Source organism: Gossypium hirsutum, chromosome A11 (genome assembly GCF_007990345.1).
Source record: "Gossypium hirsutum isolate 1008001.06 chromosome A11, Gossypium_hirsutum_v2.1, whole genome shotgun sequence".
NCBI classification, from domain to species: Eukaryota; Viridiplantae; Streptophyta; class Magnoliopsida; order Malvales; family Malvaceae; genus Gossypium; species Gossypium hirsutum.
The window spans coordinates 103,974,033-104,046,121 of record NC_053434.1 but is presented as its reverse complement, the minus strand read 5'-3'; the positions used below and the strand labels follow the sequence as shown (position 1 = coordinate 104,046,121).

General features: G+C 35.5%; 1 pseudogene; it reads right to left on the bottom strand.

Annotated features, from left to right (window-relative positions):
* Window positions 1-18,875: 18,875 nt before the first annotated feature.
* LOC107957773 (aldo-keto reductase family 4 member C10-like) lies at window positions 18,876-51,320 on the bottom strand (annotated as a pseudogene).
* Between the last annotated feature and the right edge of the window lie 20,769 nt (window positions 51,321-72,089).

The window sequence follows — 72,089 nt, the reverse complement described above, 5'->3', positions numbered from 1 at the left end:
CAAAGATTCATAGCCGAAACCTATACATAACATCATTCAAGGTTTAATCCCCTAAATTCATGCACAAAGCCGAACCTATTGAGAGATGTATATAAAACAATATCTAGTTAGTACATTCAAGCACCTACGGCATTCCCTTCAATTTAATACTAAGACAAACCAAAAGATTTATTCATGTAAATTCAAAATTTCAAGTTCATCTCTTTCACATATAAATACCAAAAAATTAAGTATTTACTAGCTTAAACTCTATTAAACCTTAAAACATCAATCTATCCCCTACCAATTTCCCCCATGGCCAAATGCTCAAGACACCATGAAACTAAAATTTTGTCATGGGCTATGTAATGAACTTAATACCTAACTCAAAATATGCTAAAAAAAATCCATAAGCTAAATGAATTCTCACCTTATTCATGACTTAGAATTGCCGAATGGGTGCTCCCTCTCTCCCTCTTAGAATCGGCCAAGAAGAAACAAGAATAAAGACTTGTTTCTTTCACCCCTTTCCTTCTTTTTCTTTACTTTATTTCTAACCTTTTATTTTATTCCATCCTCCATACTAATATGGCACCTAGTTAATTAAAGTTAATATAAAATTCACACTTGATTATACAATTTGTAGCATGGCCGGCCACTACCTATAGTTTGGCTAATTTGACATGCAAGGACAAGAACTTTCCCACATATACTAATAGGCCACTTTAGCACTTGCCTAGCATATTTCTAAATTGTCTCACATAAGTCCCTACTAATAATTTCACATACACTGACCAAATTGAAGTATGAAACTATCACACAAGCATTTACTCAAATCATAAACACAGAATATAACATTTAATTATTTATAAGACTCGGTTTCGTGGTCCCGAAACCACTTTTCGACTAGAGTCACTTTAGGGAGTCACAACTCTCCCCCCTTTAGGGATTTTCGTCCCCGAAAATTTCTACCGATGCATAGTTTAGGATAACGTCCTCTTATTGAATTATATCCATAACACATTAGCTCATCGATAGCAATTGTAATTCATTACTGATTTCGCATCGATCTATAGAATCATTTTCTTATCTTAAAACAAATACATAAACATTTCTACAAGTATGCACATATATCTCATTTTCTTGATTTCATAAGCAATAATCACTTAATTTAATTCACAAATGCATTTCAAACACATATTAGGCACATATTAACATGTATAATTCACATCGTCAACCCACATATTCATTCATGAATGAGCTGTAACCTAGCCGAAAGTACACATATACTCAAACATCCCAATAAATATCCTTTATAACTTTAGCACATCTCAATATTCAACTAAACTCATTTCTAAAAGAAAAGTCAACTTCCACGTACCTGAACATTTAGTTCATTTAGCACATTCAATCATAGTTAACGTTACCCGTATACAGTCGAATAGGCATAAAGCCTAATATAATACACTGGCATGAGATTTATTCTAGGGCATAACTCGTATATCCAAAATTATCAACATTCATCAAAAATTCTTTCAAACTTTCGAATGTCGAAACTTAACCAAAATAATTTCTTGAACAAGATTAACAAAATAGTGTCCATTCAGCAATAGCACATATAGCTTTTACAATGCCATATCCTAGATATGGTCTTACATATTCTCACATATCGAGCCGATGCCATGTCCCAGACATGGTCTTACACACTATCTCAAATCAATGCCTTCGTCCCAAACGAGGTCTTACATGAATTCCACTTCACACACTTAGTGCCCACTGACCGATCTCGCACTCATAGTGCTCGGTTAAAGAAATTCGCACACACACAGTGCCTCTAATTATTCACATACATAGCGCTCTTATTCATTCGTTAATACACATTGATATGACTTAACCGAGTCTATAAACATCATGTATGTACACTTTTAAACATATCATCTCGTTTAAATTTGAATTTGTATAGTAGTGAGCACTTAAACTTTGCTCAAATTACCGGCACGAAGCCTACTAGGCACGAAGGCCCGAATACACGTCACCAGCATGATTGCTCTTCGGGATTTAGCACGGATATATCACTAGCACGAATGCTCTTCGGAACTTAGCCCGGATACATCGCTAGCATGAATGCTCTTCGGGACTTAGCCCGGATACATCACTAGCACGAATGCTCTTCGGGACTTAGCCCGGATACATCACTAGCACGAATGCTCTTCGGGACTTAGCCCGGATACATCACTAGCATGAATGCTCTTCGGGACTTAGCCCGGATACATCACTAGCATGAATGCTCTTCGGGACTTAGCCCGGATACATCACTAGCATGAATGCTCTTCGGACTTAGCCCGGATTTAGTAATTCGCACCAATGCCTTCGGATCTTAGTCCGGATATGGTCACTTAGCACAAAGCCTTCGGGACTTAGCCCAGACATCATTCGAATAACCATGCACATTTAACAATAAATCATGACACATTCGTATTTCATTTTCATTAGCAAAACTCAAACACAAGACACTTATCATTTTTGCAATTTCGGCTCAATAGCCACACACAAAGAGCATGATTTTGATTTGCTTAAAACATGATCTAATCAAATCATAATTTAAGCTCTATTACTCAAGAACTTACCCCTTTCCGCTGTCTGAAATCAACTTGGTAAGGTCGCACCCTTAATATAAATAATTGATAGAAAATATATATATAGTGGGTTCGCACACATAGTGCTTAATAATCAACCACGCACACTTAGTGCCATGTACTTTAAACTCGCACACTTAGTGCCATGCATTTCAAGCCCGCACACTTAGTGCCAATCTCACAACCGTGAACACTTATTGCCCGCACACTTAGTGCTGAAAACCAACCACTCTATACGCTTCACTGCCTTTTTTACATTCGACAATTTCGTCTCTACATACATATACACATATAGCAATACACATTAGTAAATCATTTACATTACTTGAATACAAACACAACATGCTTATCGACCATTTAACTTCCAGTTCCATAGCCACATACAAAAATCACATTTATAGTCATAACACTCCTTCAAAATTGCATCACTTATACCCTTATAATCCAATCCAAATCGAAATTCAAATACGAGTACATGATACGTACCTGATCAACTTAATAATTTAGGCATATCTAAATGAAGTTATATCGCAAATTCTCATAGTCAGAAGCTTGCTACAACTCGATCGGGATCAACATTCATTACAATACAGCAAACACATTTTAATAGCCAAAAAGCATCACACTATCATTTTATCACTTTATGGCATGTATAAATAGACTCACGCGTGCTACGTTAGTCCTAGAATCGACTAAACCGTAGCTCTGATACCAATCACATGTAACACCCCGAACCCGAGGCCGTCGCCGGAGTCGAACACGAGGTGTTAACAGACTTCAAACCACTAAAAAAAAATTTCCCGGACAAGCTGCCAATCTGCGTACTAGTCGCTTTAAAAATCATATCTTGAGTTCTGAAAGTCGAAATCCAGTTCCGTAAATTTTCCCTGAAACTAGACTCATATTTCCATCTACATATTTTTTTCTAGAATTTTTCATTGGGCCAATTAGTACAGTTTATTAGTCAAAGTCTCCCATGTTACAGGGATCGACTACACTGACCTTTGCGCATTACGACTTGGATATCTCCCTGCACAGAGCTTCAATACTGATGCCGTTTGTTTCTATAGAAACTAGACTCAGAGAGGAATCTATACATATATGGCATGACTCCTAATTATCTCTGGTTAATTTATAATGAATTTCCAAAGTCGGAACAGGGAATCCAGAAACTTTTCTGGCCCTGTCTCACTAGAACCTGAATATCTCTTAACATACTGTCCATATGATCGTTTCGTTACTTTTCTATGAAAATAGATTCATCAAGGTTCGTTTAAATAATTTATTCACTATTTAATTCCTATCCTACTATTTTTAGTGATTTTTCCAAATCTACATCACTGCTGCTGCCAGCATCTGCCTTTAAGGTAGACTTTACCTATTTCATAGTTTCCATGATTCAACTAGCCCTTTTAGCATAAATAGCACAAATTATGATAGCGATTAACCATTCCATACCAAATGATTGTAACATTATGCTCAAACATATATAAGCCATTTTCGCATGGCTATACACATTAACCAAAATATTCTTCCGCCACTAGTCTATTTTGTACTTGCCATAAGACAATCCGAAACATAGCAGTACCAAACAGTGGATAGTGATAGTGTGACTAGTTGCTGACGATCCCCGAGCCTGTAGCTTCGCAATGGGATCTATAAAACAGAGGAAACAGAGTAAACGGAGTAAGCATTACAATGCTTAGTAAGTTTTAAGCAGTGTCAACAGATAACAATCAAATTATAACATAGTTGTTCGTATTTTTATTTCACTCTTCCTTCGGGCATACCATCCCTTTACCGAATCTGCACATCTCATCATATACAATAGGCAGATAAACTTTCACATAAAAGTGAGCTCATGTGACATAGATACATCGTATGATTTCACATCACCTCTCACACTGATCCGATGTCACATAATCATAGGAATAGTCCCATTGATTGCTCTCGTATGCATCACATAACTACCTTATGATTTAGTGCAAATCAAGCTCGCACATAAACTTGGAGTACATACCTGTTTAACCTTTCGCATTGAATATATTTATAAGCAATTCTTATTACGAAGTCTTACCCGGACATAATCTTCACACGAAGTTATCGGGTCTTACCCGGACAAAATCCCCACACGTAGTCATCGGGTCTTTAGAGCTCGGATATAGTACGAGCACGAAGCTTAAGGCCATTAATCAGTGATGATATTCTCGCATAAAGCCTGCGGGGTTTTAACCCGGATATAGTACTGACACAATTGCCCTTCGGGACTTATCACATTTATACACTTTCACATCCATCACGTTGGCCACTCGGCCCTGTCACATATATATACACTTCCACATTCATCACATCGGCCATTAGGCCTTATCACATATATACACTTTCAAATTCATCACATCGGCCATTACGCCTTATCACATATATACACTTTCACATTCATCACATCGGCCATTAGGCCTTATCACATATATATACACTTTCACATTCATCACATCGGCCATTAGGCCCTATCACATATATATACACTTTCACATTCATCACATCGGCCATTAGGCCCTATCACGTATATACACTTTCACATTCATCACATCGGCCACTCGGCCCTATCACGTATATACACTTTCACATTCATCACATCGGCCATTCGGCCTTATCACATATATACACTTTCACATTCATCACATCGGCAATTAGGCCCTATCACGTATATACACTTTCACATTCATCACATCGGCCATTCGGCCCTATCACGTATATACACTTTCACATTCATCACATCGGCCATTAGGCCTTATCTCATATATACACTTTCACATTCATCACATCGGCCATTAGGCCTTACTATCATTTCATATTCGAATACTCATAAACTTACAATATCACGATTTAGAATTCAAGTATGGGTTTAATCAATAGCTTATGAGCAACTAAAACAAGTTTATCAATGTTCACAACATAATCTCAAATTCAGCACAAGCTGTTTTTCCTGAGCAATAGTCACTAAATTATTTATAACTGGAGCTACAAAACTCCAAATCACTTTCCGTTAATTTTTCCTGAATATAGACTCGTATATCTTCCATCCATAAAATTTCCAGAATTTTATGTTTGGCCAATCAATACCAGATTTTTCTTAAAGTTCCCCCTGTTTCACTGTTTGACTAATCTGACCACTCTTCGCTACGAATCAAATTTCTCATTTTACTGAATTCAAAATGTGTTGTATTTGATTTCATTTGAAACTAGACTCATTAAGCTTAAATTTCATGTCTCATTCAGCCTCTAATTCAAATCCATAAATTTATGGTGATTTTCTAAAGTCACGTTACTGCTGCTGTCCTGAGCAGGTTTATCACAATTTTACTCTTCTGACATATCCTTTTAGCGCTTCATAATATCATATCCATTTGGCAACATATCATATCAATAACTTACCCATACTTCATAATAGCCATTAGGCTATATGCATAAAAATTTACAATAGAGTTATGATTCTTTTAATATGTGCTTGACATATCATACTCAATCACATTATAGGCTTTAATACTTAAAACTTACCTCGGATATTTTGAATAGTTGCGGATAGACTACTCGATTGCTTTTTCTTTTCTTTCCCTTTATCTGACTTTGACCCTCTTAGCCCTTGAGCTTGATTCAAACAAATAGATCTTATTCAATAACTTATCAAATTAGCTATTCGATTAAATACATGTATATTATACAATTAAGTGCGAATGATTTTATTAACTAGTTATTCAAGCATTATACACATGCTCTACTCATGCCCCATCGAACATAATACTAGCTTAATACCTTGCATATTAGGGTTTCATAGACATCATTTGGTTTCACATAATACACATATTGTCCCAAATCGACACTAGAGTCAAACGCATCACTCAAAATGCCGAACTCCTATTAAGTCTACCATTATAGCATTATCGTATTTATGTACTTGGTAAGTTGGGTTTGAACACGTTTGGCACTAGGTGTCCAACCAAATATTCCTTGAACACTAAACTCAATTTATAATCTTTCCTAAGTAAAACATTTAACACCGACTAGACATGTTTACTAGCCTAGGCTGAATATTATTTTAGATCATTCGAGAAATCATTTCTCAACTCAACTAAATTTTAACTTACTCTAATACCGAATGCTACTCAAGCTTTAAGCTCATGTCCTTTCATTATTAAGCAAATGTTATAACATAACTAACATCCCTTTTTCAATTTGAACATCAACACATAAAGAAATTAAACACAAAGATTCATAGCCGGAACCTATACATAACATCATTCAAGGTTTAATCCCCTAAATTCATGCACAAAGCCGAACCTATTGAGAGATGTATATAAAACAATATCTAGTTAGTACATTCAAGCACCTACGGCATTCCCTTCAATTTAATACTAAGACAAACCAAAAGATTTATTCATGTAAATTCAAAAATTTCAAGTTCATCTCTTTCACATATAAATACCAAAAAATTAAGTATTTACTAGCTTAAACTCTATTAAACCTTAAAACATCAATCTATCCCCTACCAATTTCCCCCATGGCCAAATGCTCAAGACACCATGAAACTAAAAATTTTGTCATGGGCTATGTAATGAACTTAATACCTAACTCAAAATATGCTAAAAAAAAATCCATAAGCTAACATGAATTTCTCACCTTATTCATGACTTAGAATTGCCGAATGGGTGCTCCCTCTCTCCCTCTTAGAATCGGCCAAGAAGAAACAAGAATAAAGACTTGTTTCTTTCACCCCTTTCCTTCTTTTTCTTTACTTTATTTCTAACCTTTTATTTTATTCCATCCTCCATACTAATATGGCACCTAGTTAATTAAAGTTAATATAAAATTCACACTTGATTATACAATTTGTAGCATGGCCGGCCACTACCTATAGTTTGGCTAATTTGACATGCAAGGACAAGAACTTTCCCACATATACTAATAGGCCACTTTAGCACTTGCCTAGCATATTTCTAAATTGTCTCACATAAGTCCCTACTAATAATTTTCACATACACTGACCAAATTGAAGTATGAAACTATCACACAAGCATTTACTCACATCATAAACACAGAATATAACATTTAATTATTTATAAGACTCGATTTCGTGGTCCCGAAACCACTTTCCGACTAGGGTCACTTTAGGGATGTCACAGTCGCCTTATTCAGCTGACGATAGTCGATGCACAACCTCATGGTTCCGTCCTTCTTTTTCACAAACAATACTGGTGCACCCCAAGGTGAGAAACTTGGTCGAGCGAAACCTCTATCCATCAACTCTTGCAACTGAGCTTTCAATTCCTTCAATTCCGTTGGTGCCATACGATACGGAGCTATCGAAATCGGTGTAGTCCCAGGTACAAGCTCAATACCAAACTCTACCTCCCGAACAGGTGGTAAACCCGGTAATTCTTCGGGAAAAACATCCGGATATTCACAAACCACCAGTACCGATTCAAGTTTCTTTTCTGGCTCTTTATTATCAAGTACGTATGCAAGATACGCTTCACACCCCTTTCTCACATATTTTTAAGCTAACATCGAGGATATTACTGTTGGCAATCCATTCAAGATAGTAGACTCAACTCGGATTATCTCATTATTTGCACACCTCAAATCAATAGTCTTGCTTTTGCAATTCACAACCGCATCATGCATGGTCAACCAATCCAAACCGAGAATAACATCAAATTCATCAAACGGTAAAGGCATCAAGTCCGCCGGAAAACAGGAACCTCGAATTACTAGGGGACATTTCTTACACACCTTATCAACAAGCACACAATGACCCAAGGGATTCGACACTCTAATAACGAACTCAGTAGACTCAACAGGTAAAGTCTTACTGGATGCTAAAGTCTCACATACATAAGAATGAGTAGAACCAGGGTCAATCAATGCAATCACATTAGTATCAAAGAGAGTGAAAGTACCGGTAATAACATCTGGCGAGGAAGCATCCTCGTGTGCGCGTATAGCATAAGCTCTAGCAGGAGCACGAGCCTCAGATCTGGTTGTAGCATCTCTAGATCCTCTCTAACCACTACTAGCATTGCCCGTATTTCTAGATGGTCTACCCCGAGCAGTAGTAGCACCCGGTTTCCCACTCTGATTTACATTCTGTTCAGACAATCTCGGGCAATCTTTAATAAAGTGGTCAGCTGATCCGCACTTGTAACAAGAGCGGTCATGGAATCTACAACTCCCCGAATGCCATTTACCACAATACTGGCACTCCGTTCTGTCTCGACGATCATTTCTAACACTGGCGACCGAAGTGACTCGTGCACTCACAGGGGATCGATCACGATCTCGTCTAGAAAAGCCCGAAGTGTCTCTAGATCGGCCTAAATCATCTCTAAATTTCTTCGATGACTGTTGAAAGGGCTTTCCCGAAGATCTCTTATGAAACTCTTTTGCACCCATATTAGCTTTTCTTTTCTCCTTACTGAGCTCCTCGGCTTTGCAAGCTCGCTCGACAAGTACCACAAATTCTCAGATTTCTAAAATGCCAACATACAGCTTTATATCATCGTTCAGTCCATCCTCGAAACGTTTACACATCACAGCTTCTGAAGAAATGCATTCTCGAGCGTACCGGCTAAGCCTTACAAACTTTCGTTCATAATCAGTAACCGACATGGAACCTTGTTTAAGTTCAAGAAATTCCTTCCGTTTTTTATCAATGAATCTCTAACTGATATACTTTTTCCGAAACTCAGTTTGGAAAAACTCCCAAGTTACTTGCTCTCTGGGCACAACAAAAATCAACGTATTCCATCAATAGTAGGCAGAAATCACGTAGCAAGGAGATAGTACACTTTAGGCATTCATCGGGTGTGCAAGATAGTTCATCGAGTACCCGAATAGTGTTGTCCAACCAAAATTCAGCTTGCTCGGCATCATCACTGTCCGTAGCTTTAAATTCAATAGCCCCGTGTTTTCGGATTCTGTCAACTGGGGGCTTATTTGACCTTATTTGGTCAGTTACCGGAGGTATTGTAGGTGCGGGGGTTGTATTAGTCAGGAATGGAGGTTGTGGAACAGCAGTATTAGTTCGAATGTATTGGTTGAACCAATCAGTCATCACGCTATAAAAAGCTTGTCTAGCTTCGTCATTCTGATTACTAGCAATAGGTTGAGAGTCCGCTGGCGCTGTCTCTTGTGCAGGAGCAGGCGCTACACTCTCAAGATCATCAGCTATCGCTCGGTTGGGATCAGGATCCATTTCTATAAGTAAACACATTTTAACTGTCAGAAATCACCACACTATCAAATAAACACATAATGACATGTATAGCTAGACCCAAACGTATTACGGTAGTCCTAGAATCGACTAAACCGTAGCTCAGATACCAATAAAATTGTAACACCTCGTACCTGAGACCATTGCCGGAGTCGAACACGAGGTGTTAACGGACTTAATTCACTTATTTATACACAGTTCATTTTAAAGTTTCCAGACAAGCTGGTTAACTGCATCACAGTCACTTTAAAAATCATATCTCGAGTTCCAAAACTCGAAAACTGATTCCGTCAAGTTTTCCCTAAAACTAGACTCATATATCTGTCTACAAATTTTTTTCTAGAATTTTTGGTCGGTCCAATTAGTACAGTTTATTAGTTAAAGTCTCCCCTGTTACAGGGTTCGACTACTCTGACCTTCATGCATTGCGACTTAGATATCTCCCTGTACAGGGCTTCAATACTTATGCCGTTTGTTTCTAATGAAACTAGACTCGAATAGGAATTTTTAAATATAAGGCATGACTTCTAATTATCTCTGGTTAATTTATAGTGAATTTCCAAAGTCAGAACAGGGGATCCAGAAATCGCTCTGCCCCTGTTTCACGAAAACTTAAACATCCCTTAAAATACGGCTCATATGATCGTTTCATTTCTTCCATATGAAAATAGACTCATCAAGTTTCGATTCCATAATTTTTTCGCTATTTAATTCCATTCCTACTATTTTTAGTGATTTTCAAATTCAAATCACTGCTGCTGTCAGCATCTGTTTTTAAGGTAGACTATACCTATTTCATGATTTTCCATGGATCAACTAGCCATTTCTCATACGTAGCACTAAAATGAAAGTGATTAACCATTCCAATGGCTAATCGTTACCAAGCATTTCCATACCACTCAATGAACAATATACAAAATGATTATAATGCTATGCTCAAGATATATAAGCCATTTTCGCATGGCTATCCAAATTTATACAATACCAAAAGGTACATGACCAACAATAAAAGGGCAGTCCTATACATGCCATTTTCAGAGTTCAACTAAAAGGGTACCAAAAGGGCTTTGATAGTGTGGACAACTTCGACTTCGACAATCCCGAGTCCGATAGCTGATGAACTAAAATCTATAAAATAGAGAATCAAAGAAACGGAATAAGCATTTAATGCTTAGTAAGTTTGAGTAATGAAATTTATTTTTGACTAAAGTATAACATTCATATGGCTAAATGAATAACTTCATATATGCACATTCTCGTAATCCTACTTACTTCACACTTCAATCAACATATTCATACACAAGGTATCAAACCTAACTAAAGGTCGAAAGTTCGTTAATCAATTGAACGAATACTATTTAAAAACGAATCGACTTTTCCGATGCATGTACGAAACATACCTTATCGTTTGGATTTTATGAGCGTATTAATTGAAATTATTACAGCAAGATCGCTCACTTCCAAACCCAAGTATCTTCGGGATTTAGCCGGATATAACAACTCGCACAAATGCCTTCGGGTCTTAGCCCGGATATAGCAACTCGCACAAATGCTTTCGGGTCTTAGCCCGGATATAATCACTAGCATAAATGCCTCCGGGACATAGCCCGGATATAGCAACTAGCACGAATGCCTTCGGATCTTAGTCTGGTTATCATCCGAATAATCATGCACATATGTCCACAAATCACAACACATCTTTAGTTCGTTTTCATTACTAGAACTTAGACACAAGGCACTTATCTACCATCACCATTTCGGCTCAATAACCACATACAAAGAGCATGGTTTTGATTCGCTATACAACATGATCTAATCGAATCATAATCTAAGTTCCATTACTCGAAAACTTACCTCAGATGTTGTCGAACAATTTCAACGGCTATTCGATCACCTTTTCCTTTCCGTTATCGGATTTAGTTCCCCCTTGCTCTTGAGCTTAATTTAACAAATAAATTGATTTAATCATTTGGAACATCAAAGAGAAATTCAAGGTACTTAGCCCATATATATTAGGCATTAGAGTCATATATGTATGAAATCATGAATCAAATTCAACATATTAGCCAATATTCTCCTTTAGCCGATTTTTTAAGTCAAGATAAAGCCATCAATATGCTTACCTTTAGTCGAACGTACAACATCAATCCATGTATTCATTCATGTGGCCGAATATGCATGTCTATGTTGAGGCCGATTATATACTTAATACATTCTACAAATATGGTTACTTGTATTGACTACATACCATTTTGTTTCAAGTTCAAAACTCGGCTAATACACATATATACACTAGTAATCAAATACTAACATTTACATTTCACCTTAATAGCTAGCTTAGCAAACCTCAATTTAACATATAATTGTTCATAACACAATTAAAGCATCCTCTCCATTCCATCAATTCAAAACACATACATTTCTCAATAATATTCAAAATCATATTCGACCTTAGTACACACTTCATCATAATTTTACATCATGGCCGAATGCTCCTTTTAAACCATTTACCCTCACAAAGCATAAATTTCACCATCAAACTTACAAGCTTATAATCCCATGAATTTTAACATCATAATATCTATCCAACTCTCACTCATTAATTTCTATCATAAATCTCAAAATCTATAGTTTTCTTTTTTTTTCTACCCATGACCGAAACCTCCAACAACACCAAATAAAAATATACTTCATGGGTTTAAGGTAGAACCAAGAAAGGAACTCATAAATATCAAGATATAAGCAAACTATCATTGTTCATCTAGATTTAGGATGAAACAACCACCATCACCCTTGTTAATTACCATAGCCGGAAACCTTACTCATTCCAAAATGAAAATTTCAACATGGGTTACAAAAATAACTTGATATCTCACCCAAGATCAACTAAAATTTCAAGAACTAGTATAAACTCCTTACCTTAATATTAGCCTAAGATGACCGAATGCTTCCCTCCCTTCTTCCTCTTTTGATTTCGGCCAAGAAGAATCAAAAAGGATGAAGCTTTTTTTTTCTTCTAGTTACGGCAAAATGGGAGAGCAAGGATGAAACAACTTTGGTTTCTCCTCCCACTCCGCTCATATTTTATTGTTCTTAACACAACATGTTATCACAAAATGTTTATAATATGTTTTACCCATCACATTTTGTCTATCCTTATTGTCATGGCCTGCCACTACTATCAAAGTGGGGAAATTGACATGCAAGTCCACCCTTTTGATTACATGCACTAATAGATCCTTATAGATTAACCTATCACATTTCAAAAGTGTCACACATAAGTCCTATTAACTAAATTCACATGCAATTAACTAAATCGAAGCTTAAAACTTTCACACACTCATATTCACATATTTTAGACAATAAATATTATACTCAAATACTTCGGTGACTCAGTTTAGCGGTCCCGAAACCACTTTCTGACCAGGGTCAATTTAGGGCTGTCACACTAACCACATAGGTGTATATGCCCTGTATCTAAGATTTTTTTTTTGGAAATTTTGTAAAAATTCTCTGAGATCCCGATTCAGTCCCGACTCAATTCCAATGTTATTATTGGGCCTTGAGGGCCCATGTAAGGGATAATAAAACCACTTAGAGTATTTAAATAGTAATTAACCTGAATTATTTGTAATTGTTCTATAAACTTTGGTAATACTCTATAACTCTATTCCGCAATGGATACGGGTTAGGGATGTTACATTTATTGGTATCAGAGCTATGATTTAGTCGATTCTTCGATTGAACATAGCAAGTACGAGTTTAGATATACATACGATTATATAATTGTGATAGTGTGATATCTCCTAACCATTTTAATGTGTTTTTCATATAGTAATGTCATCCAACCAAGCTAGAGCTGAATCTGAGGAAGTTGAGAGCAATGCTTCAGCTTCAGTTCAAAGAGCTGTATCTAGTAGTGGAAGGCCCATATCTGGGGCCGAAGTGAGGAGGCAAAGCAAGCCTTCTTTCAAATGATGAATGAATGGTTTACTCAGTATATAAGAAGAAATCCCGCTGTACAACACCCTCCTCCACCTGCTCTTCAACTGGTTCTTGAGATACCACAAGGTGTTGAACCCGTTAGAGCTGGTAAGCCTCTGGTTGAAAAAATTCGTAAGTATGGAGTAGAGGAATTTAGAGTTACTGCAGATGATGATCCAGAAAAGGTTGAGTTTTGGTTGGAAATTACCATCCAAGTTTTAGACGAATTATCTTCCACACCAGCTGAATGTTTGGAATGTACAGTATCTTTACTGAAAGTCACAGTTTATCATTGGTGGAATACCGTAACTTTTGTGGTACCGAAAGAAAATATTACATGGGAATTTTTCCAAACTGAATTTAGAAAAAAGTATGTTAGTCAGAGATTTCTAGATCAAAAAAAGGAAAAAAATTTAGAGCTCAAATAGGAAAACATAACTGTATCTGAGTATGAGCGAAAATTTGTTCGGTTGAGCAAGTATGCTAGAGATTGGGTTCCAACTGAGGCTAATATGTGCAAACATTTTGAAAGGGGTTTAAATGAAGGCATTAAGTTGTTGATTGGTATTCTTGAATTAAGGGAATTGGTGGTACTGGCTGATCGAGCACACAAAGCTGAAGAATTAAGTAAAGAAAAGAAACAAGTTGAAAGTAAAGCTCAGGTTTCTGGTAAAAGATTTATGAGCAAGTCACATTTATCCGCTTCAAAGAAATCCAATAAGTTCCATGATCATTTTACCACTTTTACGGCATATTCTGGAAAAGAGCGAGGTTCTCAATGCTCTAACTCAAGGTTTTCATCTTTATCTGTAACGAGTGTGGGAAGTGTCGGTAATCCCAAACCGAAATGTAAACATTGTAACAAATTTCACTTTGAAGAATGTCGTTTAAGAACTGGAGCTTGTTACTAATGTAGTTATCTAGATCATTTTCTCAAGTATTGTCTGGAAAGAATTGAAAAAGATATTGAACAAACTCCAAAATTGAGTAATCCCATTTCAAGAGGCAGACCACCCCATTACCCCGACAATGCCAATGGTAGTCGAGGTACTACAAGGGATACAATGGTTAAATCTGAAGCATGAGTACCAACAGGACATATGCTATTCGTGCTAGAGAAGATGCTTCTGCAGTAGATGTCATTACTGGTGCATTTTCTCTACTTGATACTGACATTACTGCTTTGATTGATCTTGGTTCTACACATTCATACATTTGTACAAATTTAGTGTCTGTTAAAAATTTACCTGTTGAATTCACTGAATTTGTGGTTAAAGTTTCAAACCCCATGGGCCAGTATGTTATGGTGGATAAAGTCTGTAAAAACTGTCCGTTGATGGTACAAGGCTATTACTTTTTGGCTGATTTGATGTTATTGTGATTTGATGAATTTGATGTGATTTTTGGAATGGACTAGTAACCCATCATGATGCAATGGTAAATTGTAAAAAGAAATACACTGTGTTAAAATTTCAGAATGGTGAGTTACTCTATGTTGAATCTGATAAACTGGATAGGTTATCTAATGTGATTTCAGCAATGTCATCACAGAAGTATGTCAGAAAGGGTTATGATGCTTATCTTCCATATGTGTTGGAAACTAAAGAATCTGAGTCTAAGATTCAGTCAGTGCTGATTGTATGTGAATTTCCTGATGTGTTTCTAGAAGAATTATCTGGTTTACCACCGGTTAGAGAAGTGGAATTCTCTATAGATCTTGTTCCAAGAAAAATACCAATATCTATAGGACCTTACAGAATTGCTCCTACTGACTTAAAAGAGTTGAAAGTACAGCTGCAAGAACTAATGGATAGAGGTTTTGCTCGACCTAGTTTCTCACCTTAGGGTGCACCGTTCTATTTGTAAAGTAGAAAGATGGATGATTGAGACTGTGCATTGATTACAGATAGCTCAACAAGGTTACAGTAAACAACAAGTAACCATTGCCTCGTATTGATGATCTGTTTGACTAGTTGAAAGGTGCCATTGTATTTTCAAAGATTGATCTCCGTTCAGGCTATTATCAGCTATGAGTAGAAGACTCAAATATGCCAAAGACAACTTTTAGAACTAGGTATGGACATTATGAGTTTATTGTGATGCATTCGGTTTGAAAAATGCACCTGTAGTGTTTATGGATCTGATGAACAGAATTTTTAGACCGTATCCAGATAGGTTTGTGGTGGTATTTATTGATGATATTTTGGTTTACTCTTGAGATGAAAATGAAAATGCAGATCATCTGAGAATTGTGTTGCAAACTCTGTGTGAGAAACAACTATATGCTAAATTTAGTAAATGTGAATTTTGTAAAAGGGTTCTCAATAATAGCCTCTCCAATGACTCGTTTGTTGCAAAAAAAAGATTTGAAATTTGAGTGGTCTGATAAATTTTAGCAAAGTTTTGATAGGTTGAAAGCTTTATTGACAGAAGCAGTTGGGTTAGTTCAGCCTGAATCGAGTAAGGAATTTGTAATTTATAGTAATGCATCATTAAATGGTTTAGGTTGTGTTTTGATGCAAGATGGTAAAGTAATAGCCTATGCTTCTAGACAATTAAAACCACATGAAAGAGATTACCCAGTACATGATCTTGAATTGGTAGTAATTGTGTTTGCATTGAAAATATGGTGACATTATCTATTTGGTGAAAAATGTCACATATTCAATGATCATAAATGTTTGAAGTATTTGATGTCATAAAAATATTTAAATTTGAGACAACACAGGTGGCTTGAGTTATTGAAAGATTATGATCTAGTTATTAATTACCATCCAGGAAATGCCAATGTGGTTGTAGATGCTTTGAGCAGAAAATCCTATTTTCTTTGTGATCATTGAATATCCAATTGTTGTTATCTGATGATGGTTCAGTCATAGCTGAGTTAAAAGCTAGACTGATGTTTTTGCAACACATTTCTGAAGCTCAGAAAGATATACTAGTGGTTGGGTATGAAACGGGATTATTACAGCTAGTTACGACACCGAAATGGAAATAGGAAAGAATTACCTTGGACTTTGTATCGGGGTTATGCTGTCTCCAAAGAAGAAAGATGCCATTTGGGTAATTGTTGATCGATTGACAAAATTTGCAAACTTTATTCCGGTACGTATGGATTTTTCTTTGGATAGATTGGCTGAATTATATGTCTCTGAGATTGTTAGATTGCATGGATTGACTGTCTGTAACAGCCCGGTTTAGACCCTAGTCATGCTTCAAAGATCTCAAAAACATAAAGAATATTAAAAACGGGGCTAGGGTGTACTTACAATCAAGCTTGAAAGGATAAACAAAACCCTAGCTATGGGTCATTTAGAATTTCGGCTAAGGAAGATGGAAGATGGACACAATTTTGACTTATTTTTCCCTTTTTATTCTTTTATTAAGCAAATGACAAAAATGCCCCTGAGGCCTTTCTTTCAAATTTTTCCTATCCATGCCCATTTTTGTCCATAAAAATAGAAATTGGGCAAATTGCTAATTAAGGACCTCTAATTAACAATCCATGGCAATTTCATGCTTAAAGCTTCTAGAACTCACATTTTGCAACTTTTGCAATTTAGTCCTAGATATCAAATTGGACACTTTATCAATAAAATTTCTTCATGAAACTTTCACATAAGCATGCAATCATATCATAGACCTCACAAAAATCATAAAATAATTATTTCTACTTTAGATTTATGGTCTCAAAACCACTATTCTAACTAAACCCTAATTTTGAAACCGAGGAAAGCATGAGAAACCAATACTCAAACCTCTTCAACCCCATGTCTTTGCCAGAATACTTTCACAAGGGCAATACTTTTTTTCTCAATTGTTTGACTTTCCAAGCCAAAATCTTAGCTGGCTCTTTGGCATAAGTCATATTCGGTTGAATCTCAACCTCTATTTGTGAAATCACATGCGAAGGATCAGATCGGTATCAGTGCAACATAGACACATGGAATACATCATGAATCTTTTCCAGCTCAGACGGTAAAGCCAACCGATATGCTACCAGCCCTATTCTTTCAGTAATCTCATATGATCCAATATAGCGTGGACTTAATTTGCCTTTCCAATTGAATCTCAAAACTTTCTTCCACGAAGATACTTTTAAGAATACCTTATCACCGACTTGAAACTCAGGCTCCGTTTGTTTGCCAGTAAAATATTTTCTGGAAAATGATTTACTTTTCTGGAAATAATTTACTTTTCTGGTGTTTGGATGAATCTGTGTAAAATATTTTCTATTGTTAGGAAGATTTCCTAAAAATATTTTTTGAAAAAACTATTTTTACATTATATTAATAAATTTATATATATTAATAAATTTATATTTAAAATTGTTTTTACATATATTGAAATGATTTATTTATAAATAAATAAATTGAATTAAATATATAATCATACTCAATTATTGCATTATTCATTTTTTATCCGGATTTATTACATTGTTACTCTAGATTTAGATAGAGCTTCATAAAGTGCTCAAAAACTCCAACAAATGTAACTTTATAAAGAGGAACAGAAAATCAGAAAGAAAACCATTTGTTTGACTATATAGAGCTAATAACTTATGCATGAACTCGAATGTTGGATCACATAAACAACATTTTGCAAGAGAACAGAAAAGATACACGACAAATGCACTTATATGGGGGCATGCATACCCATGTTATGCTAGTGCCTAAAAACTTACCTAAACAATGCCCAGAACATCAATAAGCTTACACCTTGTAGAGGAAACAACAAATGCAAATAAAGATTATAGCACTACAATGGAATTTTCTCCACCAATGAAGATGGCTATTTCAAGCAAACAAATGGGTTTGAGTTTTAATTGATTTGTGCATTCATGAAGCTAAGAAGAAGAGCACAAATGATGTTTTACAAACAAAACACATTTGCACACATCTATATGAAACACCATTTGTTCATATAAAAAGTAAAACCTACAACTACAGATCAATTACAATGTTCTTCTCTTTGACTTTCTATCCATCGTCAACAAAATCAAAGTTATGCTAATGATGGCGACGCAATAGCAAATATTATAACTGAGCAATGACATGATTGATGTAAAACCGGGACATTATCCTTAAAACAACATGCTCACAACATATTAGGCATTGAATACAGCGTCATCTTCTATTTCTCGAATAGCTTGAAGAGGACCACTACCAAACATGAAGCCTCGATCGGAGAGATTGTTCAAAGGACCATCTCAATATAAAAATACCTGTGGTTCAATCCGATTCAAGCGGTTCCACTCATCATCTGACAGAGACTAGTTAAATATGTCAATGTTTTACTTTATCCTGTCGGGTTTCAGGCTACATGGTATAACACTGATTCCTCTTTGAAACCCCCACCATAGAATTACCTACAAACAATCAAAGCGGATGGACATGTCGAGAACATATTCAGACATGGATACAGAGATACAACCCTCCAAAATTTTTTTGAATACATGGAAAAAATGAGAAAATTTAACATACCCACATCGAACTTAGAGTCCAAGTAACATAGTTCTAATAAAAATGGCTGTTATGATCAACATTTGCTCTACCATAAATGACCGTGATCCTAAATGCTTCGAAAATGACAGACATGCTAAATAACCTACAAATTTGGATTCTTGTAGTTGTAAGTTATTTGATAAGAAAACCATGCACTATATATATGAAGTTTTAAATACATAAGATATCCCATGCCAACCATCATGCTGATGTTAAAAGAAAAAATCCTTGGGCCAATCCTGTTGCACATCTCATCGCATTTCCAAACACATCTATTATAGCCCAATCATGATAATACAAACATATATACTCATAAAAGCATAAGACTGTTCCTTTCACAGATAACTTTAATCAGTTGTAGGCTTCCCTTATTATATGGTGTCATTTTGTTGGGACGGAGTTGAATGCAACTCTTTTTCTCTAATGTTCAAGCTTTGTGTTACTTCTGTGAGTCTTTTGTCCACTTTGCTCAATGCAAGGTTATAGCATCTGAAAGATCTAAATTCGGCTACTAGAAAGTAGTTGGGCATACAAGACTGACCTAGAGATTCAACAAATTTAACCATAAGCATACGGGGAAGAGTTAGGTAAGGAAGCCCCTCCCTCTTTACTTTTGTTGTGAAATGGCAACTAGTCTTAAATTGTTTCATAAAGTCTGACACATTGATGCTTATAAGTGAATCCTACAATATGGATTTTTGTTTTCTCCCACAAAAGATACTGATATTCCCAACTCTTCTCAGTTTTGTTTCTACTAAAAGTATAGACTTAGTTTTGATAGATGATAAACACAAGCTCTAACCGAGCTCTTGTGTCAGGTCAGTGAATAGCTCTATGTTCAAGTAGACCCTAAGCCAGATGCATCTAAATTTTGTATCCATAAGCATTCATTATATACTTATGCACTCCAGACACCGGTAATAATCTAAAATAGTTCAATTGTGTTTATTATTGTACCTTCCACCTTATATCATTTTGACATTCAGAAATGATCTCATAAATCCGAAAACAAAGGGATAAAATAATTTGTCAATTACCAGGATCGATAGGTTGATATTTTACATCAATGAATGAGGTCAACATACTATCAACAAATTTGAAGTTGTTCATTAACCTAATTTAGGTCCGAAGAAACACAGAAAATGAAAGGTAGAATGATAAATAAAGTAAAACTAGAGGTGATATTGTTAATAAAAGGTATACATGCTCAGGTGTCTTTTTGTGCCTATCTGCTATCTCTCCAACAATTGAGAATTTCAGCATCGGTCCATGTACTAATCTAGACCTCCAAAATGAAATCCGAGGAGCTCCGGGTTCATCTTCCCCACCCGATCGACTATCAGACACTCTAAGACTTGAAGTAGGTACTCCCAAAAGTGTATGAGCCGATACATGGATACACTTCATTTGGCAGAACTTCACCAGCTCATCTTGCCTCCAAAAAGGATGCAACTCCACCTATAAAAAAAATATGAATTAGTTGTATAACTCAATGAATTTCGCTAGATATGGGATTCAGAAAACAGAAAGCAATCAACGAGAATAATAAAAGTCAATATCTGGAAAAGTATTACAAAATCGAAGTGACAAACAAAACGATGTGCATCAACTACAACATAAAAAAATATTCTAAGTCCATCAACTAGTAAAGTTTGCCTCAAATGTGCGGACTCGCATTCGAACATTGTAGAAAGGACTGGAGCTCACCAACTCCGTGTTCTTAGCCAGGAAAATAGATTTAGATCAAAAAGAGAACTTAGAAATCATCTCAAATTAAATGAATGCAAGCAAAAGTTCATAGATTTATGCTAGCAAATTTCACATTTGAGTCACCAACAATTATTCCAATGACTACACATTAATCAACATATGGAAAAATATGTAAGCATTCCTTTCATTTCACGGTAAGGTTCTCAGCAAATCTACAAAAAGTTCGAAGACTGTAACAAATGTAAAGTTAAAAAATGCGTGAAAATCTATCATACCTGATTAACAGCAAGTATGATTTTTGTGAATTTAATCAATCCTTTGATCTGATGAACACCGAAATTGCTAACATCGATAGCTTGAACTAAACCAGAATTGACTAGGCTTTCCATGGCCTTCCATACCTTCTTGAGGCGATTCAGAAACTGCCTATGCTCACTCTCACACTTCAAAGGCGGATCAGTTGCATCACCAAAGCCAGAGCTGTCAGGCAAATGCATCAAATGAAATTGATGCCCACATTGAAGCTTAGCCCACGATTGATCCCCATTATCAGTAACCGTTTTGAGGCAAATCGAGCATGAAACAGAGCCGAAAAACTTTCTTACATTTTTGCAATCAACACATCGCCTAAAATACAGAAAATAAAAAGCATAAAAAACTTGCAGAACAGATGAAGAAGGGAATTGGATGAAGAAGGAGAAGGAAAATGAAAACGGAAGAAGGATAAAGAATATGGTAGATGGGAGGAAGATTTTTCAGAAAATGTCTTACCGATTAAAAATCTGTAAGACATTTTCCCTAAAATACTCATCTCATTTACTGTGTTTTGTAAAAGATTTTACATTAGGAAAATATTTTCAGCCAAACAAACACTAGAAAAAGCTAAAAAGCTTTCCTAGAAAATGTTTTACTTCCAAACAAACGCACCCTCAATCTTTTTTCGCTTCAAATTCGTATAGGATTTCCATCTGTTCAAAGCAGCTTTCAGAAAATCACGAATTATCTTCACTTTCTCTTCAGTTTCTTTGACTAAATCAACTCCGTGAATCTGATTTGCTCTAAGTTTGGTCCAATACAAAGGCGTTTGGCACTTATGCCCATACAATGCTTCATACGGTGCCATTTTCAAACTCGATTAAAAACTATTGTTATAGGCAAATTCTACTAACGGTAAGTACTTTTCCCAACTACCTTGGAACTTAAGAACACAGCACCGTAACATATCTTCAAGAATCTGAATTACCCTTTCGGATTGACCATTAGTTTGCAGATGGAAAGTGATACTATAATACAATTTCGTATCCGACGCTTTTTTGTAACACTCCTAACCCGTATCTGTCGCCGGATGAGCGTTGTGAGACATTACTGATCATAATACAGTTCTTACAAGTATGCATAACATATTACAATTCGATTTTTTTTTCTTACGTCAATGTTCATATCTAAATCAGAGATTCAATTTTAAAATCTTATTATTATTGACCTGACATAATTTAAAACCTAATCTACGTCTATTAAACAATTTAGCTATATACTGAACATATAACCAATTAATAACTTGATTAACTGAATGTCAAACCAACTTATATAAGTTATGCATTTGTACAAAATTAAACATCATTTGAAACAAATTTCAATACATTTCTTTTTATTTATCATTGTGGCATTATTTTATTAATTTATATATATAATTCATAAGCCATACATTAAGGTTATCTAATACACCTATTTAATAAATATAAACACATAAGTAGAGGTAACTAAACATAATTGAATAAAGCTTTAAGGCAAGTCATAATTTTGGTTTGATAATTAACCATCACATAAGAGATGCAACATGTCTCATCGAACTCAAACATATTCCATCATTTTATCTTAAATTTGAGCCACAAATAACAAATCAATACCAAACATGGATAATTCGTTATAACCTTAGTCTGTCATTTAATCACGAATATTAATTTCTGCACAAGCTTTTAATATAACTGATTAAAAACATATTACATAATTTAGTAGTCAATCACGTATGCATCTTTATTGTAATACAACATGGCCGAACATTCTTCTTACTCTTATACACATTGTGCGTATTTACCCTAAATGTGAAAACCACACTTAACATTTAATTTCATATAAAACAATTGACTAAAATATGCATGGGACATTTTTATTACCTATTACATTTCATGACCAAATTTCATTACTAAAACCCCTAAACACACTCAAAAGATTTCATCACCGAATTACCGGAACTAAGTTTATTAAACATTACAACTAAAAAAAACATAAAAGAGTAAGACTAAACATGGTGATCAAATGCACATAGACACTAAATATATTAGTATAAAACACATCCAAAGCAACCAAACATACTTACGATCAATTTCTTCATACCTCATCCAAAATCATTAACTAACTTCAATATACAAACACATAACACAAAATATAATCATTCATGGCACATAGCATAACAATCAAAATGGACTCAAACCACAATTATGCCAAATTGAATTCAAGCATGGATTATAAGCCATTTTCGCATGGCTTTTATACAAAACCAAAGTTCGTTGTTTCAAAATACATTCCAGTCTATACATGCCATAATTTGAGTTCTAATATTTTAATACTGAAAATAGTCAATAGTGTGATAGACTTTAGTGACGATCCCCGAGCTTGCAACTTGAATCCAAAATCTATAAAATAGAGTAAACATGACACACAGAGTAAGCTATCACAGCTTAGTAAGTTATAAGCAAATAAACACTCCAATGATATCATCAACTTAATTAAACCAAGCTAAATTATAGTATCATAATACATTAGACCCAAACCTATGAAGTTCATATTATATATACTTATATATACATTCATTCTCAAATAATCACCTTGGTCGAATGCTCTTGTACCCAAATTTTAACATCCCAAAATAGGGCCTAATCAGAATAGTGGTTTTGGTACCACAAATCTGACATTGAAATATTTATTTTATGATTTTTATAAGGTCTAGAATATGAAAATATGCATGTGTTAAAGTTTCATTAGGAAATTCTATGAGTAAGATGTCCAATTAGAAAATAAGGACCAAATTGAATAAATTGCAAAACTTGGATTCTAGAAGAAATTTGTATGAAATTGATTTAGATTATTAATTAGGAGGTCTCAAAGATCAATTTGCTCAATTTTTAGATTTTTGGACACAAATGGGTTTGTATGGATGAAATTGGAAAGAAAGGGCCTAAGGGCATTTTCGTCATTTGGATAATTAATAAAATAAAATGGGAAAACAAGCCAAAAATCTGCTCATTTCTTTCATGTCGCTGTCGAAAATTTAAGGTTCTCCATAGCTAGGGTTTTCAAGCTTTTCAAGCACAATACTAAGTGCTCTTTAGCCTCGTTTTTTTATGTTCTTCGTAATTTTGAAATCCCGGAAGCTTGCTCTCTCCATTTCTACCTATATTTTGAGTTAGGATTCATGTTTACAAAATGAACCATGTGTTACATGTTTATTCTTTGATGTTTTATGGAGGAATATAAGAGTTGGATGTGTGTCTAGGTGATTTTCATGAAAACCCGTTGAAAGGACCAAATTACAAAAAGTGTAAAATATGTGGTAGAAATGTGAAATAATGGAAAATGTGGGCTACTATAAGAGGGAAAACATTTAGCAAGGCTTGGGTAAAGTAGAAATTGCATGCATTTCATTGTATGACTTGAGATCTTGCATATGTTGTAGAAGGTATTTAGTCCACTGATCTAAACTATGGAAAGGATCTAGCCCGGACGGGTGTTCCTTGAGTGATCGAGCCTACCGAAGAATATTTGTGCATTGTGGATTTAGCCTAGACGGGTAATCCGATTAGGGTCTGAATTTAGCCTGGACTTGTAATTTAGATCCGAGCCCATTAAGGGTGTTTGTCGCTATAAGGGATTTAGCCTGGACTGGTAATCCTGACATCACCTTATGAGTTAACATTACGGGGGATTTACCTGAACTGGTAATCCCGCCGTAAGATGTGAGGTTCACGGGAGTGCATACATGAGATGATCGCTCTTATGACTTGATGGTAAATGGATAATCCATCAAGATTTTTCGAGAAACTCAATGGAATTAATATGAGATATGAAAAAAATGAAAATTTTGAATGATGAGCTCATCTAAGAAAAACCACATGAAGTATTGTTATGGGACTAACATGTTGATTGAGTGTATGTGATAGGAAAATTATTTCATGCTTGTTGGTCATATTGCTTAATATGGATGTACACTAACAAATCGGTAAGTTTACTTTCTAGTTATTCGAGCTTACTAAGCATGTAAAAGCTTACCCTTCCCTTTTTCCTATCTTACAGAGCTCGAGGACTTGTAAAGATTGGAAGACAGTTGGAGAGTCAAAACACTATCAACTAGTCCAGCTTTGGTAAGCAGACACTTTTATTTTGTCCAATGGCACGTATAGGGCTTTTGTTTGTTTTGTTATATGTGTCATTTGATTTTCCAAAATGAAGGCATGTAGAGGTATATATATCTACTTACATATTGTTCTGGGAATTGGCTCATTTTGATGTAGGCTAAGACCTACCAATTTATGCATACTTATGATCAATTGTTTTAGTAAGGATCAAGTGTGGTACCTCACATTTAGAGACACATATCGCAATCATATCGCATGGGATAGCTTGGCCATAAGTGGTAATAAGTTATAATAATGAGCCAATCTTAAAGTGTTATGAGGCATAGAAATCCTTAATTTAAAGGGAATAACTGAGCATGTGTAAAACTGATGATATGAGGTTTGCATGCAGTGAGGTTTATTAAGGCCATGTAGGAGTATAGTTAGGCTTGGTTATGTGTTATGAAAATTTACAAAGGTGAGTACATGTTTAAGGGTTACCAAAAGCTTGGAAAATAGCCTATCATGGTCCACACGGGTAGACACACGGGCGTGTGTCTAGGCTGTTTGTGACACACGGACGACCCCATGGGCGTGTGGTACGGCCGTGTGCCCCCTGCACCTAGAAATTTCAAGTCAGAATGCATGCTAGTAAACACACGGGTAAAGACACGGTCATGTGTCTCAACCGTGTGGAAGGGCACAGTCTAGCATATGGGCGTCTGTCATGGCTGTGTGCCCCTAAATGCATGCTGACGCCATAAATAGAATGCTCAAGTTTTGGACACGGGCAACCACACGAGCATGTTTAGGCCGTGTGAAGGACATGGGCCAGGGACACAGGCGTGTGCTCGGCCTTGTGAAAACCCAATGAGGTTCGAAGTTAGAAAAATAAAACCTATTAATTCTACACGGGTAGGGCACACGGGCGTGTCCCAAAGCACACGAGCATGTGCTATGTCCTCACACGAGCATATGAGACATTAACCTAAAGTTTTTCTTGAAATTTTCTTAAGTTCTCGGTTTAGTCTCGGACCTTTCTCGACATATGTTTTGGGTCTCGTAGGCCCATAATAGGGACATTGAGTATAATATGATTGGTTTTATTTTGAAATGAAATTTTATAACCCGTATCTCCTGAAAATGTTCGAGTACATGTCTTGGAACACCTCATCCTTGGTCCCGATCTCGGGTACGGATAAGGAGTGTTATATTTAGTGGTATCAGAGCTACAATTTAGTCAGTTTTAGGACTATCGTAGAGTGTATTGAGTTTTACTATACATGCCATTTTACGAATGTTGATAGTGTGATATCTCCTAACTATTTAATTGTCTTTGAATATAGTAAATGTCTTCCAATCAAGCACAAGATGAGTCCAAGGGAGCCGAGAGCCATGCTCCAGCTTTCATACAAAGAGCAGTTTCTAGTAGTAGTAGATGGCCGATGTCTGAAGACCTGGAAGAGGCCAGAGCTACATTCTTTGACATGATAGACAAGTAGTTTGGGGATTATTTGAGTAATCACCCCAACATACCACGACCTCCCCCATTCCCTGACCGACCTGCTGAGGAAGTGCCACGAGGTATGGCACCTTTAAGAATTGGTAAAGCCCTTGTAGAAATACTTAGAAAGTATCGAGCTGAGAAATTCAGAGCTAAGATTGATAATGATGTCGAAAAAGTCAAGTTCTGGCTCGAGAATACTACACAGGTATTAGATAAATTATCGTACACACTTGAGGAGTGCTTAAAGTCTGTCGTGTCTCTCTTAAAGGATACTGCATACCACTGGTGGAAAACTGTATCTTCGGTCGTGCCAAAGGAAAACATCACTTGGGAATTCTTCCAAGTGAAGTTTAAGAAGAAATACATCAGTCAAAGGTTCTTAGACTTAAAGCGAAAGGAATTCCTGGAACTCAAACAAAGGAGTAAGACTGTAGCGGAATACGAAAGGTAGTTTGTAAGGCTAAGTCAGTATACGACTGAATGGGTTCAAACCGAGTCAAAAATGTATAAATGCTTCGAGGAAGGTATGAATGAGTAAATCAAGTTGTTAATTGGGATTCTTGAAATAAGAGAGTTCGCTACATTAGCTGATAGGGCCAAGAAGGCCGAGGAGTTCAATAATGAAAGTAAGCAAGCTAAGAGGGAAGATCGAGTTGTGAGCAAGAGATTTAGCGGTAAGACGCTCTCATTATCCACAAAGAAATTGAGAAGCCAACATGAATGCTCCACTTCATCGGTGGGATACTCGGGTAAAGCTAGAGGCTCCAAACGACGTAATTAGAAGTCATCCTCCCCGATGGTGACTAGTGTGAGGACTATAGATGACCAAAAGCTGAAGTACAAAAGCTACAACAAATTTTACTTCAGAGTGTGCTGGATGAAGAGTGGTGCATGCTTTAGATGTGGTTCTCTTAACCACTTCCTTAGAGACTATCCAGAGCGAACTGATAAAGAGGTGGAAGTAGCCCTGGAGTCGAGTACTCATATTCCCTAAGGTATCCTGGAAGTGCTAGTGGCAGTCTAGTTGTACCCAAAGACACTTCAAAGTCAAAGGCTCGAGCCCCGGCAAGAACGTACGCAATACGCACTCGAGAGGAAGCCTCTACTCCTGACGTCATCACGGGTACCTTCTCTCTTTTTAATACTTGTGTTGTTGCCTTAATTGATCTGGGGTCGACGCATTCATACATTTGCACGAGATTGGTGCCTAGTATTAACATACCCATTGAACCTACAAAATTTATTATCAGAGTGTCGAACCCATTAGACAAGTCAGTCCTGGTTGATAAAGTCTGTAAGAATTGTCCTTTGACGATTCAGAGTCATTGCTTTCCGGCTAACCTTATGTTATTACCATTTGATGAGTTTGATGTAATACTTGGTATAGATTGGTTAGCCTTGCATGATGTAATTGTAAACTGTGGTAGCAAGTATATTGAATTGAGGTGCCCAGATGGTGAGATTCTATGAGTTGATTCAAGAGAATTGGATACATCGCCAGTTGTAATTACAACAATGGTTGCTCAAAGATATATGAGAAAAGGGTACGAAGCCTACCTTGCTTTTATTCTGAACACTAAGGAAATGGAGTTGAGGATTTAGTCCGTGCCAATAGTATGTGAATATCCAAATGTATTCCCAGAGGAATTACCCGAATTGCCTCCTAAAAGAGAGATAGAATTTGGTATTGAATGATGCCAGGAACAGCTCCTATTTCTATTGCTCCGTATAGAATGGCACCAACCAAATTGAAGGAGTTAAAAGCACAGTTGCAAGAGTTGACGGATAAAGGTTTTGCAAGGCTGAGTTTTTTGCCTTGGAGTGCTCCCGTATTGTTTGTAGAGAAGAAAGATGGTTCGATAAGACTATGTATAGATTATCGGTAATTGAACAAGGTAACTATTAAAAATAAGTATCCTTTGCCAAGGATCGATGATTTGTTCGACCAATTGAGGGGAGCCATTGTATTCTCTAAGATAGACTTGAGATCCGGCTACTACCAGTTACGAGTTAAGAAGTTGGATGTGCCTAAGATAGCTTTCAGAATGAGGTATGGTCACTATGAATACCTTATCATGCCGTTTGGGTTAATGAATGCACCGGCCGTATTTATGGACCTAATGAATAGGATATTTTGGCCATACTTGGACAAGTTTGTCGTTATGTTTATTGACGACATTTTGATTTATTCCAAGGATGAAATAGAGCATGTGAAGCATTTGAGGACTGTGTTGCAGACTTTACGGGAAAAGCAATTGTATGCTAAGTTTGGAAAGAGTGAGTTTTGGCTCCAAGAAGTAGGGTTTTTGGGTCACATTGTTTCTGGTGAAGGCATCCGAGTTGATCCAAGTAAGATTTCTACAATTGTTGACTGAAAACCACCCAAAAATGTAATCGAGGTTAGAAGCTTTTTGGGCTTATCCGATTACTACCAAAGATTTTTGAAAGGATTCTCCATGATCGCCACTCCAATGACGAGGTTGCTACAGAAAGATGTTAAGTTTGAATGGATAGAGAAATGCCAGCAGAGTTTTGAAAAGTTGAAGACACTCTTGACTAAAGCTCCAGTTTTAGTATTGCCTGAGCCGGGAAAAGAGTTTGTAGACTATAGTGATGCATCCTTAAATGGATTGGGTTGTGTACTCATGAAAGATGGCAAGTTGATAGCCTATGCTTCTCGACAATTTAAGCCACACGAGAAGAATTATCCGACGCATGATTTAGAGCTTGTCGCTATTATTTTTGCCCTGAAAATCTAGAGGCATTACTTATATGGTGAGACTTGTCATATACTCATAGATCACAAGAGTTTAAAGTACTTGATGGCTCAAAAATATTTGAACCTAAGATAATAGAGATAGTTTGAATTAATTAAAGATTATGAGCTGATCATTGATTATCACCCAGCAAAGGCGAATGTAGTCACCGATGCGTAGAGCAGGAAATCTTTGTTTGCACTGAGGGCCATGGATGCTCGATTGGTGTTGTCTGATGATGGTTTGGTCTTGGCAGAGCTGAGGGCTAGACCAACATTTCTTTAAGAAATTTATGATGCTCAGATTAATGATAATGATCTACAAGCCAAAACAGCTCAATGTGAGTCGGGTATTGAATTAGACTTCAGATTGGTTCGGATGGATGTTTGATGTTCAGAGACATAGTTTGCGTACTGAGGAATGGCAAAATTATTTAAAAAATCTTGCAAGAGGCACATGATAGTCGTTTGTCTATTCATCCTGGAAGTACCAAAATGTACAATGATTTGAAAAATATATACTGGTGGAACGGTATGAAAAGGGACATTTCTGAATTTGTATCCAAATGCTTGATATGTCAGCAAGTCAAAGCTGAACATCAAGTGCCTGCAAGGTTGTTATAGCCTGTACTGGTCCCTAAATAGAAATGGGATAGGATTATTAAGGACTTCGTGACTGGATTACCATTGACTGCAAAAAAGAAAAATGCCATATGAGTTGTAGTGGATAAGTTGACGAAGTCGGCTCATTTTATTCTGGTAAGGATAGATTACTCTCTTGATAAGTTGGCCGACTTGTACATATCTGAGATTGTGAGATTACACGGAGTACCATTGTCGATTATTTTAGACAGAGACCCGAGATTCACTTCGAGATTCTAGAAGAAGTTACAAGAAGCCTTGGATACAAAGTTGAGCTTTAGTACAGCTTTTCACCACAGACCGATGGTCAGTCAGAGTGAATGATTCAGATTCTGGAGGATATGTTGTGATGTTGTATCCTTGAATTTCAGGGCAGCTAGGAAAAATACCTGCCATTGGTAGAGTTTGCCTATAATAACAATTTTCAAATGAGTTAGAAGATGGCACCTTATGATGCCTCGTATGGTAGAAAGTACCGAACTCCATTGTATTAGACGTAACTCAAGGAGAATTAGATTCACGGAGTTGACCTAATCAAAGAAACTGAGGAAAAAGTTAAAGTGATACGTGACTGTTTAAAAGCAGCATCGGACAGGCAAAAGTTATACGCTAATCTAATAATAAAAGAGATCAAATTTCAAGTTGGAGATAGAGTATTTTTGAAAGTATCTACATGGAAAAATGTATTGAGATTTGGCCAGAAAGGAAAACTGAGCCCGCAATTTATCGGACCATACGAGATCTATGTTAAGCATTACCACCTGAACTGGAAAAGATTCATGATATGTTCCATGTATCTATGTTAAGGCAATATCGATTAGACCACTCTCATGTAATTTCGCCGACTGAGATTGAAATTAGACCGAACATGACTTATGGTGAGGAACTAGAAAAGATTTTGGCTAACAACTAAAAAATAAAGTTGTGGCTTTGGTAAAAGTCTTATGGCATCGACATGGTGTGGAAGAGGCTACATCGGAGCCAGAAGAAACCATTAGAAGACAATATCCGAACCTATTTTGTGACAGCCCTAAATTGACCCTAGTCGGAAAGTGGTTTCGGGACCACTAAACCGAGTCATAAAAATAATTAACTGTCATAGGTGATGCTCATTATATGTAAATATGCATGTGTGAAAATTTCATGTTTGAATTTTGTTAATTGTAAGTGAATTTTATCAAATAGGACTTATGTGAGAAAATTTAGAAATGTGCTAGGCAAATGTAAAGTGGCCTAATAATGCATGTGGTGAAAATGATGGGTTTGCATGTCAAATTACCCAAAATTAAAGCTTAGTGGCCGGCCATGCTATGGGTGGAAACATGTTGTAAACATGTTGTGTTAGTGTGTTATGTTAGAAAGAATAAAAAAAAGGGGTTAGGATTAAAGTAATGCAAAGGGAGGAGTGATGAAAAAAAAAATTGTCTCATCCATGCCCCTCCCCCCCATTGCCGTGAATTGAAGAAAGAAAACAAAAAAAAAGTGTTCATCCTTGAACATCTTTGGCCGAAAATTTTAAGGAGAAAGGAAGGGAATGAGCTTGGAGAAAATCGGCTATGGAGGCTCACTAGATTAAGGTATGTTTAATGTTGATTTGAAAGTTCATACATCCCTTGGATGATTAGTCTAAATTCTAACTATCTCATGGATGGATTTGGAGTTATTAGAGAGTTAGTATTCGACTAAGAGGTTTCAAAAGTTTTAGTTGAAGCCTTGAGACTATTAGCATGTTAGCTATATGGATGTGTTATGATGCTTGAGGTGTTAGGTAAATTTGAACTCATCACCAAGTTCTTTAAGCAAACCAAGCTAAAAGTTTCGGTATTGAGGTATCTTGAGCATTCGGCCATGGTAGGAAGTAGAAGGGAAATATGGTTGTTGTTAGATGAAGTAGAGTCTAATAAATGAGCACATATGTGCATTAGTTGCTAGATGGAGAAGAATCGGCTAGCAAGTTGTGTGCTAAGGCCGAATGTAATTTTGTATATTAATGAGTAATGCATGTATTGAATTGATGGAATTGAGAGGATGCTTTAATAGTGTATATATGTGTATTGGCCAAGTTTTGAACTTGAAACAAAATGGTGTTTAGTCAATACAAGTGACCATACTTGTAGAATGTATTAAGTGTTGCAATCGGCCTCAACATAGACATGCATGTTCGGCCACATGAATGAGTACATAAGTTGATGTGTATGTTCGGCCATAGGTAAGCATATTGATGGCTTTATTTTGACTTAGAAAATTCGGCTAAGGGGAAAATTAGCTAATATGTTGAATTCGATTCGTGATTTCGTACATATGTGACTCTAATGTCTAATGTATATATGGGCTAAGTACCTTGAGCTTCTCTTTTGATGTTCGAATGAATTGTATTAAATTTCTTAATGTGATTAAAAATGCGTATGACCATTTTGTATTCGAGCTAAAGGTGGCCATATGACCTATCAAATTCATTGTCATGTTCGGCCATAAGCTAGCATAATGAGACTTTAACAAGTTAAATTTGTTTGAATTAGCTCAAGAGCTTAGAGGACCCAAGTTGGATAAGGGAAAGGAAAAAGTGATCAAATAGCCGCCGAAATCGTTCGACAACATCCGAGGTAAGTTTTCGAGTAATGGAACTTAGAATATGATTCGATTAGATTATGTCTTAAGTAAATCAAAATCATGCTCTTTATATGTGGCTATTGAGCCGAAATTTGTAAGTGTGATAAGTGTTTTATGTTTGAGTTTTGGTAATGAAAATGAAATATGGATGCGTCATGATTTATTGATATATGTGCATGGTTATTCGAATGATATCCGGGCTAAGTCCCGAAGGCTTTTGTGCTAGGTGACTATAACCGGACTAAGATCTGAAGGCATTTGTGCGAGTTGCTATATCCGGGCTAAGACCCGAAGGCATTTGTGCTAGCGACTATATCCGGGCTAAGTCCCGAAGGCATTTATGCTAGTGACCATATCCGGGCTAAGACCCGAAGGCCTTGTGCAAGTGGTTATATCCGGCTAAATCCCGAAGATTACTTGGGTTTTGGAATGAGCGATCTGCTGTAATAATTTCAATTAATACGCTCGTAAAATCTCAATAACGAGGTATGTGTTGTACATGCATTGGATTAATTGATTCCTCTTAAATAGTATTCGCTCAGTCGATTAAGGAGCTTCCGGCTTTTGGTTAAGTTGATCCCTTATGTATGAATATAAGGGTTGGAAATGTGAAGTAGGACTGATTTTTGAGAATATATGTGTATATGAAATTACCCGTTTAGTTATATGAATGCTATACTTCAGTTGAGCCTAATTTCATTGCTCAAAACTTACTAAGCATTAAATGCTTACTCCGTTCTTTGAATATCTGTTTTATAGATTTTGGTTCGTCAGCTATCGGACTCGGGATTATTGAAGTCGAAGTCGCCCACACTATCAAAGCCCCTTTTGGTACACTTTTGGTTGAACCTTGAAATGGCATGTATAGGACTACCCTTTTTTTTTTTTTGTTGTTGGTCATGGACCCTTTGGTTTTGTATAAATTTGGATAGCCATGCGAAAATGGCTTATATACACTTTGAGCTTAGTATTATAATCGTCTTGTATGATGTTCATTAAGAGGTATGGAAATGTTTGGGAACGATTAGCCATTGGAATGGTTAATCATGATCATATTTTGTGCTATATATGCTAAAGGGCTAGTTGAATCATGGAAACTATGTAATAGGTAAAGTCTACCTTAAAAATAGATGCTGATAGCAGCAGTGACGTGAATGTGAAAAATCACTAAAAATAGTAGGAATGGAATTAAATAGTGAATAAATTATGTAATCGAACCTTGATGAATCTATTTTCATAGGAAAGTAACGAAACGATCATATGAACAGTATATTATGAGATATTTAAGTTTTCGTAAAACAGGGCCAGAATGGTTTCTGGATTTCCTGTTCCGACTTTGGAAATTCATTATAAATTAACCAGATATAATTAGAAGTCATTCCATATATGTACAGATTCCTTTTCGAGTCTAGTTTCTATAGAAACAAACGGAATCAGTATTGAATCCCTGTACAGGGAGATATCCAAGTCGTAATGCACAAAGGTCAGGGTAGTCGAACCCTGAAACAGGGGAGACTTTAACTAATAAACTGTAATAATTGGATCGACCAAAAATTCTATAAAAATATTTGTAGATGGACATATTAGTCTAGTTTCAGTAAAAATTTACGAAACTGGTTTTCGAGTTTTGAAACTCAAGATATGATTTTTAAGGTGACAGTGACGCAGTAACCCGTTTGTCTGGAAATTTTTAAATGGACTGTGGAAATAAATGTATTATGTCTGTTAGCACCTCGTGTTCGACTCCGGCAACGGGCTCGGGTACGGGGTGTTACATATTTACTGGTAAGACTTTCGAGGATGAAAGTTCCTAAGGGGGAGAAATGTAACATCCCAAAATAGGGCCTAGTCGGAGCAGTGGTTTTGGGACCACAAATTCGATGTTGAAATATTTATTTTATGATTGTTATGAGGTCTAGAATATGAAAATATGCATGTGTTAAAGTTTCATTAGGAAATTCTATGAGTAAGATGTGCAATTAGAAAATAAGAACCAAATTGAATAAATTGCAAAACTTGGATTCTAGAAGCAAATTGTATGAAATTATTAATTAGAAGGTCTCAAAAATCAATTTGTCTAATTTCTAAATTGTTGGACACAAATGGCTTTGCTTGTATGAAATTGGAAAGAAAGGGCATGAGGGCATTTTGGTCATTTAGATAATTAATGAAATAAAATGGGAAAACAAGCCAAAAATTAGCTCATTTCTTTCATGTTGCCACCGAAAATTTAGGGTTCTCCATAGCTAGGGTTTTCAAGATTTTCAAGCTCAATAGTATGTGCTCTCTGGCCCCTTTTTTTATGTTTTTCATATTTTTAAAATCCTAGAAGCTTGCTCTCTCCATTTCTACCTATATTTTGAGTTAAGGTTCATGTTTACAAAATGACCCATGTGTGACATGTTTATTCTTTGATGTTTTATGGAGGAATATAAGAGTTGGATGTGTGTCTAGGTGATTTTCATGAAAAACCGTTGAAAGGACCTAATTACAAAAAGTGTAAAATATGTGGTAGGAATGTGAAATAATTTAAAATGTTGGCTGTAATAATTGGGAAAAACATTTGGCTAGGCTTGGGTAAAGTAGAAATTGGATGCATTTCATTGTACGAGCCTAGGGACTAAATTGTAGAAATGTGAAAGGTTAGGGGCAAAACGGTCACTTGGACCGAGGGTGAAATTTAGACTCGAAAGGAATAATATGAAGTATTAATGATTTATTATGATTTTTATAGACCCCGAGGAACTCATTTTAGAGGTCGATCGAGGAAAACAAAAAGTTTTGGAATAACCGAAACACGATACCAAGACGAGTACCAGGTAAGTTCAAATAACTTAAAGTAAACTCATAATATGTCTAACTGCATGATGTATGAATGTACGATAATTGCAATTGATGAAGGCATGAAAATCCATTAAATGCATCTTTAATAGTGACATGATGATAAATGTCCCAGATGAGGTTAAAAAGGGAAATTCGATAGATAAACCACTATTTACATGACTTGAGATACTGCATGTGTTGCAGAAAAGGATTTAGCCCAGACAGATAATCCTATGATCTCAACTATAGAAAGGATCTAGCCCGGACAGGTGTTCCTTGAGTGTCGAGCCTCCCGAAGAATACGTGTGCATTGTGGATTTAGCCCAGACGGGTAATCTGATTAGGGTGTGAATTTAGCCTGGACTGGTAATTCAAATCTGAGCCCATTAAGGGTGTTTGTCACTATAAGAGATTTAGCCTGGACTGGTAATCCTGACATCACCTTATGAGTTAACATTACGGGGGATTTATCCAGGACTGGTAATCCCGCCGTAAGATATAAGGTTCACGATTGTGCATAGATAAGATGGTCGCTCTTATGACTTGATGGTAAATGGTTAATCCATCGAGATTTTTTGAGAAACTCAACGGGATTAATATGAGATATAAAAAAATGAAAATGTTGAATGATGAGCTCATCTAAGACAAACCACATGAAGTATTGTCATGGGACTAACTTGTTGATTGAGTGTATGTGATAGGGAAATTATTTCATGCTTGTTGGTCTTATTGCTTAATATGGATGTATGCTAATAAATCGGTAAGTTTACTTTCCAGTTATTCGGGCTTACTAAGCATGTAAATGCTTACCCCTCCCTTTTTCCTATCTTACAGAGCTCGAGGACTTGTAAAGATTGGAAGACGATTGGAGAGTCAAAACACAATCAACTCCTCCAGCTTTGGGAAACAGACACTTTTATTTTGTCCAATGGCACGTATAAGGCTTTTGTTTGTTTTGTTATATGTGTCATTTGATTTTCCAAAATGAAGGCACGTAAAGGTATATATATCTACTTGCATATTGTTTTAGAAATTGGCTCATTTTGATGTAGGCTAAGACCTACCAATTTATGCATACTTATGATCAATTGCTCTAGTAAGGATCAAGTGTGGTACCTCACATTCAGAGACACATATCGCGGCCATATCGTAAGGGATAGCTTGGCCATAAGTGGCAATGAGTTATAATAATGCGCCAATCTTAAAGTGAATACTTAAGACGAAGGTGACATGTTGGTAACTGTGGTGAATGAGAAAATTTGGCCAGGTATGCACTTAAACCCTCGAGTTGAGAACTTGGTATGATGAAATCGTGGTAAGATAGTAAATGCAAATGTAACATGAATGTCTTGGTGATATTTATACAAATGATGTTTTATGTTAGATTGCATGATTATGTTACTTGCTATTTACATGTGAACTTACTAAGCATTAATGCTTACTCCCTACTTTCTATTCTTTATAGTTTTGACAAGCCAGCTTGAAAATTGGGAACGGTCGGAGGCTCGCTCACACTATCCGTAAACCATTTTGGTACAGTGGCTTGTATATTTTGAGTATGGCATGTATATCATTATAATCATTTTGTGTATATGATCTTATAATATTGCTATTGGGTGGTAAGGAAATGTTTGGTAATGATTAGCCATTGGAATGGCTAATCAAGATCATATTTGGTGTTATGTATACTTAATGTGCTATCTAATCCATGGAAATTCATAAAAAGGTGAAATTTGCTATATAACAGTATCATATAATAGTAATGACATGAGTTTCAAAAAAATAACTAAAAATAGTAGAGACAGAATTAGATGATGAATAAAATACAAAATTGAAGCTTATTGAGTCTATTTTCATACGGAAGAAACAAAATAGGTAAATGAGTTGTATTTCATGAGAAATTTCAGTTTAGTGGAATAGGTCAGAGCGATTTCTGAATTCTCTATTTTGACTTTATAAATTCACTAAAAATTGTAAAAACATAATTAGGCATGATACTTTATATCTATAGATTCCTTGTTGAGTCTACTTTTAAGAGAAATAAATGACATAGTTATCTGAATTTTGAAGAGAGAGAAAAGTGATTCATAGTGAACAGAGGTTAGAGCAATCAAACACTGAAATAGGGGAAACTTTAACTAATAAACTGTACTAATTAGCTAGACAAAAAATTCTGGAAAAAAATTAGTAAATAGATATATGAGTCTATTTTCAGGGAAAATTTACAGATTTTAATTTCGAGTTTTGTAACTCGGGATATGATTTTTTTAGCGACTGTGACACAAATAGGCAGTTTATTATGAAATATGAAATAAATTGTTTGAAATTGTTTAAGTGATAATTTAAGTTTGTTAACGTCTCGTGCTCTACTCTAGCGATGGTCTTGGGTAAGGAGGTGTTACATTTGGTTGTATCAGAGCTACGGTTTAGTCAGTTCTCGAACTAACGTGGCATATGTACGGGTTTTGCTATACATGCCATATATGCCATATATATATTGTGATAGTGTGACGACTCCTAACCCTTAAAATGATTGTTTTATAGTAAATGGATCCCAATCCAGCTGTGGCCGATGATGTAGAGAGCAATGCCCCAACTCCTACTGAAAGGATAGTGTCGACTAAAAACTGACCTCCTACTATTAGTCAAGGAGGAGGAGAAAGGGCTCGGGAAGCCTTTCTCCAGATGATGAATGCATGGTACACTGAGTTCGTTCGTACAGATCCGAATGCTTAACAACCTACCCCATCTCCTCCGATTCCTCAACCTGTACCCTTGATGCCTCAAGGCATGGATCTAATGAAATTTCACAGAACCGCAGTTGACAAAATTCGTAAGCAAGGGGCTGAAGAATTCAGGGCAAATGTTGATGATGATGCCGAGAAAGCAGAATTTTGGCTTGAGAATTCTATTTGGGTATTTGATGAATTTTCTTGTACAGCTGAAGAGTGCTTAAAATGTGCTATATCCTTGTTGAGAGATTAAGCCTATTATTGGTGGAAGACATTGATTTTAGTGGTACCGAAAGAGAAAGTGACTTGGGAGTTCTTTCAAGAAGAATTTCGAAAGAAATACATCAGTGAAAGATTTGTTGAACATAAGCGTAAAGAGTTTCTCGAGTTGAAACAAGGCAACATGACAGTTACTGAGTATGAAAGGGAGTTCGTTCGGTTGAGTAAGTATGCTAGAGAATGTATTCCTTCAGAGGCTAAAATGTGCAGACGATTTGAAGACAGACTCAATGAAGACATCAAAGTATTTGTGGGAATTCTTGAGTTGAAAGAGTTTGTAGTACTTGTTGATCGGGCTTGCAAGGCTGAAGAACTAATTAAAGAAAAGAGAAAGGTAGAGGCTGAGACTAGAAATTTGAAGAAAATACTGATGAGAAGTGCATTCCCACCGCAATCTAGAACATCCAGAGATATGTATTCTCATTCTCATGTTTCGGCTGGACATTCGTATGGGAATCGTAAGAAGCAAAATGCGGGTTTTAAATCTCAGACTACTTCTGTGGCTAATATGGAAAATTCGAGATTTGTTAGACCCAAGTGCCAACAATGTGGTAGAAGTCACCTTGGTCCATGTAGAGCTAACGAATGTTACCAGTGTGGTTCTCTAGATCATTTTATTAGAGACTATCCCGAGAGAATTGAGAAAGAAAAATTTTAGAGTGCAAAACCTAGTGGTGCAGTTTCGAGAGGAAGATCTTTGAGAAATGCTGGGAATGAGGCAAGTGGCAAGAATGTAGTCAGAGATTCAGCGTTTAAATCTGAATCTAGAGCTCCGGATAGAGCTTATGCCATAAGGTCGCGTGAAGATGCTTCATCTCCCGATGTGATCACTAGTATTTTCTCTCTTTATGATGTTAACGTTATTACTTTGATTGACCCCGGTTCTACTCATTCATATGTGTGCATGAAATTGGTGTCTAATATGAGTATACCTATTGAGTCTACGGAATTTATGATTAAAGTGTAAAGCCCGTTAGGCAAATGTGTTATAGTTGATAAAGTATGCAAAAAATGTCCTTTGATGATTAGAGATCATTATTTTTCGGCCGAGTTGATGTTGTTGCCGTTTGACGAATTTGATGTTGTTTTGGGTATGGATTGGTTGACATTGCATGATGCTATAGTAAATTGTAAACAAAAGTTTATTGAATTAAAATGTGAAAATGGTAAAATTCTGCGGGTTGAATCAGACGAATCAGAGGCATTGCCTAGTGTGATTTCTTCGATGTCGGCTCAGAGATATTTGAGAAAGGGTTATGAAGCTTATTTGGAGTATGTGTTGAATACAAAGGAATTTGAGAAGAAAATTGAATCAGTGCCGATTGTATGTGAATTCACGGATGTATTTCCAGAAGAGTTGTTGGGTTTGCCTCCTATCAGAGAAGTAGAATTTGGTATTGAGTTGATACCGGGAAGAACTCCGATCTCAATTGCTCCATATAGAATGGCACCAGCAGAGTTGAAAGAATTAAAGTCGCAGTTGCAAGAGTTGACTGACAAAGGCTTTGTGAGACCAAGTTTTTCGCCTTGGGGTGCTCCCGTATTATTTGTGAAAAAGAAGGATGGTTCTAAGAGATTGTGTGTAGACTATTGGCATTTAAATAAGGTAACAATCAAGAACAAGTATCCGTTGCCGAGAATTTATGATTTGTTTGATCAGTTAAAAGGAGCAACATGGTTTTCAATGATTGACTTGAGGTCTCGATATTACCAGCTGCGAGTAAAAGAGTCAGATGTGCCTAAAACTGCTTTTAGAACAAGGTACAGCCATTATGAATTTTAGTTATGTCATTCAGTTTGACAAATGCTCCTACTATGTTTATGGATTTAATGAATTGCATATTTCGGCCATTCTTGGACAAGTTTGTTGTGGTATTTATTAATGATATCTTAATTTATTCGAAAGATGAGATAGAGCATGCTGAGCACTTGATGATAGTTTTATAAACTTTGAGAGATAAGCAGTTGTATGCCAAATTTAGTAAGAGTGAATTTTAGCTTCACGAAGTTGGATTTTTGGGTCATATTGTTTCAGGTGATGGTATACGGGTTGATCCCAGTAAAATTTCAGCTATTGTTGATTGGAAACCACCGAAGAATGTAACTGAGTTAGAAGTTTCTTGGGTCTAGCTGGTTATTATTGTCAGTTTATAAATGGATTTTCTATAATTGCTACTCCTATGACCAGACTACTCCAAAAGGATGTTAAATTTGAATGGATAGAAGAATGTCAACAAAGCTTTGAGAAATTGAAAACGTTACTGACTAAGGCGCCAGTGTTAGTACAAGCCGAGTCAGGTAAAGAATTTGTGGTGTATTGTGATGCTTCTCTAAATGGCTTGGGATGTGTACTTATGAAAGAAGGAAAAGTGGTGGCTTATGCTTCGAGGCAATTGAAACCTCACGAAAGGAATTATACGACTCATGATTTGGAACTAGCTGCTATAGTGTTTCCTTTGAAGATTTGGCGACATTATTTGTATGGTGAAAAGTGTCGGGTATATACCGACCACAAAAGTCTCAAGTAATTGATGTCACAAAAAGACTTGAATTTGAGACAGCGGAGGTGGTTAGAATTATTGAAAGATTATGAGCTTGTGATGGACTACCATCCGGGGAAAGCGAATGTGGTTGTCGATGCTTTGAGTAGAAAGTTGTTGTTTACTTTGAGAGCTATAAATACTCAGTTGACGGTGTCTGGCGATGGTTCAATTCTAGCAGAGTTGAGAACAAGACTGATGTTTTTACAAGAGATTTGTAAAGCTCAGAAAAGTGACAAAGATTTGCAAGCCAAGAAGAAGCAATGTGAGGCTGATACAGGATCAGATTTCAGAATCAGTTCTGATGGTTTCTTGATGTTTAAAGATCGGATTTGTTACCAAAAAATGATGAGTTGATTCAAAAGATCTTGCATAAAGCACATAGTGGTTGTTTTTCAATTCACCCGGGCAGTACAAAAATGTATAATGACTTGAAGAAAATGTATTAGTGGAACGGAATAAAAAGAGATATCTCCGAGTTCATATCGAAATGCTTAATTTGTAAACAAGTGAAAGTTGAACACCAACTGCCTTTGGGACTACTTCAGCCTATCATGGTTCCCGAGTGGAAGTGGGATCGAATTACTATGGATTTTGTATCAGGGTTGCCATTAACTCTAAGGAAAAAAGATGCTATTTGGGTAATAGTCGATAGATTGACTAAATCGACTCATTTTATTCCGATATGTACTGATTATTCTCTTAATAAGTTGGCTGAATTTTATATCAGTGAGATTGTAACGCCCCAAAAATCTCGAAACCTAAAAATCCCAAAATCTCGAACTTTCTTTATTTTCAATTTTGATAAAAATTGTGTTTTATGTTCCTAGCGATGTGATAATTATAGTAGGTCTTAATTAAGGTTTGAGTTTGAACCTAGGAATAAATGAAATTATAGTTTAATTATTAAAAGAATCAGGGTTGGCAAGTAGTTGGGCTTTTAAATAAAAATAGGGGAAAAATAGCATCAAAAAGCCTTGTGGAGGAGTGGCTATGTGACGCCACTTAGGGAGCAGGGAGGTGGCGTTAGTAGCTAGCAAGGAGATCCAAGGTTCGACTCCTAGCTAAGTATTTTTAGAAGTTTAATTTTGGCCTTCTAGAAGGATGGAAGTGGCATGAAGATGGACTCCAAAGGGAGTGTTCAGAAGAGAAAATTAAGGAAAAGATCAAGGGGTTATCAGGGAGAAAAATGAGGAGATGAGAAGAGAGAAGTGATGGAGCCGAATTGGGAACTGGGCATGGAAAATTCAGCTATAAGGGCTATAAATAGGGACCGAATACAGGGTTTCCAGGCAACTGCCGAAATTCTTCTTGACCTTGTTACTAGAAACCCCTTTTTTCAAAAGCCGAAAACCCTTTTCTTTTCAAGATCTAAAATGCCAAAAACCCTTTTGTTTTTCTTTCTTTTCTTCCTGCTAATTTTTATTCTTCTCTACACAATTTTCTTTGTTTCACTTAGCTGATTTCTTCTTCTACTTTTCTTCTTTAATTTGTACCAAATAAACCTTATTCACCATACTAAGTTTGAAAACCCGAAAAGTCGAATCTCCCAAGGGCTGAATACACTTTGACCGAATCTAGTGTAAGTGTTGTTCTTCCAATTGGTTTTCTTTGCTAGGTATCGATTATTGTCCCTCACTCTTTCAATCAACTTTGGTAGGGAATTAGTATCGGATCTCGGATCTTAGCTCTCTGCCGAATTGCTCTTTAGGTGTTTGTAGTTTTGGTAAGTATTCCTCATCCATTGGCTAAGGTTGGCCGAATAGCCATAGTAAGGTAAGGGGACTTGTGTTGGACACGAGTCACCTATTATTCTGGTTTTAATAGTTACAATTGGTGCAGATCTAGGAGCTGATCGTAGTTAGTGAAGGGGTTGTTATACTTATCGCGCAAGGTAAGGTTAAGGTAAGATTCTGGCTTTTGGTAAAGTATTCGATAAGTATGTAAGATTAATCTTTGAGTGATATCAATTGTAGGTTTAGGCTAAGGAGATTGCATCACGCTTGCTTACTAGGTGTGTACATACACTGTACACACAAGTAGATCGGCAAAAGCTGAAAAGCCGAAATGCCAAAATGCCGAAAAGCCAAAAGTTTGGCTGCAGTAGTCTTGCAAGTGCATGAAAACTCGTGAGGAGGAAACCAATAGGTTTTCTGAGGCCCATGGGTAATTCCATGGACTTGGGCTATGATCTGGCCAATCGGGCTAGAATAAGCTTAATGGGCCCAATGGGCTGTTGGGCCCATAATAGGCAAAATTTGATAATTGATACTATGTGATAGAAAACTTGTTTGTGAGCATGAATATAAGGTGATTTGAGCCTAACGGGCCATATAAAGGTGATTTAGGCCTAATAGGCCAAATGTATATGAATTGGGCCTGATAGGCCAGATGAATGTGAATTGGGCCTAATGGGCCATATGAATAAGATGGGCCAAGTGGGCCATATGCATATATGTAGGGGTTTTGGGCCTAGTATATGATAACTACATAAAAATTTATTAATATATTGCAACCGTGGACAAGTCATAGGGTTAAAGTGTGGCAATGGGTATATGCATGTCTAGTATTGGATCTAGGGAGAGCTTGGTACTTAAGCGGTCATAATGACTCACCTCCTCTTCTCTGGAATCCTACCTGGTGCATAGTATTCGTTCATCTTAGCTCAAGGGATTTGTTAACGGGCCAAGGTAAGTGAAAACCATAATAGAGGGAAAATTACTGAAATGTCCCTACGGGCAGAAATGACCAAAATATCCCTAGGTATTAAATGTAAGTTTTATGGATGTGACATGCATACTTATGATGATCAGCTTAGTTTGCACATGGGGTGGAAACTATGGAACGGAGGAAGTATATGAGGATCGCATGGTTTCCTGAGAATCGTGGATCCACCAAGGGCTTTTAAAGCCCAATATGTAAATAAAGCTAGTTCCGCAACCGGGCTACCATTGGTGTGTGGGCTGGGTGGGTCGATATTTATATCCCCACTTGGTGTGACAGGGGACAGAGCTGGTGTGTAGCAGATGGATAATTTGGATGGGATTGCATTGCATGTTTGATGATTTTTCTTTGAATGCTTGTTTTTCATCGAGGGTTGTACACACTGAGTTTGCGAAAACTCACCCCCTCTTTTATTTTATTTTCAGGTGATGCTCAGTAGAAGGTTCGATGTTCGGAGGGACTCTTGGTGGCCAGCTAGCAAGATAATTTGGACTTGTTTTTTTTTTTTAAAAAAAGCATATAAGTTTCTATTTTATTAAATACTATTCAATCAAATTGTAATAAGGTTTTCATTATGTTATTAATACTTGAATTATTATTATAATTTCCATTGTAATTAGGAGAAGTTGAACATGGGTTCCTAAATTATAGTATGTTTTCTACGTTTGCGCAACTTAATTTTTAAATAATAAGTTTTCTTAAATCCAATGTTTTAAACAAGGCTTTCGAAACTGAAAGGTGTGTTTATTGTTAAGTTAATTAAGGTTTCTTTTGTTTAAGAAGGGTTTTCAATGAAAACACTGTTTTTGCTAAAACACTTCAATGTGACACGCTAAATTCGACCATAACGTCCGAGCCGAGTTTGGGGTGTTACAGAGATTGTTAGACTTCACGAAGTACCTTTGTCGATCATTTTGAATAGAGATCCGAGATTTACATCGCGGTTTTGGAAAAAGTTGCAAGAGGCATTAGGTACGAAGTTAAATTTTAGCACTGCCATCCATCCATAGATCGATGGACAATCAGAGAGAGTAATTCAGATTCTTGAAGACATGCTCAGATGTTGTGTATTGGAATTCTAAGGTAGTTGGGAAAGATACTTACCGTTGGTAGAATTTGCCTACAATAATAGTTATCAGACGAGTTTGAAGATGGCACCTTATGAAGAATTGTACGGTCGTAAGTGTCGGACGCCATTGAATTGGACTGAACTCAAATAAAATTAGATTTACAAAGTTGATCTAATTAAAGAAACCAAAGAAAAAGTGAAAATGATTCGAGATTGTTTGAAAGCTGCTTCAGATAGACAGAAATCCTATGCGGATTTGAAATGAAAAGAAATTGATTTTCAAGTCGGCAATAATGTATTTTTAAAAGTTTCTCCATGGAAGAAAGTTCTTAGATTTGGTCGGAAAGGCAAGTTGAGTCCGCATTTTATCTGACCGTATGAGATAACTGAAAGAGTTGGACCGATAGCATATTAGTTAGCATTACCACCTGAATTAGAGAAGATTCATGATGTGTTCCATGTATCTATGTTAGCCAGTATCGTTCAGATCCTTCACATGTAATTTCACCAACAGAAATTGAGCTACAACTGGATATGACTTACAATGAAGAACCAATTAAGATTTTAGCTCGGAAGGTCAAGCAACTAAGAAATAAAAGTATCGCTCTCGTGAAAGTATTGTGGCAAAAGCATGGGGTAGAAGAGGCTACATGGGAGCCTGAGGAAACTATGAGGAATCAATACTTACACCTGTTTACCGGTAAGATTTTCAGGGATGAAAATCCCTAAAGGGGGAGAGTTGTAATATCCCGAATTAGGGCCTAATCGGAATAGTGGTTTTGGGGACCACAAATCCGAGATAGAAATAATTATTTTATTATCATTTTAAGGTCTATGGCATGATTTCATGATTGTGTAAAAATTTCGTTTAGAAATTTTATCGATAGAGGGTCCAATTTGATATTTAGGACTAAATTGTAGAAGTTGTAAAATGTGTGTTCTAGTTCACAAAGGTACTAAGTACTTGTGAGTAATGGGTTTTTAAAGTGGAGGTCCTTGGATAGTAATTAGACCATTATGCTAGTTTGGACAAAAATACCCAAAGGAAGATAAAACACCATAGTTTTTAATTAAGGGCATTTTGGTCATTTAGTTATTAAAATGAATTATAAACAAAATTAAAAGCCAATTTTTGTCCATCTTCAACCCCTTGGCCGAATTTCACATGAGAAAGACATAGCTAGGGTTTTTCAAGCTTCCAAGATCGATTGCAAGTCCATTTTAGCCCCGTTTTTGTGGTCCCGGTAACTTGATTAAGCTTATTCTAGCAATAATTTAATCTAAGGTTTATATTTGGAAAAATACCCATAGGTGAAATGTGTTTATTTTGATGTTTTATGATAGAATATGAAGCTTAAAATTGTATTAAACAACTTTTCCTAAGCGATTTTACGTGAAAACGAGTAAAATGATATAATCGGTAAAAATACCTAATGCTCATAAGTACATGTTAGAGTGAAAATTTGATGTTTCCATAGAAGGGAAAAATGATCATCATGTCATAAAACATAATAAAATAGGATGCAGTTTAATTTTCGAGCCTTGCGGAAAAAGTGTAAATATGTAAAAGTTTAAGGGCAAAAATGTAGTTTTTCCAAAGTTTGAGTCAAGGACTATTTTAATAAATGTGAGTATTAAATAAGCTAAATTTGTTATTTTAGATCAAGAGAAACAAGATTCGAGTCATGATCGAGGGAAAAAAATTTTACGAGGAATAGGCTCGATTTCTAACATTTTGTACCGAGGTAAGTTTAAGTGTAAATGTAGTAACATAATTGTCATTTTAAGTAATTTAATATTATTTATATGATATGAAAATTATTATCATGAAATATTATGCTTTGTGGATTATTAATTAGTAATATGCAAATTATGTGAGCTACTTGATAAATATGAAATGCTATCAAGTATTGGTTCCGACATTCCGTGGAAGACAACAAAGATGTGTGATTGAGGAAAATCCCATTTGAACCTTGGGAATAGATTAGGATACAAGTGACATGTCACTAGGATATTTGAATTCCGAGCTCATTGAGTTGTGTCTGAGTTCGTGAGATGTAACTAGGCATCCGAACTCGTTGAGTTGAGTTTGAGTTCACTTATGGATGCGAACGCCTGAGCTCGTTGAGTTGAGTCCGAGTTCGGTTATGGGTGGGTTACATGGTAGCTTGGCTACATAATTTCCGCAGGCTATTAAGTTTGTCTAGCTGTGGGTATGGCACTTATGTGCATGTAATCCGTGAATCCAAATTATATTCCGATGTGTTCAACGGGTGAATCTTAAGTGAATAAGGAGAATACTTAAGACGAAAGTGACATGTTGGTAAGTGTGGTGAATGAGAAAATTTGGACAGGTATGCACTTAAACCCTCGGGTTGAGAACTTGGTATGATGAAATCGTGGTAAGATAGTAAAAGCAAATGTAACATAAATGTCTTAGTGATATTTATACAAATGATGTTTTATGTTGGATTGCATGATTATGTTACTTGCTATTTACATGTGAACTTACTAAGCATTTATGCTTACTCCCTCCTTTCCATTCCTTGTAGTTTTGAAAAGCCAGCTCAGAAATTGGGAACGGTCGGAGGCTCGCTCCCACTATCTGTGGACCATTTTGGTATAATGGCTTGTATATTTTGAGTATGGCATGTATAGCATTATAATCATTTTGTGTATATGATCTTATGATATGGCTATTGAGTGGTAAGGAAATGTTTGGTAATGATGAGCCATTGGAATGGCTAATCAATATCATATTTGGTGTTATGTATACTTAATGTGCTATCTAATCCATAGAAATTCATAAAAAAGGTGAAATTTGCTATAAAATAGTATCATACAACAGCAATGATGTGAGTTTGAAAAAAATCACTAAAAATAGTAGAGATAGAATTAGATGATGAATAAAATATGAAATTGAATATTATTGAGTCTATTTTCATATGGAAGAAACAAAATAGGTAAATGAGTTTTATTTTATGAGAAATTTGAGTTTTGGTGGAACAGGGTCAGAGTGATTTCTAAATCCCCTGTTATGACTTTATAAATTCACTAAAAATTGTTAAAAAAATAAATAGGAGTCATAATTTATATGTATAGATTTCTTATTAAGTATAAATTTAATAGAAATAAACAGAATAGTCATCTGAATTCTGTACAAAGAGAAAAGTGATTCATATTGAACAGAGGTCAGAGCAGTCAAACACTGAAATAGGGGAAAATTTAACTAATAAAATGTACTAATTCGCCCGACAAAAAATTCTGGAAAAATATTAGGAAATAGATATATGAGTCTAGTTTTAGGAAAAATTTACATATTTTAATTTCAAGTTTTGTAACTCAAGATATGATTTTTTTTAGCAACTATGACGCAGATGGGCAGTTTATTACGAAAGGTAAAATAAATTGCTTGATATTGTTTAAGTGATAATTTAAGTCTGTTAACGCCTCGTGCTCGACTTCGGCGATGGTCTCGGGTAAGGGGGTGTTACATGCCTACCCGTGTGGACAACTTTGAGAATATTTTCCAAGCCTTTTTGTCACCCTTAATAATACATGCACTCTTAACATCCTATATAGCATAATTGAGCACTTACACATTTTTAATGAGGCTCATGTATTTCAACTTCTTGTCAACTTATACTTGCTTAAGACTTCATGTTTTATTTAGACCTAGCTTACCAAATTCACATGCATTATGAAATATCAAATTTATTTTCATTACATACATTCATGCCTTAGTTGATATTATGCCATTTGCTCACACTTCCATCATCAAACATCCATGATCATATCTACAACTCATCTATGCTAAATGAATTTAACCACAATATGAGTGACCGTTGCACATGCATGCATACATGAATAGGATTACATCCCTATAATTAGTATGAGCCATATCTCATGGCCATATACATAAGGAATCAATATCATCATAAGCCAACACATTTGGCTAAACCAATATGACATATAACAAAAAGACCAAGTCCCTATACATGCCATACTCAAAATGCTTAAATTCACTATACCCAAAAGATTAGTTTGATAGTGTGAATAGAGCTCCGACGTCCTTCGATCCTCGAACTAGCTTGGCAAAACTATAAGGAAATGGAAAGGGAAAGGGAGTGAGCATAAAGCTTAGTAAGTTTGCATGTAAATAATTATAAACATTAAACATGCATTATTAGACACATAAAATAATAATAATATCATAATGTCATCAAGTATCATAGTTACATTTTAAGTCATGCCATTCGCATAATGTACAATAAAACTCATGATCATAGTTCATTCATTCACTTTTTTTGAGGTTTCATCAGTTCATGATCGCAATGTTTATGAGCTTTGTGTATGTACCTGTACCCTTTCAACATGATCATACCTTGTCATCTCTTGGACATAGTCGTTGGATTACCCGTTGAACCACTTGGAATACTAAAGGATACTCAGGAACTCTTATACACATGGTAGGATGCCAATGCCATATCCTGAATATGGTCTTAGATGGATCACATATCGATGCCAATGCCATGTCCCAAACATGGTCTTACATGGGATCACACATCGATGCTGATAGCCTAGCTATGGTCTTACACGATATTACATATGGATGCTAAATCCATGTCCCAAACATGGTCTTACATGGGATCGTGCATAACCCTAATGTCATGACATTTGTATCCTAACTATTCCTAAGGTTCAACAGGGATTTTGAGGTATCGAACTCATCGAATCGTCACCGAGTCATCATTAATTAAATCCATAAATACAATTATACAATTCATGCAATATTAAAGCATTAAATACATAATAATGTAACATTGCGTTATTTACACACAAACTTACCTTGGTACTCAAAATATGGCTACTATTCGATTTAGTCCACAACCTTGTTCTTTCCTCAATTTAGGTCTGGACTCTGTTTTTCTTGATCTATAATAGAAAATTTTGCTTATTTAATTATCACATTGTTCAAAATAGTCCATAAATCATACTTTGGAAAAATTACAATTTTACCCCTAAACTTTCACATAATTACAACTTAGGCCCTAGGCTCGTAAAATGAAATGTGTTCATTTTCTTTGATACCCAAGCCTAGCAGAACTTATATCATACTAATATCAGCCCACATTTTCTTTCAAATTAGATTTTTAACCACCTATTTTGCAAATTTTACAAGGTAATTTTTAGGTGTTTTCATGAAAAACCACTTAGTAAAAGATGTTTATCATGCATCAAACTTTCATATTCCTCCATTAAACACCAAAATACAAGCATGTCATACATGGGTATGTTTTTGAACATGAACCCTAGCTCAAAAAAATGGTAGAAATAGCTAGATCATGCTTCAAAGATCTCAAAAACATAAAGAACGTTAAAAACGAGGCCAGGGTGTACTTACAATCTAGCTTGGAAGGATGAACAAAACCCTAGCTATGGCTCCTTGAGAATTTTAGCTAAGAACGGAGAAAGATGGACACAATTTTGACTTATTTTTCCCTTTTTATTCTTTTATTAAGCAAATGACAAAAATGCCTTTAAAGCCTTTCTTTCAAATTTTTCCTATCCATGCCCATTTTTGTCCATAAAAATAGAAATTGGGAAAATTGCTAATTAATGACCTCTAATTAACAATCTATGGCAATTTCATGCTTAAAGCTTCTAGAACTCACATTTTGCAAATTTTGCAATATAGTCCTAGATATCAAATTGGACACTTTATCAATAGAATTTCTTCATGAAGCTTTGACACAAGTATGCAATCATATCATAGATCTCACAAGAATCATAAAAAAATTATTTCTACTTTGAATTTGTGGTCTCAAAACCACTGTTTTGACTAGACCCTAATTTGGGATGTTACACTACCGATACTAATGTATTCCACCACTGATATGCGGTACTCTCAAAAGGGGTATAGCACACATTAAACATTTAGCTGACCCTACAAGAAAGCTCATCAAACACTCGAATCATATTTTCAAGCCAAAACTCGGCTCTCTCAGGGTCATCATTAACATTAGCTCTGAACTCTTTAGCCCCGTGTTTACGGATCTTGTCAACTGGAGGCTTATTCAATCTTAAAAGCTCGACTCCTTGAGGAGCTACAGGAACTAGGTGGGGATTAGGAAGGGGTAAAGATTGTTGAGTAGCCAGGTTCATACGAATATATTAAGTGAACCACTCGTTCATCATTTGAAAGAAAGTGTCTTTAGCCTCTCCTTCCCAACTGCCCGTGTAACATCCCAAAATAGGCCTAAATGGAATAGTGGTTGTGAAACCGCGAATCCAAGATAGAAAATTTTATTCTGATTAATTTTTATGATTTATCGAGTGATTAGATGCATGTGTTAGAATACCGATGGAAAATTTTATAGATAGCTTAATTTGCCTACTAGGCTTAATTGCAAAAGTTGATAAATATGAGTTTCAGATGCTAAAGGATTAAATTGAAGAGTATAATTGAAGCAGAGGTCATTAAATGGTAATTATACCATTACGTTCTCATGGACAAAAATGGATATACATAGATAAAAAAACTAAAGTTTTAATGAAGGGTATTTTAGTCATTTGGTAATTAAAAGATTAAAAAAGGGAAAAAGATGGCAAAATGTGCCTATCTTCTTCATTAGGCCAAACTTTCAAGGGTTCTTCATAGCTAGGGTTTTTTCAAGCTTCCAAGATTCATAGTAAGTGATTCCAATCCCCGTTTTTAATGTTTTTTTACGTTTTTAAAGTCTCGGTAACTTGATTTAGCTTATTCTAGCAATAATTTAACCTAGGGTTCATATTTGGAAAAATACCCATAGGTTAAATGTGTTTATTTTGATGTTTTATGGTAGAAAATGAAGCTTGAAATTATGTTAAATGACTTGAGCTAAGTGATTTTAAGCAAAAACGAGTAAAACGACAAAATCGGTAAAAATACCTAATGGTCATAAATACATGTTGGAGTGGGAATTTGATGTTGCCGTAGGTAAATAAATGATCAGTATGTAATAAAACATAGGAATTAGGGATAAAGTTTCATTTTCGAGCCTTGGGGCAAAAGTTAAATTTGATATTATAGATTAAGAAGAATAAATTCGGGGTTAGACCGAGGAAAGAAAAAGGTTAAGGATTAAATCAAAATATTTGATCGTATTTTGTATCGAGGTAAGTTTGCAGTAAATAAATGCAATGTTTTATTATTTATAATTAATGATGTTATTTTTCAGCATCTATATATTTAATTTGTAAATTTATTCCTTGATGATTCAAGTAAGAATTGACGGAGAAATGATACTTAAAAGTCCCGGTTAAACCTTAGGAATGTGTAGGATACAAATGTCATGACATTAGGGTTTAAGGATACCAAGGAAGACCATGCCAAGGCATGGCATTGGTAAGTTTTACAAGGCAAGGAAATCATGTAAGACCATGTCAAGACATTGCATTGATAAACTACTATAAGGCAAAGATCCCATGTAAGACCATGCCAAGGCATGGCAATGGTGAGTTCATAAGGCAAGGATACTACGTAAAACCATGTCAAGACATGGCAATGGTAAGTTTAAAAAGGCAGGGTACCCGTGTATCCTTAGTATTCCAAATGGTTCAACTGAAAATTCAAAGAGTGTACCAAAGGGAAGATAAGATAAGTCCATGTTCGAAAGGTTCAGGTTATCTTGATAATTCATTTAGAATGTTGTTATTTATTTACATGAAAACTTACTAAGCTTTATGCTTACTCCCTTTCTTTTCTCTCTTTTCTATAGTATTGCAAAGCCAACTCGGAAAATTGTAAGGATGTCAGAGATTGCCTCACACTATCAACGAGTTATCTCGGTATTTTGTGACTAGAAATACTTTAAGTTATGGCATGTATAGGGACTTGGCTATTTTATGTGTATGTCCTTATGATATGATTAAAGAATGGCATGTGAATACTTGGTAATGATTAGGTTATGATTTAGCTAAATAAGAACATGTTTTGGTATTATGTATGCCTAAATGAGGTTTGATGCAAAGAAACTATGTAAGAGTAAGAGTTGGCCATGGAACAGTTAGGAAACAACAGCAGTGATATGGTTTTGAAAAATCACTAAAAATTGTGGAAATGAAATTAAATAGTGAATGAGATATAGAATTAAATTTTATTGAGTCTATTTCTATAAGAAAAAAACAGAGCAGGAAATGAAGTATATATTCTGAGATATTTAAATTTCTATAAGACTGGTCTAGAGTGACTTTGTAATCCCCTATTCCAAATTTTGAAAATCACTAGAAATTGTACAAAAATAATTATAAATCAAATTTTATATGTATAGACGCCTTAGTGAGTCTATTTGCATTAGAAATAAATAAAAACATTATCTAATTTCTATATAATGAGATAATCAATTTTTAGTGAAGAGAGGTTAGGTCCGCTAAACTGCAAAACAGGAGAGACTTTAATGAATAAATTGTACAAATTTTCCAAACCAAAAATTCTGTAAAAATTATGATAAGAAGATATATGAGTTTACTTTCAGGGAAAATTTATGAATTTAAATTTGAAATTTTTAACTCAAGTTATAATTAATTTAGTGACTCTTACGCAGATGGACAATTTTATTATGAATAGTAAAATAAATTGTTTTGATTTGTGTAAGTAATCAGAAAATTTTTAATGTTCCCGGTTTGGTCTAAAACTGTTCCAATTGCATGTTTTAGGGCCTCAAGGGCCCTTTTTAGGGTTTTATTGGATGAATGTGAGCGAATTAATTATTTTTAAAAGTAAATTTTTTTATGCCCTAAACAAGTAAGACAAATCTGGTAACGCCTCGTGCTCGATCCGACGATGCTCTCGGGTAAGGGTTGTTACATTTATTGGTATCAGAGCAAGATTTTAGTCAGTTCTCAAAATATTCAATATAAGTAAGAGTCTAGCTATACATGCCATACTTATATTTTGATAGTGTGACGACTCCTGACGATTTTAAAATATTTTTCTTTTATAGTTATGGATCCTGAACGAGCTGGTGCAGATGATGTAGAAAGTAACACGCTCGGTCCAACAGAAGGGACGGTGCCACCAGATAGTAGTGAAAGGCCCGTTACAGTTAGTCAAAAAAGAAGGGCTCGAGAAGCCTTCTTCCAAGCTATGAATGAATGGTTTGTCGAGTTCGTTCTATGAATCCAGCCGTTAGACCTCCACCCTCTCATGATCCTCAGACTACCCATGTAGCTTCCCCAGTCACAGATATAGTCAGAAGAGAGAAGCCACTAGTTGATAAAATTAGAAAATAATGGGCTGAAGAGTTTCAGGCTACTAAAGATGACGATGTAGAGAAAGCTGAATTTTGGCTTTAGAATACTATCAGGGTCTTTGATGAGTTATCCTGCACACCTGAAGAGTGCATGAAGTGTGTTGTATCACTTTTACGAGACTCGGCCTACCATTGGTGGAAGACACTTGTGTCAGTAGTACCGAAAGAGAGGGTTACTTGGGATTTCATTCAGGAGGAGTTCCGTAAGGAATACCTTAGTCAGAGGTTCATCGACCAGAAAAGAAAAGAATTCCTTAAACTAAAGCAGGTTAAGATGACAGTGACTGAATATGAATGTGAATTTGTCAGACTCAGTAATTATGCTCGAGAGTATGTGTCTACTGAAGCTATTATGTGCAAGAGATTTGAAGATGGGCTCAATGATGATATTCAACTGTCAATTGGTGTTTTAGAAATAAAAGAGTTCATCATTTTAGTTGAAAGAGCTTGTAAGGTAGAGGAGTTGTTGAAAGAAAAGGGTAAAGCTGAAATTGAGATGCAAGACATGAAGAAAAGACATATGAGCAAGTCGTTTCAGTCTACATCCAAGAGACCTAGAGAGTTCTCTATGAGATCTAATTTTTCAGCAGGTTATTCTAGCCGAAATAGAGGTAGAAGATTTATGTGTCAGAAAGCTCAGACCATTTCAATTGTGAGTGTTGGCAGTATTCAGCCTTATAGACCCGAGTGTTCTCAATGTGGTTTATGTCATCCAGTCAATGTTGAACAACTGAGACTGATTGTTTCCGATGTGGTGCATCGGATCATTTCATTCAGGAATGTCCTGAGATTGTTAAAAGAGAAGTAATACCAAGTGTAAGATCAGTCAATGCCTCCGTTAGAAGCAGACCTCAGAGAAGTTCAGGAATAGGGGTAGGTAGAGGTGCATCTAGAGAGTCAATAGCTAGACCAGATGTTAGAGCACCTGCAAGGACCTATGCTATCTGTGCTTGTGAAGAGGCATCATCCCCCGATGTAATTATGGGTACATTTTCTCTTCATGATGTTAATGTTGTTGCTTTTATTGATTCGGGTTTGACCCATTCCTATGTTTGCATGAAATTGATGCCTAGTATGAACACGTTCATAGAGTCTATGGAATTTGTGATTAAAGCATTGAATCCATTGGGTCAGTATGTATTAGTAGACAAAGTATGTAAAAATTGCCCTTTGATGATTAGAGGTTATTGTTTTCCGGCCTATCTTATGCTATTTCCATTTGATGAGTTTGATGTGATTCTTGGTATGGATTGGTTTACTGGGATGACGTGATAGTGAATTGTGGAAAGAAATTCATGGAGCTGAAATGCGAAAATGATGAAATTCTTCGAGTTAATTCAGATGAGTCAGATAGTTCAATTGCCATGATTTCTGTTATGTCTACTCAGAAATGTTTGAGAAAAGGATATGAAGCTTATCTTGCTCTTTTGTTGAATACTAAAGATCCAAAGTTGAAAATTAAATCAGTGCCTGTGGTATGTGAGTTTCTTGATGTGTTTTCGAAAGAACTACCAAGTTTGCCTCCTATTAGAAAAGTTGAGTTTGGTATTGAATTGGTTCCGAGTACAACATCCATTTCTATTGCTCCTTATAGAATGGATCCAATGGAATTGAGAGAATTGAAAGTTCAGTTGCAGGAACTAACAGAGAAAGGCTTTGCAAGACCTAATTGTTCACCATGGGGTACACTAGTGCTCTTTGTGAAAAAGAAAGATGGTTCGATGATATTGTGCATAGATTATCGGTAGCTTAACAAGGTAACTATTAAGAACAAGTATCCACTGCCTAGAATTGACGATTTTTTTGATCAATTTAAGGGAGCTACTATGTTCTCCAAGATAGATTTGAGATCTAGATATTATCAGTTGCGAGTTAAAGAGTCAGATGTTCTGAAGACTGCTTTATGGACTAGGTATGGCCATTATGAGTTCGTTGTGATGCCATTTGGCTTGACCAATGCTCCTGCCATTTACATGGAGTCAATGAATTGAATTTTTAGACCTTACTTGTATAAATTTGTAGTTGTGTTCATTGATGATATCTTGATTTATTCTCATGATAAGACTGAGCATTTAGAGCATTTGATAACAGTTTTATAGACTTTGAGAGATACTCAGCTTTATGCCAAGTTTAGCAAAAGTGAGTTCTAGTTACGGGAAGTTGGTTTTCTTGGACATATAGTCTCAAGTGAAGGTATTAGAGTTAATCTGAGCAAGATTTCAGCCATTGTTGATTGGAAGCCTCCCAGGAATGTATCAGAGGTCAGAAGTTTTCTTGGTCTCACCGGCTATTATAAACGATTTGTAGAGGAATTTTCCATGATAGCTACTTTATTGACAAGATTGCTACAGAAAGATGTCAAGTTTGAATGGACTGAAAGTGTCAGCAGAGTTTTGACAAGTTAAAGGCATTGTTGACTAAAGCTCCTATCTTAATACAACCAGAACTGGGTAAAGAGTTTGTGATTTATAGTGATGTATCCTTGAATGGACCAGGCTGTGTACTTATGCAGGAAGGAAAGGTAATTGCTTATGCCTCTAGACAGCTAAAGCCACATGAGAAAAATTATCCGATACATGATTTAGAACTAGCTGCCATTGTATTTGCATGGAGACATCACTTGTATGGTGAGAAGTGCCAAATATTTACTAATCATAAAAGTTTGAAATACTTGATGACTCAAAAAGATTTGAACTTGAGGCAAAGAAGATCGCTGGAGTTGATTAAAGATTATGAACTAGTGAACAATTATCACCCGGGTAAGGCAAACGTAGTTGCTAATGCTTTGAGTAGAAAATCCTTTTTTGCATTAAGAGCTTTGAACACTAGTTTAACCTTTTCAGATGATGGTTCTATCTTAGTCGAATTAAGAGCTAAGCCAATGTTTCTTGAAGAAATTTGTGAAGTTCAGAAAGATGACAATGAGTTGCAAGCCAAAAGAGCTCAATCTGAGTCGGGTATAGAGTCAGATTTTTAGATCAGTTCTGACGGTTATTTAATGTTTAGAAACCGGATATGTGTACCAAAGAATGATGAGTTTATTCAAAAGATTTTAGAGGAAACACATAGCAGTTCTTTGTCTATTCATCCAGGTAATACAAAGATGTATAATGATTTGAAAAAAATGTATTGGTCGGTAGGAATGAAGAGAGATATCTCAGAGTTTGTTTTTAGATGCTTGATCTGTCAGCAGGTAAAACTCGAACATCAGGTACCTTCAGGTTTATTATAGCCTGTGTTAGTTCTTGAGTGGAAATGGGACTGAGTTGCCATGGATTTTGTGATAGGATTGCCATTGACACTGAGAAAGAGAGATGTAGTATGGGTTGTGATTGATAAGCTAACGAAGTTGGCTCATTTTATTCCAGTTCGTATGGATTATTCACTTGACAAGTTGGCCGAGTTGTATATTTTAGAGATAGTCAGACTACATGGTGTATCATTATCAATTATTTCAGATAGAAACCCGAGATTGACTTTGCGGTTTTAGAAGAAGTTACAAGAAGCTTTGGGCACAAAGTTGAATTTTAGTACAGCTTTCCATCCTCATTCCGATGGTCAGTCAGAGAGAGTTATTCAAATAATTGAGGATATGCTCGATGTTGTGTCTTAGAATTTCAAGGTAGTTGGGAGAAATATTTGTCGTTGGTAGAGTTTGCTTATAATAATAGTTACCAATCGAGTTTGAAAATGGCACCTTATGAAGCTTTGTATGGGCGTAAATGTCGCACACCTTTGTATTGGATAGAGCTTAAAGAAAATTAGATTTACGGGGTTGATTTAGTTAAAGAAACTGAAGAGAAAGTGAAAGTTATTAGAGATTGCTTGAAAGTAGCTTCAGATAGACAGAAGTCTTATGCAGACTTGAAAAGAAAAGAGATTGAGTACCAAGTTGGTGACAAAGTGTTCTTGAAGGTATCCCCGTCGAAGAAAGTCTTTAGATTTGGGAAGAAAGGCAAATTAAGTCCACATTTTATTGGACCGTTTGAGGTGACTAAAAGAGTTGGACCTTTAGCATATCGGTTAGCTTTGCCGCTAAAGTTAGAGAAGATTCATGATGTGTTCCATGTGTCCATGTTACGTCGTTACCGTTCTAATTCTTCACATGTGATTTCACAAATAGAGGTTGAGATTCAGCAAGATATGACTTATGATGAAGAACTGGTAAAGATTTTAGCTCAAGAGGTCAAGCAACTAAGGAAAAAAACTATTGCACTTGTGAAAGTATTATGGAATAGGCATAGGGTAGACGACGCTACATGGGAGCCTAAAGAGGTTATGCAAAAACAGTATCCAAATCTTTTCACAGGTAAGATTTTCGAGGACGAAAATCCCTAAAGGGGCGAGAAATGTAATATCCCAAAATAGGGCCTAAAAAGAACAATGGTTACGAAACCGCGAATCCGAGATAGAAAAGTTTATTCCGATTAATTTTTATAATTTACCGAGTGATTAGATGCATGTGTTAGAGTATCGATGGAAAATTTTATAGATAGGATGCTTAATTTGCCTACTAGGGCTTAATTGCAAAAGTTGATAAATATGAGTTTTAGATGCTAAAGGATTATATTGAAGAGTATAATTGAAGTAGAGGTCCTTAAATGGTAATTAGACCATTAGGTTTTCATGGACAAAAATGAACATACATAGATAAAAAAAAACTAAAGTTTTAATGAAGAGTATTTTAGTCATTTGGTAATTAAAAGATTGAAAAAAGGGAAAAAGATGGCAAAATGTGCCCATCTTCTTCATTAGGCCGAAATTTCAAGGGTTCTTCATAGCTAGGGTTTTTTCAAGCTTCCAAGCTTCATAGTAAGTGATTCCAAGCCCTATTTTTAATACTCTTTACGTTTTTAAAGTCCTAGTAACTTGATTTAGCTTATTCTAGCAATAATTTAACCTAGGGTTCATATTTGGAAAAATACCCATAGGTGAAATGTGTTTATTTTGATGTTTTATGGTATGAAGCTTAAAATTATGTTAAACGACTTGAGCTAAGCGATTTTAAGCGAAAACAAATCAAACGATATAATCGGTAAAAATACCTAATGGCCATAAATACATGTTAGAGTGGGAATTTGATGTTGCCATAGGTAAATAAATGATCAGCATGTCATAACATAAGAATTAGGGTTAAAGTTTCATTTCCGAGCCTTGGGGTAAAAGTGTAAATATGCAAAAGTGTAGGGGTAAAATTATAATTTTGTAAAAGTTAGAGTTAAGGACTATTTTGACAAATGTTAATATTAAATAAGTTAAATTTGCTATTATAGATCAAGAAAAATGAAATTCGGGGTTAGACCGAGGAAAGAAAAAGCTTGAGGACTAAATCAAAATATTTGATCGTATTTTGTATCAAGGTAAGTTTGCGGTAAATAAATGCAATGTTTTATTATTTATAATTAATGATGTTATTTTTTAGCATCTATATATTTATTTTTTAAATTTATTCCTTGATGATTCAAGTAAGAATTGACAGAGAAATGATATTTAAAAGTCCGGTTGAACTTTAGGAATGTGTAGGATACAAATGTCATGACACTAGGGTTTAAGGATACCAAGTAAGACCATGACAAGGCATGCCATTGGTAAGTTTTACAAGGCATGGAAATCATGTAAGACCATGTCAAGACATGGCATTTATAAACTACTATAAGGCAAAGATCCCATGTAAGACCATGCCAAGGCATGGCAATGGTGATTTCATAAGGCAAGGATACCACGTACGACCATGTCAAGCCATGGCAATGGTATGTTTAAAAAGGAAAGGTACTTGTGGAAAGCAAAATAAAATAAAATAAAGAACACACAAAGATTTTTACGTGGAAACCCTTTCGGGAAAAGACCACGGACAGAGGAGAAGAAAATTCATTATGTCAAATTCAAATTTTAAAATACAAGAGGAATAGACTATGTCTATTTATAGGCTTGTAAAGCCATATTCTAGTAAGACTGAAATACCTTATTCTAATCAATATCAAATAGATGGAATTTAATAAGGTTTAAAAAGCCTTATTCTAAAATAAAATAAAAGAAGTGTTATTCTATATGGATTCTTCTTTTATTTTATTTTGCCACTGTATTTTATTTAAATAAGGATTCGGGTCACTTAATTCTAACAATCTCCACCTTGACGTGAATTCTCAATGAACAAGTTCTTCATCACGAACTCTCAACGAACAAGTTCTCCACCTCTTCCATAAAACCCCTTAAAGGTTTAACTTCAATAATGAACACCAACCAAGTCTAAGAAATGCTCAAACTTGGTTATAGGAAGTGACTTAGTCATCATATTTGTAGGATTTTCATGAGTACTAATTTTGCTCACAAGAATATCACCATGAGCAATAATATCACGAACAAAATGATACCGAACATCAATGTGTTTTGTTCTCTCATGAAACATTTGATCTTTTGTAAGAAAGATGGCACTCTGACTGTCACAAAATACTGTGCTGATTTGAAGGTCTTCATTGAGTTCACTAAATAGTCCCTTCAACCAAATAGCTTCTTTACAAGCCTCAGTAATCGCCATGTACTCAGCTCTAGTGGTAGACAAAACGATTGTAGTTTGCAAAGTGGCTTTCCAACTAATTACACAACCTCCGATTGTAGAGACATAACCTGTGAGAGATCTTCTTCTATCAAGGTCTCCAGCAAAATCAGCATTAACATACCCAATTACTCCATCTCTAGTTCTTCCAAACTGTAAGCAAACATCAGTAGTACCTCGTAAATATCTTAAAATCCACTGAACTGCTTCCAATGTTCTTTAGTGGGATTCGCCAATATCTGCTAACTACACTAACGGCATATGATAAATCTGGACGTGAACAGACCATAGCATACATGAGATATCCCACTACACTAGAGTATGGAACATGTGACATGTACTTAATCTCATCATCTGATTGTGGAGACAAAGCCGATGAAAGTCTAAAATGGGCTGCTAAAGTAGTACTAACAGGCTTAGCACTCTGCATATTGAACCTGCAAAGAACTTTCTCAATGTACCCCTTTTGAATTAGGTAAAATTTTCTTACTTTTCTATCTCTGAGAATATCCATACCAAGTATCTTCTTTGTTGGTCCCAAATCTTTCATCTCAAACTCTCCACTTAGTTGGGCTTTGACATTTCTTATCTCTCCTTTATCATTTGCTGCTATCAACATGTCATCAACATAAAGAAGTAGATACACAAAAGAGCCATCACTGCTTTTCTTAAAGTTAACACAATTGTCAAAACTACTTCTTTTAAAATCATGAGAAGTCATAAAGGAATCAAACCTCTTGTACCACTGTCTTGGTGATTATTTCAAACTGTACAGGGACTTTTTCAGCAAGCAAACATAGTCCTCTTTTTTTGAGACTGTAAAACCCTCTGGTTGTTGCATGTAAATATCCTCTTCAAGTTCTCCATGCAAAAATGCAGTTTTTACATCTAACTGCTCAAGCTCCAAATAATGCATGGCCACAATACCAAGGAAGGCTCGAATCGAACTATGCTTCATAATTGGGGAGAACACATCTGTGAAGTCCACTCCTGGAATTTGACTGTAACCCTTTGCAATAAGCCTTGCTTTATACCTGGGTTCTTCAACTCCTAGAGTCCCTTCTTTCTTTTTAAACACCCATTTACAATGAACAATCTTCTTACCTTTAGGAAGTTTCACAAGATCCCATGTTTTGTTTTTGTGAAGTGATTCCATCTCCTCTTGCACAGCAAACATCCATTTTTTTGAGTCTTCACAGTTAACCGCCTCAGAATAATTAGATGGCTCTTGGTTTGCATCTATATATTCAGCCACATTTAAAGCATAAGCAACTAAATCAGATTCGGCATACTTCTTTGGAGGTTTACTTTCTCTTCTAGTTTTGTTTTTGGCGATAGAGTATTTTGGTGAAGAAGCAACTCTATTCTCAATTTTTTTACTGGCTTGAGGAGTTGACTCTGTATTAATCTGATGCTCCACCTGCTTTTGATTTTATTTATTGGAAGAGTCTTTAAGAGATAAGTTAGGTAGCATAGCAATTTCATCAAAAACAACATCTCTGCTAATCACAACTTTTCTATTTTTAGGACACCATAACTTATACCCTTTCACACCAGCTTTATAACCAAGAAAAACACATTTAATAGATCTTGATTCCAATTTTTCATTATCAATATGAGCATATGCAGGACACCCAAAAATCTTTAAATCAGAATAATTAGCATAATTACCAGACCATACCACTTGTGGAGTCTTTTTCTCAATGGCAACGGATGGAGATCGATTGATCAAAAAAATGCAATAGAGGCTGGTTCTGCCCAAAATGACTTTGGTAAGTTGGCATTTGACAACATACATCGAACCTTCTCCATGATTGTTCTGTTCATTCATTCTGCAATGCCATTTTGTTGTGGAGTATGGCGAACTGTCAAGTGTCTACAATCCCTTTTGACTTCCACAATCTATTAAACTCATCAAAATAGAACTCTAAGCCATTGTTTGTGCGGAAGTATTTTATTTGTTTTACCGTCTATTTTTCAATCATAATTTTCCAAGACTCAAATGTAGAAAACACATCGCTTTTCTGCTTCAGGAAGAATGCACAAACGTTTCTGGAAAAATCACCAATAAAGGTTAGCATATAATTAGTTCTACCTCTCGAAGGCACTTTGGATGGCCCCCACAGATCAGAATGAATATACTCCAACGTTCCCTTCGTGTTATGGATTCCGCTGGTGAATCAAACTCTCTTTTGCTTCCCAAAAACACAGTGCTCACAAAAATTCAGTCTGCAAATTCCTTGCTTATCAAGAAGTCCTCTTTTGCTCAATTCTGCCATGCCATTCTCACTCATATGCCCTAGGCGCATATGCCAAAGTTTAGTATTATCATCATCTGACAAGGAAGAGGAAACGACCGCTGCATCATCAGTAACAATAGAACCCTGTAAAACATATAACTTGGCAATCTTTCTCTACCCTTTCATCACAACAATGGAACCTTTGGAAATTTTTAAAACCCCACTTTTAGCTGTGTATTTGTACCCTTTTGAATCAAGAGTACTCAACGAAATTAAATTTCTTTTCAATTCTGGAACATGTCGTATGTCACTAAGTGTTCTAACAACTCCATCAAACATCTTAACTTTAATTGTTCCAACACCTGCGATTTTACACGAAGCATTATTTCCCGTCAAAATAACATCTTACAGAACTGGGTCGCAGGACAGTAGAAATATTTGTTCTTCCTCATATATTCAGCAATAAGATAGAAGTTGCCTACCAGGAAGCTATTGCTTTGCAGAGGTAAGAAGAACTCATTCGTGAAGAAGCTGCATGGCTGGCTGAAAGTGAGCAGAAGATTAAACGAGGAGCATCTGAAAGAGAGAAAAAAAAGCACAGAAAAAATAAGCTAAGAAAAATTGGAATAATCGTAAAAGCTCTAATAGTAATTTGTGAAAAAAATAAAATAAAATAAAGAACACACAAAGATTTTTACGTGGAAACCCTTTCGGGAAAAAACTACGGGCAGAGGAGAAGAAAATTCACTATGTCGAATTCGAATTTTAAAATACAAGAGGAATAGACTATGCCTATTTATAGGCTTGTAAAGCCATATTCTAGTAAGACTGAAATACCTTATTCTAATCAATATCAAATAGATGGAATTTAATAAGGTTTAAAAAGCCTTATTCTAAAATAAAATAAAAGAAGTGTAATTCTATATGGATTCTTCTTTTATTTTATTTTTCCACTGTATTTTATTTTAATAAGGATTCGGGTCACTTAATTCTAACAATACCTGTGTATCCTTAGTATTCCAAATGGTTCAACGGAAAATTCAAAGAGTGTACCAAATGGAAGGTAAGATAAGTTCATGTTCAAAAGGTTCAGGTTATCTTGATAATTCATTTAGAACGTTGTTATTTATTTACATGCAAACTTACTAAGCTTTATGCTTACTCCCTTTCTTTTCTCTCTTTTCTATAGTATTGCAAAGCCAACTTGGAAAATCCTAAGGACGTTAGAGATCACCTCACACTATCAACAAGTTATCTCGGTGTTGTGTGACTAGAAATACTTTTAGGTTATGGCTTGTATAGGGACTTGGCTATTTGGTGTGTATGTCCTTATGATATGATTAAAGAACGAAATGTGAATACTTGGTAATGATTAGCTTATGATTTAGCTAAATAAGAACATGTTTTGGTATTATGTATGCCTAAATGAGGTTTGATTCAAAGAAACTATGAAAGAGTAAGAGTTGGCCATGGAACAGTTAGGAAACAACAGTAGTGACATGGTTTTGAAAAATCACTAAAAATTGTAGAAATGGAATTAAATGGTGAATAAGATATAGAATTAAATCTTATTGAGTCTATTTTTATAGGAAAGAAACATAGCAAGAAATGGAAGTCTATATTCTACGATATTTAAATTTCTGTAAGACTGGTTCAGAGTGACTTCGTGATCCCCTATTCCAACTTAGGAAAGTCACTAGAAATTGTACAAAGAGAATTATAAGTCAAAGTTTATATTAGTGAGTCTATTTTAATTAGAAACTAATGGAAATATTATCTGATTTCTGTATAATGAGATAATCAATTTTTAGTGAAGAGAGGTCAGGTCTGCTGAACTGCGAAATAGGGGAACATTTAATGAATAAACTGTACAAATTTGCCAAACGAAAAATTCTGGAAAAATTATGGTAAGAATATATATGAGTCTAGTTTCAGGAAAAATTTACGGATTTAAATTTTGAGTTCACTAACTCGGGTTATAATTAATTTAGTGACTATCTCGGGTAAGGGGTGTTACAGCCCATTACGGGTCTAGAATCAGATGGCACTGTCCCTTGAGCGGGAACGGCCGCATTACTCTCAACCTCATCAACTATAGCTCGATTGGGATCCATTTACTATATGAGAGCACATTTAAAAAAATGTCAAGAGTCATCACACTATCACAGTTTCTATATGGCATGTATAGCTAGACTCTCACATACGCTACGTTAGTCCTAGAATCGACTAAACCCATGCCCCTAAATTTTTACATTTTCACAATTTAGCTATTACCACATAAAATTGCAAATTCATGCAATTTAGTACAAACCTATGCTTAGCTAAATTTAATACATGTTACTGGCAGCCCATATTTTCAATTTATTCACACTTTCAAGCACCACTTACATTTTCTCAATTTAATCTAACATTAATCTAACATTAAACCTTCCAAATCTAACATAAATCATCAAATTACTTAAACATTCAACAATGGCAACATGACAAAGCTTTAACAATTTCAAAATTTAAAGTATGAGCTAGCTAGAATACGAAGCAACGGTCTCAAAAATATAGAAATCATTAAAAATCGAGCAAAAATGGACTTACATGCTTAAAGATTTATGGCTAACCCTTTGAAGATCTTTTAATGGTGTTTTGATTCCTAATTTCACCTAAATGAAGAAGAAACAAGATGATATCTTGTTTTTCTTTAATTTAATTCATCATTTATTATTAACCTCTGTTATAATTCATTAAAAATCATTTAATCATGTCCGGGAATGTCCACTTACACTATTAATCGTATAATTACCACATAAAGACCTTTACTTTAAGGTTCTATAACTATTAGACACCTTTAGCAAAAAGCACAACACTTTTCCATTTTACGCGATTTAGTCCTTTTTCTCAAATTAACCAATTAAATAATAAAATTTCTTAACGAAATTTTCAAACCAACATAATATCATATTGTAAACATTAAAATAATAATAAAATAATAATTTTTACTTCAAATTTGTGGTCCCGGAACCACTGTTCTAATTTGACAAAAAACGGGCTGTTACAAATACCCTCTCGGTCTCACCTAGGCATACTAATACTCTCTCGGTCCCACCACTTGGTACGAGTTCTATTCAACAGGATACCCTCTTAGTCTCACCTGTCTAGATCTTCTACTAGGGAGTCACTTCCTTGTATATTAAGTATTCCTGAATAAAAACTCAATATTAGGTTATTATTTACTTAATCAATTAATTAATGAAACAATAAAATCATTCAAAATAAGGATAAAGCACAAAATATATTCCAATACTTATACAAACATTCAATTAATAAAATTATTGAATGCAATATAAATAGAAGAATAAAGGGACGAGAGTGCTCATGAATTAATTTATGAAATAGCACGATTTCAGAACATCCTCCGCTCAAAATTGAATAACTTCAAGAGACAAGCATTTATTAGTCGATTAGTTAATTAGTTAGAGGACAAGAGGTAATAGCTAGTTAATTAAAAGCTAACTCGATAAAACTCGAGTTCTGAACTTCATTTGGAACACAAAAATGAATTATCTTGTTCCTACTTAATTGAATTGAATTTCGATTGTTAAAATTGATTGTCTTTAATTTTAGTTAATTTATTTTATGATTAGTTGTCCTTAATTTGGTTTTTCGTGATAAAATTTTTTATTACTGCTATTTACCCTGGCTAGTATAGAGTATTAGTCTTGGTTGAATTCCACCTTCCTTAGGTACGATCCTCATTCCCGAAGTGTTTGGTTGTAACATTATTCCATATTACAATTTAACTCGTATACTTTTTGACACGCTACTTTATTAATTAGCTTTTTAGCTGTAGTATTTTTAGTCCAGACATTAGCACTTCAGGAGGCAGTTATTAGGCCAACTGTCCCCAAGATGACATGAAGGGCTTGAGATGCGCACATCAGTTGCTAGCTCATTCGCTCAATGCATGAAACTAGAGGATGAAAACACCTCTATCCAAAAAACTCATTGAAGTTCATAAGACCTCCCCTATTTGCATTACTTTACTCAAGTATTTCTTCATTGTGCCAATAAAATTATTTCTATGTTACTTTTTTAAGAATGTAAGACAATGTATATGAATTAGAGAAAATATTAATAAGACCTTTGCTTAGAATTCTTAAAAAATTGTTGAAGTATATATTTCTGGAATTCATGGGTTACAATAATAAGGAATGAATAAACATATGAAATGATTAATTGCACTTTTTTTTCATATAATATCATAGAGAAAAAAGAAAGAAGTTAATGAAGTTCATTTTCTAGTTGGTCAATGAAGGATGGGCCTTGTATGAAGTTCATATAATCGTTCTATGGTGGTGGGAAGCAATTACCGCCTCCAATTTTGCATGGAACTTGACGGTTTTTTCCCAGTCCTGGATAGCTAATTGGTGTCGCATTTGAACCCTTTTCCATCACTATTGAACTTATCACCATTGAACAAATCCACAACACCATGATCCTCTTCTCTACCTCCATTTTCTTCCAAGAAATATAGAATTCTTTATTTAATTAAAACTTTACACTATCTTCCAATCACAAGTTTGGGTTTTATATAGATTCATGATAGTTGTGTATTTAGTAAAATGTTTAATCATAAATACAATATTTTAGCATTTTTAAGACATTTTTAGTGAATAAGATGATGAAATCATAATAGAATTCCCTAATCTCTTTTAACGCTATTTATCCTTTCCAAAATTATACATGCACTACTAGATAAAAAATGACATGTTAAACATCCCTTTTCTTTATCAACTACCAATTTGTATAATATTTCTTAATGAAAATATAAAGGAAATCTCACCCCTTGCTTTTTTCAGCCAACTGTTACTGTAATGTCCTGAATTTGGGCCTAGAAGTATTAGGTCCTTGAGCATGGGAGCAGTTTGGAGCCAGCACATAAATAGTTACTTGTGCAAGAAAGTGACACAAATGCATGTCTGCTTCAGTGGTTATGTGCTCTAGGAAGTGTTTGAGAAGTCTTGGGTTCAAGCCTTGGCTTCTACAAAATTTTTTCTTTTTAAGGATAAAACCCCTATCTTTGGCCAGTAGTGTTATAAGTTTATTTTGGTAAAAACATGACAGAATGGGCCTTCTGGTCTAGTGGATAGTGGCGTGTGGAGTGTGCTAGTGGTTTGAGTTTCGAATCCATGCTTGTACAAATAGAGATTATTTTTACTGATGGCTATAGGATGAGGTTGTGTTTGACCGAAACACTGCTAAGAGGAGTGGAGTTTGAATTGGTCATGGAGGGATTGTAGGAGGGAGTTGAGGGGTGGTATGAGGAGAGATTTTAGGAGGAAATCAAGGGGATTTGAAGTGGAGGAGGTGTTGGTGCCGACTAAGGATTGTAGGCACCTAGTGATTTCGGCTTTGGAAGAATTCGTGTAACACCCCGTATCCGAGACCGTCGCCAGAGTCGAACACGAGGTGTTAACGGACTTAATTCATTACTTAAACAGCTCATACAATTCATTTTAAAATTTCCAGACAAGCTTGCTAACTGCATCACAGTCACTTTAAAAATCATATCTCAAGTTCCAAAACTCGAAATCCAATTCTGTAAATTTTTCCTGAAACTAGGCTCATATATCTATCTACTAATTTTTTTCTAGAATTTTAGTCTGGCCAATTAGTACAGTTTATTAGTTAAAATCTCTCCTATTTTAGGGTTTGACTACTCTGACCTCTGTGTATTACGAATCAGATATCTCCCTGTACAGAGCTTCAATGACTATTCAATTTGTCTCTTATGAAACTAGACTCAATAAGGAATCTGTACATATGAAGCATGATGTCTAATTATCTTTGTAAAATTTATGGTGAATTTCCAAAGTCAGAACAGGGGATCCAGAAATCACTCTGGCCCTATTTCACAAAAATTTAAACATCTCATAAAATATAGCTCATATACCTGTTTCGCTTCTTCCATATGAAAATAGACTCATCAAGCTTCGATTCCATAACTTATTCATTATTTAATTTCACTTCTACTATTTTTAGAGATTTTTCAAATTCACGTCACTACTGCTGTCTGAATCTATTTTATGGTAAATTTTACCTATTCCATGGTTTCCATGGATTAGCTAGCAATTTGACATACATAACACCAAATATGATCATGATTAGCCATTCCAATGGCTAATCATTACCAAGCATTTCCATACCACTCAATAACCATATCATAAGACCATATATACAAAATGATTATAATGCTATACATGTCATACTCAAAATATACAAGCCATTATGCCAAGATGGTATACGGATAGTGTGAGCGAGCCTCCGACCGTTCCCGATTTCCGATCTGGCTTGTCAAAACTGTAAGGAATGAAAAGGAGGGAGTAAGCATAAATGCTTAATAAGTTCACATGCAAATAGCAAGTAACATAACCATATAAGCAAACATAAAACATCATTTGCATAATCATCACCAAGACATTCATAACATGTTTTCATTTATCATCTTACCATATTGTTGTTATATCAATTTTTCAACCCGAGGGTTAAGTACATACCTGTTCAAAGTACCCATTTCACAACACTTACCAATACGTCCCTTTCATCTTGAGTATTCCTCCATTTCAGTAGAACTTTACTCGTTGAACACATCGGAATATAATTCTGATACATGGAAAGTTTGCACATAAGTGCCACATATGTAGCCAAGCTACCATGTAACCCGCCCATAAGCGAACTCAGACTCAACTCAACGAGCTCGGGCGTTCGCATCCATAAGTGAACTCGGACTCAACTCAATGAGCTCGAATGCCTAGTTACATCTCACGAACTCGGACTCAACTCAACGAGTTCAGACGCTCGCATCCATAAGTGAACTCGGACTCAACTCAACGAGTTCGGATGCTCAAATATCCCAGTGACATGTCACTTGTATCCTAATCCATTCCTAAGGTTCAACGGGACATTTTTCCCAATCATATGTCTCAACCATCTTCTGTGGAATGTCGATACCGATACTCGGTAGTATTTCACATTTTCCAAGTATATCACATAATTTGACATATTATCAAACAATTGTCACAAGTATGATATTTCATAATAATTAGCATATCATTTAAATAACATAAAAACATTTAAAATAATAACTATGTTACCAACATTTACGTATGAACTTACCTCGTATGCGAAAATGGCTACTTTTACCATTTCGTCCACAACTTGGTATTTTCCCCATTTTAGCCCGAATTTCAGTTTTCCTTGCTCTATCATTTAAAATATAGTCTAATTAGGACTCACATTATTCAAATTGACCCAAAATCATATTTTGGAAAAATTACAATTTTACCCCTAAACTTTTGCGTATTTACACTTTTGCCCCAAAGCTCGTAAATTAAACTTCAGCCTATTTTCTTATGTTTTATGACATGCTGATCATTTTTCCCTTCTATGGCAACATCAAATTCTCACTCTAACATGTACTTATGACTATTAGTTATTTTTACCGATTAAGCCCTTTTGCTCGTTTTCACTTAAAACCGAGTAGCACAAGTTGTCTAACATAATTGAAAACCTCATATTCTATCATAAAACACCAAAATACACAAATTTCACCTATGGGTATTTTTCCAAATATAAACCTAGGTCAAATTATTGCTAGCATAAGCTAAATCGAGCTACCGGGACTCCAAAAACGTAAAAATCATTAAAAACGAGGCTAGAACAGACTTACAATCGAGCTTGGAAGCTTGAAAAACCCTATCCATGGTTTCTCCTTGCTATATTCGGCCATGGGGTTGAAGATGAGCAAAATTGGCTTTTAATTTTGTATTTTAATTCATTTTACCCCTAAATGACCAAAATGCCCTTACTACTAAACTTTCAAAAATTCCATCCATGTCCAATTTTTGTCCATAGACTTAGAAATTGGTAAAATTCTATTTAAGACCTCCTAATTAATATTTCAAAACAATTTCATACTAGAAACTTCTAGAATGCAAGTTTTGCATATTATTCGATTTAGTCCCTAATTTCAATTTAAGCACTTTATGCATAAAATTTCTTCACGAAATTTTCACACAATCATCCACTCATATCATAGATCTTAAAATAATCATAAGATAATTATTTCTATCTCGGATTTTGTGGTCACGAAACCACTATTCCGACTAGGCCCAAAATCAGGATATTACAACTCTCCCCCCTTCAGGGATTTTCGTCCCCGAAAATCTTACCAGAAAAGTGGTCTTCACTTTTAATCTCATATTCGGTACTAAAGAACTTGCACTTAGACTATACCTCCAATACTCTCTTCAATTTCTCATATGATCTAAAAGCTTACAGTCTCAACTCTCAACTGCTCTTAAATTTTCAACCTTTCTCAGTTTCCCATGATATCTTGACATAAAACCCGAATCTCAACTTGATTTAATGGAGACCAAAATTCCAAGAAATCCAACAATCAAAGAGACCTGAAATTCCATGAATCTGATGAGTAGGAATTCATTCAATACAGATATGATTTATAGATCTCGCCAAACATTTAACAATAGGATACATCACATTTTCCTCTTTCCGCCATAGAAATAATTTTGATATGGCCTCAAGAATAATCCTTCTCATTTCCATCCCAATATCAACACTGACAAGGATAATTTTGATAGATCCCAATGCTCAGCTTTAACCCCTTTAACAACTCCGATTTTATGTAACATCGGATGCTCTAAACTATCACATTACCTCACTGTCTTGAAACACATCACAATTCATACAACAATACATTACTGAAAGTCAGGAAGTCTTTCCTCAATGTAGACTAGTCTAGTTCAGACGCTTCGGTTACCAATATTCTCATCTATCC